Source organism: Cnephaeus nilssonii (genome assembly GCF_951640355.1).
Source record: "Cnephaeus nilssonii genome assembly, chromosome: 6".
In the NCBI taxonomy this organism is placed as follows: Eukaryota; Metazoa; Chordata; class Mammalia; order Chiroptera; family Vespertilionidae; genus Cnephaeus; species Cnephaeus nilssonii.
The window spans coordinates 64,229,346-64,301,434 of NC_137077.1; the positions used below are offsets into that span (position 1 = coordinate 64,229,346).

General features: G+C 39.8%; 1 protein-coding gene across 4 annotated transcripts; it reads left to right on the plus strand.

Moving 5' to 3' along the window:
- The first annotated feature begins 11,424 nt into the window (after positions 1 to 11,424).
- CPSF6 (cleavage and polyadenylation specific factor 6) lies at positions 11,425 to 44,172 on the plus strand. 4 transcript variants are annotated; one of them, XM_079773744.1, is made up of 11 exons: positions 11,425 to 11,581; positions 21,025 to 21,234; positions 24,686 to 24,789; positions 28,277 to 28,422; positions 29,328 to 29,501; positions 29,631 to 29,741; positions 30,186 to 30,690; positions 32,006 to 32,121; positions 33,013 to 33,166; positions 36,311 to 36,503; positions 43,744 to 44,172. In XM_079773744.1, the coding sequence occupies exons 1-10, from the start codon at positions 11,522 to 11,524 to the stop codon at positions 36,498 to 36,500; spliced, it is 1,770 nt and encodes a 589-aa protein (XP_079629870.1). In that variant the 5' UTR covers positions 11,425 to 11,521; the 3' UTR covers positions 36,501 to 36,503; positions 43,744 to 44,172. The 4 variants fall into 4 exon arrangements, with proteins under 4 accessions (XP_079629870.1, XP_079629871.1, XP_079629872.1 ...); XM_079773745.1 differs by having other exon boundaries at positions 36,314 to 36,503; XM_079773746.1 differs by lacking the exon at positions 29,631 to 29,741.
- Positions 44,173 to 72,089: the final 27,917 nt, after the last annotated feature.

Below are 72,089 nucleotides of genomic sequence, written 5' to 3' on the forward strand. Positions count from 1 at the left end.
ACTACACGGAAACCCAGTTCTGGGCGAGAATCTGGGAATCCAGATGCAGTGGGGGAGAGACTAGACTGTTTGGCAGCGCGTGAAACTCCAGAGCGCTTTTCTCTCAGAGGTGTTTGCTGGGAGTACAGAGGGACACAGGAACCTCATAGGGCGGGGCTGACGGGAAGCCTAGGCGGTAGGCTCTGCCCTGTAACTCCGCCCCATCCAAGCTGAACACAGAGGCTTTTACAATTTTGCAAGTCTAGTTGAATGGGGCTGTCTCCCGGCATAGACACAGCTGATCCTCACAGCCAATTGGACTGGAGGTCACATCCTCCCAGTGTACCAACAGCAATCAAGGCTTAACAACACCAAGACTTTGCACTCAGCCCACAAAGGGGGGTATCAAGAGCGACCACCTAGGGAGATTGGGGAAGCTGAGCGATAGGGAGGCAACCAAAAGGGGAAGACACCGAAACAGGTCACGAATATAAGGGCTGCTGTAATTCATGCTGAGGGGCCACAGGCAGTAGCTGACCTACACTCCATTGGAGACCCAGAAACGAAGGCATCTAGTGGTCGGTATGAGATGACACCAGATTTCAACCACTACCATAAGGGACACATTCAAGAGGCAGACACAGTGAGTGCCAAAGCCTTGCTGCACCAAGACCCGGCAAATAAACGTGTCTCCCGCACAGCAACTCTTCCTTTATAGACACAGAGGGTCCGCACGACCAATTGGCCTGGAGGACAATTCCTCCCAGTGACACCAACAACAATCAAGACTTAACTATACAAACAAGGACCAAGATGGAGGCATAGGGCAGAAGCCTGATTGCTGCCTACCACAACAATTTTGAGACTACGATGGGAGAGCAGAGCAGACACCATCCAGAACCACCGGAGGGCTGACTGAGCAGATGCTCTACAACTAGAATAAAAGAGAGGGGTACGCGGGATGAAGCTGATGCCGGCGACCCAAAGACCACACTTTAAAAACTACGGCTCAGGCGACACAATGGCGGCCTGGAAAGTGCTCGGCGCAGTTCCCCCAGCGGTCTCCGGCTGAGGGGAAGGCTCCACTCGCTGCCGAGCACGGACAGAAGAGCCCCTGGGAGACATGGGGTGGGAGACTACACGCTTGCTGACCTCCGAGTCCTTCAAGAATCTCAACGCCCCGGAAGCGGCCAGGTGCGCACGCTCGGCGACCGGCCACCGCTGCAGACCCAAGGGCCGACGCAGCCACCCCGGACCAACCCGCCGCCGCGCACCGGGCACACCGGAGCTTCGCCGAGCCCGCCACCCAACGAGTTCTGCGGTGGCTGCCCTGGAACTCTGAGAAAATGGCCGAAGGAATTGCGGAGAGGGAATTGACCAACAGGAATTGGGATCAAGAAGATGAAACCCCGCTGGGTCCCGGATCCGGGTGAAGCCGCGTGCCCCTGGGTCTGGGTGAGACTGGGAACTGGGTCAGGGTGAGGCTGGGCCCCGGGTCCGGGTGAGGCCACGTGCCCCTGGGTCCGGGCAAGGCCATGCGCCCCTGGGTCCGGGTGAGGCTGAATCCTGGGTCTGGGCGAGGCCGTGTGCTCCTGGATCCGGGTGAGGCTGGGTCCCGGGTCCGGGCGAGGCCGTGGGCCCCTGGATCCGGGTGAGCCTGGCCCCGGGTCCGGGTGAGGCCGTGGGCCCCTGGATCTGGGTGAGCCTGGCCCTGGGTCCGGGTGAGGCCGTGGGCCCCTGGATCCGGGTGAGCCTGGGTCCCGGGTCCGGGTGGGGCCGTGGGCCCCTGGATCCGGGTGAGCCTGGGTTCCGGGTCCGGGTGGGGCCGTGGGCCCCTGGATCCGGGTGAGCCTGGGTCCTGGGTCCGGGTGAGGCCGTGGGCCCCTGGATCCGGGTGAGGCCACGCGACCCTGGGTCTGGGAGAGGCCACGCGCCCCTGGGTCCGGGTGAGGCCATGCGCCCCTGTGTCCGGATGAAGCTGAATCTTGGGTCTGGGCGAGGCCGTGTGCCCCTAGATCCGGGTGAGGCTGGATCCCGGGTCCGGGTGAGGCCGTGGGCCCCTGGATCCGGGTGAAGCCGTGCCCCTGGATCCGGCCGAGACCAAACCAGGGGGAGTCGGACCTGCATTACCACCATTTGTCCACCATCCAGAGCTGAGGGGTCAGTGCCGACATGTACTCATAAGGAACTGGTGAACATTGATATTGGGTCTCAAAAGAACTGTTGGACCAGAAAGAAACTCACTACAGACTGATTCATTTGCCTGTCAGCATAACTATTATTGCTCGTCGCACACTCAATTCTTATAAGTATATCTCTAGTGACACATGATTTCGCTCATCTAGGGGAAATGATGAACAACATAGACTGATGAACAAGAACAGAACCAGAAACAAGGAGGCATCGATCGGACTATCGGGCCTCAGAGGGAGGATAGGGGAGGGGGGGGGGGGGAGGGGGGAGAGATCAACCAAGGGTCTTGTGTGCATGCATATGAGCCTAACCAATGCTTAAGTTCAACAGAGGGTTGGGGCATCCATGGGGAGGGGTGTGGGATGGGAATGGGGGGATGAGGACAAATATGTGACACCTTAATCAATAAAGAAATTCAAAATTAAAAAAAAAAACACAACTTCCCATTGTTCATGGAGACCTTCCTGTGTAGGAATTTAGGTGACATATTTTCATGAGGTTCTGACTAAAGTACCAGCAGAGAATGAACACATGGAAAGATTTCTCAAGGTCCCACATCATTGACTATTTCAAATATTTGACTGGGTTGGGGAAGAGTGAGAGAGAAACGGCCAGTAGGTGACACCTTCCGCAGCTCCCTGTCAGTGCTGTGTGTCTTCCCTCACCGTAATCAGGACAATCACTAGAATGCCCGCACTCAGAAACAAAACACAGCACCCAACTTTCACAGGTCTGCTGAATTTTTACCATGTTTTGATGACTTTTCTTTGGCGTATCCAAATTTCCAGCATCAGTACTCCTGCACTTTGGGGGTCATTGTTAAGTAAAATAAGGGTTACTTGAACACAAGCACTGTTATACCATGACAGTCAATTTGCTGAGATACCTACTACATGACTAAAGGGTGGGGACTATGCACAGTGTGGATACCCTGGGTGAACGGATGATTCACATAATGGGCTGGAGAGAGCAAGACAGTGTGCGATTTCATCACACTACTTACCACGGTGTGCAATATAAAACTTACGAATTGTTTATTTCTGGAATTTTAAATTTAATTTTTTCATACCGCAGTTGACTGCAGGTAACTGAAACAGCGGGAAGCAAAACCAGCAAGAAAGGGGACTACTGCCCTAACTGGTTTGGCTCAGTGGATAAAAGCGTCACCCTTCGGACTCAAGGGTCCCAGGTTCGATTCCGGTCAAGGGCATGTACCTTGGTTTCGGGCACATCCCCAGTAGGGGGTGTGCAGGAGGCAGCTAATCGATGTTTCTCTCTCATCGATGTTTCTAACTCTCTATCCTTCTCCCTTCCTCTCTGTAAAAAATCAATAAAATATATTTAAAAAAAGAAAAGAAAAGAAAGGGGACTACTATATTCATTTTCCAGGCTTTGCCCACTGTCTGCCTCTCCTGAGGCTGCTGCTGAGTCAGGAGGCCTCTCTTGCAGTTACAGCTTTCTCTCTGAGCTGTATTAACTGATTGCTCCCTTTGTCCCCTCAGGCTTACCTTACAGTGCTTCAGCATCCTTTCTTTATTAGTTTCTCTTAACCCTGCTCACACCTTCACAACGGTTACTCCACTAAATTCTACTTCATTTTCCCTGTCGAGTGTGCCATTTCCTTCCTGCCAGATTCTGACGGAGACACATCTTTCCAGAAAACGCCAAAGTAATATCTGTGCTTCTAAGAACTACCAGCAACCCCATCCCCCACATTGTACATATACTTTCTAATTCAATCTGATGCTCATAAAGCATTTATCTCAGGGATGGCACATATTACTATATGCTGGCTCCTTTCCATTTCTCTCACAAAAATATTCCATTTGAGGTAGATGTTATTGACCCAATTCTTTTTTTTTTTTTAAGAGAGAGGAAGGGAAAGGGAGAGAGCAAGTGGGGAAGAAACATTGATGTGAAAGAGAAACATTGATCGGTTGTCTCCAGTATGCACCCTGACTGGGGATCGAGCCTGAAACCTGGGCATGTGCCTTGATTGGGAATTGAACCGGAGACCTCTTGGTTCATGGGTCAATGCTCAACCACTGAGCAACACCGGCTGGGTACAACCTTAACTAATATTTTAATATAGGGATTGACATTAGTGTCCTCACTCAGTTCATATGTCAAATGGTTTTATGTCACTAAGGTTTGTGACAGGCATGACTCTAGGTTTTCTGAGGCCTGATATATCTATATTTTGGGAGCTTTCTTAAAGGAACAAAAATTTATGAATACAAAATAATGTATGAAGGCAAATTGTTATTTGGAAGATGAAAAGAAACAGGAATTTAAATTTCCTATGATTTTCTCATAAAGAGAAAAAAGGTATAGTGAGTTGTTAATTTTATATGCCTCATTATTTAGTGTTTTCCTGCCAGTAGAGTCTTCCATTTTATCTAGCCATCAATGAAAACCAAATCTTCCACTTACAATTTTGCCTGGCTCTTTAGACTAATTTCCTAAAGAATAGCATCTGATTTCATAGATTTCAAACTTTGTTTCTCTTCCGCTACCCATGTACCTCTAGTGCCTAACATGGTTGGACTCACTTAGATCATGATATGAACTCTGGCCTTGCATGTTTGTATCAGAAGCTAAGTAAGGCATAACAGTGGCAATAAAAATATTCCTGGAAAGCATTCCTATACTAGGTTGGCTAACAATAACTTACACATAAGTATTTTCCATTACACACAAACTAAATATACCCCTTCATTCAACTTCCACTTAGATCCAAAAAGATGGCCAGTATACTCCATCCCCATCTGACATGAGGCAGGGGTAGATGACAGAAAGGTAAATGGTGAAAAGGAATAGTGGTCTCAAACAAATTGTGCAAAGAGCCCATGAAGTGGGGCAGGGGGGGGGGGTTTGAATCATTAACTCTTTTTGCTTCCCACATAATCCCCCTTGTTGGGGCAATCCAGAGAAAAGAGGGAGATTTCTTCCCCAATGGAGAGGATTCTAAAAGGAATACCTCACACAGGCACTTAACATACTTCATTTGCAGTTTATGAGAGCCCCATTACACAGGCTTACAAATCTATTTTCTAGCTTTAACTAAGCTAACCATCACAAAATGCCCAAGTGTCTTAAAAAGAATCCTAAGAAACCCTGGTTCATAGCTACTGGTAATAACGTGAGTACAAGTGAAAGATAAGAAAACGGCAGAGCCAACACTTGTCTACTTCTAGTATGAATTCTTGTTAGCCACATAATAAGATGAAAATGATGATGTAATCAGATCTGACAAGAGTTGGTCCCAAAATTTCAAGAAGTCTATTTGAAAATATGCATTTATAGCTACTAAAGATGACATGAGGTTATGATTAGCAAGACATTTAAAAATCTTGTTCCTTTCATCCTCTAAAATTTTATATTTGTATGTGTATTCTTGGTATGAAAATGTTAATAAAAATACTTCAATAAAGTAATGTCTACATTTGCGTATATTATGACTACATGTTTATAAATGTTATATTAATAGAGGTGAGTATATTTAAAAGTCTTGCCCTAGGTCAGTGGTCGGCAAACTCATTAGTCAACAGAGCCAAATACCAACAGTACAACGATTGAAATTTCTTTTGAGAGCCAAATTTTTTAAACTTAAACTTCTTCTAACGCCACTTCTTCAAAATAGACTCGCCCAGGCCGTGGTATTTTGTGGAAGAGCCACACTCAAGGGGCCAAAGAGCCGCATGTGGCTTGAGAGCCTTAGTTTGCTGACCACGGCCCTAGGTGGTTTGACTCAGTAGATAGAGCACTCGCCCACGGACTGAAGAGTTCCTCAGTTGCAGGCTCAATTTCCAGCCCTGGTCAGGGCGCATGCGAGAGACAACAAATTGATGTGTCTCTCTCATATAGATGTCTCTCTCTCTGTGTCTCTTCCTCTCCCTTCCACTCTCTCTTAAAAAAAAAAAAAATCAATGGAAAAATATTCTCAGGTGAGGATGAACCAAAAACAGATAGATAGATAGATAAATAAATAAATAAATAAATAAATAAATAAATAAATAGCTAAAATATAGCCTGTAGTGGGTTACAACCAAAGTCATGTTCCTACAGAGATTATGGCATTTATTTATTTGGAGTAAGAATGATAGCATGTGTTAAATATTTGTGGATTATAAATTTTCTCCAACCATCAGGCCTTTGTCTATGTGTTGTCATCCAATAGGTGAAATGTGTTAGACAACCTTTGGGGTGTCTGCTTAGCTCAAAGTAACTATCTTTCACTGACAATTTTCTACCCTTTTCAAATTCAGAATAGAATTTGTAAGCCATGTTTTGACTCTGTGACCCTGTCCCCTTAAGCAATCTTGATTGGACTAAGAATAGGCTTCTATAAAGACTAAGTTGCTGCCCTGGCAGGTGTGGCTCAGTTGACTGAGCATTTCCTGTGCACCAAAAGGTTGCCTATTTGAATCTTGGATAGGGCACATGACTGGTTTGCAGCTCAATTTTCAGTGGGGGGGGGGGGGGGGTAGGGGGGGTAGGTTGTAGGCAGCCAATCAATGTTTCACTCTCACATCAATGTTTCTCTCTCTCTTACCTCCTCTCCCTTCCTCTCTGTAAAGCAATGAAAAGTTATTGTTTTTTTAAACTGAGTTGCTTTCTCTTTAGATTTTGTAATTTAAACTAAGACAGATGGCCATTTTCTTGTATGGTGGCAATTTAAACTCTGGAGCATAGCCTTGTGCATGAAAAGGAGAGATAGTTCCTCTACAGAGAAGTAGACGTACAGAGAAATTTAGGACATTATTTACCTCCTTTCCAACTCTTACTACTCTTCTTAAACATTTTGATTTTATATTGTTTATATTGTTGAAGTGATGCAATGTGGGAAGGGGGCTGCAGCCAAAGAATGTGGACCACCTCTTCCTCTAGAAGCTGGAAAAGGCAAGAAAATGGAATCTCCTCTAGAGCCTCCAGAACAATGCAGCCCTGCCAACATCTTAATGTTAGCCCAATTCTATCTGTTTCCGACTTCTGATTTCTGGAACTATAAGATAATAAATTTATGTTGTTTCAAGCCACTAAATTTGTGGTAATTTGTTACAGCAGCAATAGAAAAGTAATGTAAGTGGGCTAGAAGGAAATTCCTCTGCAAGAGTTAACATACAACTGTCGAATTCCTCCCAAGGCACTTTGGACTTCCAATTCTAGGTAGATTTGAATAATAGAATTTCAGAATTGAGAGGGACCTTCATGGAGGACTTGAGGTAAAGGACTTGTCTAAGGTTACTTGGCTATTCAGTAGTAAAGCCAGGACCCATTCTTTCATCTATGTACTTTACTGACTATAAGATGACTATAACAAAAGGGCTAGTATGTAGAAGGTATTCAATAAGTGGTAGAGTTTTTGCGGTCATCATTATGATTATACGTTTTTTTGTAATCTATAATATTTCATTTTTTTAACATTGCCAAGTAAGGAGGTATCATGTGTTAAAGAACCAAAGATTCAACTGAGTAAATTTAAAGACCTAATTGGCTTTATTGAACGATTCATGAATTGGGCAGCATCTCATCTAGTAAATAGAAAGGTGTTCCGAAGAGCTGTATAAAATGGGTGGCTTTTATAGGCAGAAATGGGGTGAGACAAAAAAAAAGAGTGAATTATTTCAGGCAAGGTCACCTCTCCTTAGCAGAAGTAAGAGGATCTATCAGGCAGATTACCTCATTAGTGCTAACCAAGAAATTCCAGACTGACTTAAAATTCCACTCCTGGAAGAGGCTGAAACTGCAGTTAGGTTAGGTATTCAGACTTGGTAGAACTACAAGTGACTCCATTTGGGGTCTGTTACCACATTCAGAGTGCTTTTGCCCTCGGGGGCATTTTCAGATTCAAGCAATATGGTTGAGAGGTTGAGAGGTTGAGACTTCTAGGGAAACAAAATATGGAGTCTAGAACCTATCAAGGGTGATGACTTTGGTAAACCATGCTTTAGGCTGGTCCTCAGAAGGACAGCACCCTGGGAGGTAAGGGTGAACAAAGCTAAATCAATCACCCCCAGGGTTCCCAATCATCTAGATTAGGGTGATCCTGTTTGTTGGTACCCCAAGGTCCTGCCAGAAGAAACTGAAAATTATATATATATATATATATATATATATATATATATATATATATATACATGTCTCCCATTATTTTTTCAAGTGTTTCAATTACAATGTCGTGCACATAGTCAGGTGACAAGACAACATGAGTGAGAATCATCATAAACAACAAATAACTAGAACAAACAACTAACAATAGACCCAAACATTAAAAATAAAAAGCAATACACTTCTAAACATACATAGTGAAAGCCTTGGTGGCTTAGCTCAGTTGGTGGGAGCATCATCCTGATACACTAAGATTGCAGATTCAATCCCGCGTCAGGACACATAGAAGACTCAACCAATGAATACATAATAAGTGGAACAAATCAATGCTTCTCTCTATATAAAACCAGTAAAGCCCTGGCCGGTGTGGCTCAGTTAGTTGGGCGTCATACTGTTAAGGGCAAAAATAGAATATTGGGGACTAGCTATGGTTATGGGAAATATTAACCATGCTCTGTTAACCATGATTGCCTTGTGTTGGTTAAAGAAAGGACATTCTGACCTGGCTAGGAGTTGTATGTCGCCAGGACCTGGGAGTCAACCTTGGACCTGGGAGTCAACCTTGGAACTTCCCAATGCCTGTAATCCCTACTTCCCCATGTAATCCTTGTCCTACCCTATATAAGCAGCTGGTGTATGGGGGGCTGTAGAGCAGATTTTTGTGGGTGACCTGCTGCTCTCCCGTACGGCCAGCAGTATTGAAATAAATGCTCATATATGATTCAACCCCATCTCTGCTTAATTGACTCAAGTAGTGACAGGCAGCACAGACCCATTGATTGTCCGGTTACAGTCCTGTGCACTGAAAGGCTGCCAGTTCAATTCCAGGTCAGGGCATATGATGGTTTTGGGCTTGATCCCTAGTTGGGGGGTGGAGGGGAGGGGAGTACAGGAGGTAGTGTTGATGTTCTGCTCTCACATCAATGTTTCTCTCTCTCTCCCTTCCTTTCTCTCTAAAAATCAATTGTTAAAAATCAATTAAAAAACATAGTGAAAGAGCAGAAAACCAAGTTCTAAGAGGAAAAAAAAAATCTCAAAAGCAGCTAGGGGGGAAAATAACCTGATGATCTTCAAAGAAACAGCCACACTAACAGCTGATTTTTCAAAGGCAACAACAGAAGTCAGAATCTTGAAATTAGTTTTAAGTGTACTGAAAGAAAGAATAGCCCTAGCCGGTTGTTCAGTGGTTAGAGCGTGGGCCTTCGGACTGTAGTGGCTAAATTCTGCAAGTACCTCAGGCTCGGTCTGGTCCAGGGCATTAGGCAGTCTGGGCGTGTGAGGGAGGCACCAGTATCCATGAGTCTCTCACAGCAGATGTTTCTCTCTCTCTCCCACTCCCATTCTCTCTAAAAAAATCAAATAATATCCTCGGGTGAGGATTAATAAAAACCTAAATTGCTTCTGTTATCAAATCCCCTTCTCTGACCCTTCAGCCTTCTTTCACTTGTGACTACTATGGACCCACCAGGAAATCAAGGATAATCTCCTTTTCTAGAATCAGATCCGAAAAATCCCTTTTTCATCTGAATGTAGCATATGCACAGCTTCTGATGATTGGCATATGGCCATCAATTATGGGCCATTTTTGTGCCTACCACATTACCATCTTTTAAAAAAAAAAATATATATATATATATATATTTTTACAGAGAGGAATAGTTAGAAACATCGATGAGAGAGAAACATCAATCAGCTGCTTCCTGCACACCCCCTAATGTGGATAAGCCGGAAACCAAGGTACATGCCCTTGACCGGAATCGAACCTGGGACCCTTGAGTCCGCAGTCAGACGCTCTATCCACTGAGCCACACCGGTTAGGGCCACATTACCATCTTTTATCATAAAGCCCCAAGGAAAAAAAGGAAATCAGCACAGTATTTCCAAGAAGCAGAAAAGGATAGGGCATTTTGCATACTACCTCATTTAAAACTACCATCAACCTTTGACCTTGGCGAGGTAAATGTTATTACTCCGATTTTAAGGATTCTGATATTGAACATGAGAGAAATGAGGTAACTTGACTGAGGTCATCTAGCTGATAAAGTGTCTGACTAGAAATTTGTATCCAGATCACCAGATTGGTCTCCATGACTCCAACCACGCTTTTCCCACCAGACCCAGAACAAATATTGCTTGGTTTATCAATTCTACGAATGATTTCTGGTCAGTCGGGATCTTGGAAAAACACACTTTAATTTGGTGGGAAAGAAATAAAGAATGGGGGAAGGTTTCAAACGGTGACAACATTTTTGAATCAAGTATTGGTGATAAACAGCTTTCTTTATTGACCACAACGTCCAATTCCTTCTATTTTATCAGGCCTCCTCTCCCCCATCAGTAGATTGAGAGAGATGTTTGGACCCAATAACACCCTTTTCCGTGTTATTCCCCGCCCCTCCCCCCACCCCGCCCCCCAGGGGAAGGGGCATTCCAGGGTTCTAGGGAGAAGCCCCCGGCCGCAGGGTGCCTCCACCTGGTCGGGTGGGCTCTCGGATGACTGCCTTCAAGTTCGAGGCATCTGAACGATTGCAGAGAAAAACCACTGCAGATCTAGCCGGGAAAAAGAAAAGCAGGGCCACGAACGGGGGAAGAGGAGATGCAAGAAGATGACGGTAGGAGCTGGAGCTGGAAACATAAATACAATGCAAATCACCTAAGTAGCATGCAAATAATTAAAGATAACTGAAAGATGAAACAGGGAAGGGAGGATCATCAATAACAACCGTCCCTGGGGGCCCAGGGTTTACAAGGCAGATGAAGCGCTGTTGGTCTGAGCTAGGGTGCAGGGGCAGGACCCTGTTCCCGCGCTTCTGGCGCTAACGATCCTGGGCTGCACTTCGCATTTACTCGCGGACAGACAATCCCGCCTTTCCAGAAGCCCTGGCGGTGAAAAACGTTAGGAAACACGGCGCAGCTCAAGGACGGCAAAACGTCGGCGAGTGCCGGGGCAGCGAGGAAATGCCGCCTCCGGAAACAGCCCGGGCGCCCTCCATTCCCCCGAGCCTCCCGCAGACACACGAAAACACAAAAGAAACCGCCTCTGGCCTCAGAGACCCGGCTTTTCGCTCCCGCGGCCCGCGGCGCGGCCGGGAGGCGCCGTCCCCCCGCGGCCCGGCGCCCCGCCCCCCGCGGAAGTGACGCAGCGCGCCCCGCCCCCGCCGCTAGTTCGGCTGCTGCTGCCGCTGCGGGTGGATCTGCAGGAGGCGGCGGCGGCGGCGGCGGCCGAGGCCGAGGGAAGATGGCGGACGGTGTGGACCACATAGACATTTACGCGGATGTAGGCGAAGAGTTCAACCAGGTACGTGAGGGCCCGGGCCCACGCCGCCGAAGCGGGCGGCGCTGCGGCCCGGACGCAGGCCCCGGGCCCGCCGCGGGCTGCGAGCCGGCGCCGCTGCAGACCGTGCGCTTTTGCCGCCGTGGGCCGTGCCCCGACCCCGGCGCGACGCCCCCCTCGCCCCTCGTTCTACCGCGTCGTTTCGCGGGCCGCGGACAGTGCGACCCGCCGCGGGGGCCCGGAGCGCGGCCGCGGGCCGCAAGGCTGCCGCCTCTGGCTCCTCCCTCGCCGCCGCCTCGCTCCCCATTGTTGGCGGCGGCCGGCGGGCGCTTCCCGCCGCGCTAGGCCCGGACGGGGGGACCGCGTGTGTGCGGCGGGGGAGAGCGGGCCGCCGCGCGCCCCCGCCCCCTGTCGCGGGGCCGAGGAGGAAGCCCGGCGAGGCGCGCGCCGCCCGCCGCCCCCTCCCCGGCCGCGCCGCTCGGGCTCCGATTTCTCTCTTCGCTCCATTTTGTCTCCTGGCCGCGTACGGTCGCCTCATGGAAGGCCGCGTTCACCGCCCTTTGTATCCCGCGCGCCGGGCTTCCCAGGCTCTCCTCGCGTGTGCGGCGGGTTCGGCGTGGCGCTCTCCTCCTCCTCCTCCCCTCACACTGGGTGGCGGCGGCCTCGGTGTGGGCGCGGTTTGCACAAGTCCTTTGACTTTTGGACCCACGGATCGTGGTTAAAAGTCGGTGCCCTGGCGGCGCCGTGGTGGTCGAGGGCTTGCGGCCCGGCCGTTCGTGGCCTTTTCGGTGAGAAAATACCTGGAAAGAGGGGTGGTCTGGCCAAAAGGAAGACTTGGAAGCGGGAGGGTTGGATGGAACAACAACAAAATAAAGATGGTAGCTCACCAAGAGATCAGAGGAGTGATTAAAAAACGTTCACCTGAAATGCTGGAGATACTGTTTAAAACTAGAGGGTTGTAGACATGACCTGTGTTTTTTTTTTCCAAAGCAAAACGGTACACGTCCTCCGAGAGACAGGCCGTATGTTTTGCAGGGTTGGGGAAAGTGGGACACAAGCTTTTCCCGCGCCCCACCGGCCGCCGTTGGCCTGGAGCTAGCTGCGGGTCCGGGATGCCTGGTGCGGGGCATCCTTGCAGAAGATCTCGTTTGTTGTCAGTAGAGCCGTTGAAACTTGAGGCCTGCTGTGCACGTCTTCAGCGCCTTTTACGTAGTAACACATTCCTATTTTTATTGGTTTTGGGGAGTACGTTATTAGAGCTGGGGACGGTGAAGCAAGGGTTTAGGGTAGAAGAAGCAACAGGGGAGAGCCGAGCGGCTGCTTTGCCTCGCTGGAGAAGTCAGAAAAGGGGGCCCTGAAGACAGGGGTCGGGGGTTACTAGCCCTGGACGAGCTGCACTGCCCCGTAGTTGCAGGTCTGGTGGATCCCTTAGAATTTTAGGAGAGGCAGGCCTGCGAGGGAAGAAGAGGGGAAAAGGGATGGGGAGCACGCTGTAGTAACACATTTAAAAAAAAAAATCAAGTTGTGCCTAACTGCAGTGTATCTAAAAGCTTTATGTTTATGTTTTTCCAAGTCTGTATGAGAAACTTAATAAAATTCTACTGGTTAATGTGTTTGATTCCCCCCCCCCCCCCATTCCTCCATAGGGATCTTATGTGTGAGTAGGGGCTCAAGATTTGTTTTTTAACTGGGAAAGCTAGAAATCTGTATCATTCTGTTTTTTTTTCCAGGAATGACTTTGTGCCCCTGGTCTCAATATTAGGAAAACAATTTTCAGTTAGCTTTAAATGTTTCCTACTATGTTAAAACTGGATATGCTTAAATGTAAACCATTGTAATCAAACGTTAAGTTTTAAAATTGTTCTTTTTGTTGTGCTTGTATTTTGAATATATGATGCCTTAGTTGTCAGTGACTATTATCTTGAGTGCTACATAGTCTCAGATCTAATGCTTTTAAGGTCATTAGATAAAGACCTCCAGGAGTTTTTTTCCCCTTTTATCATTTCATCCCAAAGCGGGCCATACTTAAAAGTAAGGAACAATTAAGTGTTCAAGACTTTTTATTAGCTTTTCTTACAAGAGTATACATTTGTCCCACCTGGATTGAGCATTGCCAAGAGGTCGCCAGGTGGATTCCCGGTCAGGGCACGTGCCCGGGTTGCGGGTTGGATCCCCAGTTGGGGGCGTGCAAGAGGCAGCTGATCAATGATTCTCATCATTGATGTTTCTCTCTCCCTTCCTCTCTCTGAAATCAATTAAAAAAAAAAAGTATACATTTGCTTTGCTTTTCTACACCCAATAAACAAAGAATTGGTGTGCAATTTTAGAAGTTGAGGTTTCTTCAGGATCTCTTTGAGAAATATTTTAGGCATTCGCAGACTTAATATGGTTATGGACATTTCTCCAATTCATATAGCTGGATGAAGTGATACTTGTTTATCTCTGCTATAACTAGTGTTGACAGCAGGAGGTAAGAAAAGATTAAAATTTTGTGGCCCTGATGTGGAACTACTTTATAGTATTCTTTTTAAAGTGTAACTTTTGACTTGTTTCTACAGCATTTTATCTCACACATAGTTGTATAATTTTATCAGTAAAGTAGCTATATTTTTGAATTGATTAATGGGGTTAAATCGAAGCTGCAAAGGATAGTTGTTTTGCAATGTTCATTCTGTTTTTTTAAAATGTTAGTATTAATGACTTTTTTTCCTGAAATTTTACCAGAATTAGAGGCAACTACAAAATCACTACAGATTTATTTATTTTGCCACTATATCATTAGCTAGTGCCATTATTTGTATTGGTTGCTGTAATAAACTATGATTTATTTTGTTGTAGTTGAGGAAAATGTTTTACTAAGTATAAACAGTCTTGACTTATTTTAGCTTTTAAACTGCTGTAAACATTTATGAATCTTTGTTCTTTAATGGGAGCTGCAGTTTTCATTGAATTTGTGTACTTTGAAGTTCTCCATGGTCTATGTATTTCCTATTTCTTCCATTTTAAATAGTCATACTTTTATGAAGCACTTTTTTTTAATGTGTGTATTTTGGAAAAGCACAGTATAAACCTATTTCATAAAGTATGAAATGTTAACTGTCTTAGAAGAAACTTCAAATTGGAAATAGGGTAAGAATACATTAATGAAACTATAGTAGAGTCCCTTTCTTCACCAGAAGAATTTTAGAATAGAGAAGAAAGTTGAATGGGAGACGGCACAAGGGACTGGGGAAGGGACTGGGCTATTCTTTATGCGTACTTAAGTTGAAGGTCTTTGGATATAACCAAACTGAGAACAGTTGCTCCAGTGGAAGGAGAATTTGAACTACTTCCAAACCTCTACATTACTTGATTTTGGAGTTGAGAAGAAAGCGGTTTTGTTTTAGCCTGTAGGGTGTATCAGTTGAATTTAAACTGGGGTTTGTACTCAAATATAGTGTTACTAAACTAATATTTAATAATTACAGACTTTTATTTTGACTAAAATAATTGAATTTTTAAAAATTCAATTGCTCAAAATACATTTCTTGAGTTTTTGTTATATGCCAACAAGGAGGGATACAAAGTTTAGATATAGTGCACTAGTGTTTGGTGAGAGGCACCCACACACATAATTGTAACACTGATAGGTTGTGTATTGTAGAATCGACTCCTTTATGTGTGTATCTGTATCTGTAGGATTGTTGGTAAGGAAGAGGAAAGCTGATATTGTATGCATTGAAGTAGTGTCTATTTTGCTTGTTTGGGGATCAAAAGCTCCTAAGGTAGAATTAAGTTATTGATCTGACTACTCAACTTTAAAATGAAAATGTGCATAGGTAGTGACCAGGAAAAAAATTCATTTAGAAGTTATAGACCTAGACATCCTCGAAAGTCAGGTTTATTTCATGAGTCATTATACTTTATATCCTATATAATAAAAGCCTAATATGCTAAGTGTCTGACCATTTGACCATTCGACCAGCCTCTATGATGCTCACTAACCACTGGGGGAAGATGCTCCAACCGGTAGGTTAGCTTGCTGCTGGGGTCCAGCTGGTCAGGACTAGGTGAGATGGCCCCACAAGCCCTGGAGCCCTCCTGCGGTCCCTCCCCGGCTCCATGGTACACCAGTGGGGTCCCTCTGCCTGGCCTGCGCCCTTTCTGGCCTACGGCCTCTCACAATCCAGGACCCCTCAGGGGATATGCCGGTTTCAGCCTGATCCCCGCAGGTGAGGCCGAGGGACCCCACCAATGCACGAATCTGTGCACCGGGCCTCTAGATTAATCATAATGTATATTTACTCTAGCCAGTTTTGCAAAATGAGTTTATTAGACAAATATCAGTGAAACCTTATTTCTGATAAATTTATATGTAATAGAAAACCCTCTAAGATAAGTGTTTAGGGTTGAGAATGAGGTAGGTAGAGATTGATTCAGAAACTTGGGTAGAAATGTTTAGGGGAGCTAGAATTCTTCTCACTCAATTTTATTATTTATGAGTGTGATCCATTCAACTGTATAAATTGTCCACTTTGGTTTATGTGGCATGTTTTTAGTAACAAGTTGGCTTCCTTACTATTAGTCGAGCTTTGTACAGGAATTACGAGCTAATTTTAATATATACTCAGAACATAATTAGACAAAATCAGAATATGATGTATTTTCTAAAAAGATAAATACATATTAGATTTATCTGATATTGGATTTTGTGTGCTAGCAGTTTTCCTTGGTATCGAATACATTTTGTAAATGCAAAATAAAAATTTTCCCTGCTTATATTTCTCAAAGTGGAAATGACTATTAAGTTCCTTTTATTTGTTTATTTATTTTTAAATAGAGAAGCTTTGAAACAAATGACCTTTGCTGTGCTGTTACTGGTAGTATCATATGCAGGAATGATATTACTACAATTTTAGGACCAGAAGCAGTCTTGGTCCTATCAGGAAGAATGAAGAGTATAGCTGTACTAATTACTATATATAGTACAGCTATACAATGGTCATCCGAATAATGGTATTCAGTATATACAATATATCTGATATTAAGATTTTATGGGAGGTGATTAGGGAAAATATCTCTAAAAATAACTTTGGAGGGAGGAGGTGGTGCTAATGAAAAATGGTAACAAAATATTAAAAAGGAACTGATAAAATTTTGGTTACTAAGTTATTTTTTAAGTGTTTTCTCTGACTTGGCAATAACTACTTGTATATCATGTAGAATATAATCTTGGAAGTATAAAATCTTGAGAGGATACCTAGCCTGTAGAATGATTGTAGTGATTTAGAATGCAGGAAATGAAAAAAAAAATTACTTAGTGCATTTTTAAAATAAATCCTAAGGGCTGTTAATTATTGGAAGTTATATATATAATGCACACCTCTATTTGGTGATTAGCTACTATGAAAAGTTAAGATTGGGCAGCATTTGGTATCTAAAACAATCGGGGGGGGGTAATGTTGATATTTTCTTGTTTTTGAATGTTATTAAAATTTCCTAAAGACGATTGAAAAGATTTCCATAGTAGCACCTGACATTGTTGACCATTTCTCTTTGACAAAATAGAAGGCATTTTTTTTGTTCAAGTAGACTTTCAGAACTTTCTTTAATGTATGACCCATGATACACATTTTGCATAATTTCAGAGTATGCTTGTTTCCCCTCTTTTTAAAGTGGGAACAAAAAGTAGGATATGTTCTGTATTTTTTTAAATGTATCTTTATTGATTTCAGAGAGGAAGGGAGAAGAGAGAGAGAGAGAGATAGAAACATCAATGATAAGAGAGAATCATTAATTGGCTGCCTCCTGCATGTCCCCCACTGGGGATCAAGCCCGCAACCTGGGCAGGTGCCCTTGACGGGAATCAAACCTGGGACCCTTCAGTCCGCAGATTGACACTCTATCCACTAAGCAAAACCATCCAGGGCTATGTTCTGTATTATTATTATTATTATTATTTTTAATGTGGAGGTTAAGTGTGATGCTGAAGCTGAAAAGGAAGATTACTAGTACTACAAAAGAGTATGTGCTTTGAGCTGAATTTTGGTAAGAGCGACAAATGTATTTCGATTCATTAGTATTTTTTCGCCATATCCAAATGTGTACCTTTGGGGCTAGAAGTACAGGCTGTGACCTTGAAATAGAGCAAAGTTAACTAGTCCACGTGGAAATTGAACCCCAGGACCATGGTCTCAATTAGCATCATACTTGAACCAGTTGGAAGCAGTCCAACCAGACAAAGTGGCAGATCCTAAAATATTGGAAGTCATATCAATATGGAAAATTGGTTGGTGTCAACGTAGGAATTCATGGAAGGACAAAAATAGTAAGTGATTGTGATTCACTAGGTTAGTGTAGCTGCAATTATGCTTGTAAGGAATTTATTTATGTTAATATTTTCCTGGATTTACAACCAATGAAAAATCAAATAATGTGTTAACATGTTTGGTGAAAGTATAAATTTATTCTCCCTCTGGCCTTATATTGTGATTATAGGCTCTGCTGAGCAAACACAACTCCCTTTGTATAATACTAATACTAATATTATTACTGTTGTTATTATTATTATATTTGAGGTACAGAACTGGATTGCAAGGGAGTTTACAGTGCCCACAACCTCTTTTTAGTATCTCAGGTGTATGGAACCACTGCTGCAACCATGTCACCTGAAGCTTCAACTACACTGAAACTTCCTAACAAAACTCACCCTCCTTTTTTCTGTTACTGCAATTTGAACATGTATTTTAACAAAAACTCAGTTCTGAAAGATTATTTTGGTGTTGCTGTACAAACAAATTTATGGCATTATTCACTGACTTGTCTTAATTTCTACCTTTTGCTAAAGATGGCTTTGTTCGCTGACCTACCTTAAGATTTTGGGCCCCTTATTAAATGTCTTACATTCTACCTCATAACAAAATTGTTATGTGAAGATTCTGTTACATAATTGGTAAATTGGCTAACTTTGTTATGCAGAAGATTACCTGAAGACGACTTGACAAATTTCAGGTCCCTTTGGCTATGTGTATAAATGGTATTTCCCTGCCTAGGTTTTCTTTTTCTCTTTTTAAAAAACTTAAAAAAAAAATATTTTATTGATTTTTTTTTACAGAGAGGAAGGGAGAGAGATAGAGAGTTAGAAACATCAATGAGAGAGAAACACTGATCAGCTGCCTCCTGCACACCCCCCACTAGAGATGTGCCCGCAACCAAGGCACATGCCCTTGACTGGAATCGAACCTGGGACCCTTGAGTCCGCAGGCCGACGCTCTATCCACTGAGCCAAACCGGTTTCAGCATCTTTTAAAAAAACTTTTGGTTTAGCTTCCTCTGAACAACAAAGTAATAGCTATGTTCCAATGGGGCCTATAATAACAATACTTTGTTAATCTGTTTACAATATTTTACGAATGCTCTCTAGGTCATTCTTTATCCATGTAAATAGTCCCTAAAACTTTGCTCCTCTTAATGTGCCATTTGTATAACAGTTCATCCTTAATAAATTATATTAATGGGAGAGGATATGAGTTATGTCTGAGTTTGTTGTTTGTAACTGATTGACTCTCTTTATTATCACAAATGCGGGGTGTGGCAAAAATAGGTTTACAGTTGTGAGTACGTAAAAGGTTTTATTCTTGTACTAGTAGTCCTGCGCACGAATCCACGCGCCAGTAGCTTGCAGCTGCCATCCTGTAGCTCCTCCCTGCCCCCCACCCCCACCCCACCCCCTCATAGCTTGCTGCCTTGCCCGGTCCTGTAGCTCTCTGATGCCCTGCTTGTAGCTTGCCCCACCATCCTGCTGATCCCCACCATCCTGCTGATCGGTGAACCGGTCATTACACGGTTGGTGATTACTCTTCACGGGGTAAGACCATTTGCATATTACATCTTTATTATACAGGATTATTATTGATTAATTACTGTATTTTCCATACGAACAACTGTAAACCTACTTTTGCAGCATTCTACATCATGAGAATAAAATCGTTCACATTGACTTTAGGTACTTGGTGGAAAGGAAGAAAGATGGAAATAGGTTTTCCTCTGATACAGGTTAGTTAAGCCTGTGGCCCAGTAATGGTTACCAAAGGCAATTTTATTTTATTTTTTAAATATATTTTTATTGATTTCAGAGAGGAAGGAAGAAGGAGAGAGATGGAAACATCAATGATGAGAGAGAATCATTGACCAGCTGCTTCCTGCACATCCCCTACTGGGGATTGAGCCTGCAACAAGAGCATGTGCCCTTGACTGGAATTGAACCTGGGACCCTTCAGTCCGAAGGCTGACGCTCTAGCTCTATCCACCAAGCCAAACCAGCCAGGGAACCAAAGGCAGTTTTAAATGGTGTTGAGTGTTCTGCCAATAACTGCACTTCATGTGGTGGTGGTGGTGGTGGTGGGGCTTATTTACAAATTGAACCCTCCCTTTTCATTTTTCTCTTTATATATGTTTCTTTTCTCTCTTCCTTGCTTATTTAGTCATGTAAGTGGCATCCACTAGCATTGCTTTAATTCTGTTAGTGACAGCTTTCCTAGGTCCATTTTCTCTTGCTAATTGACTAGATAATCTAACAAGTCAATTAAGCATTAACTTTTTGTTGACTGAGAATAATAAAGCTATTGCTAGATACTAATTTGTATAGTTTTACTTGTCTTTATGTATTATCTTTCCCTTGTTCATTTGTTATAACTTTCAGAATTATTTACATACCCACGTTTCATCATTCCCTATGCTTAGCTCTCTAAGCTTTCCCCCCCAAAACTAATAGATTTCACAGGGCTAGCAAAAAAGATCTTGAATACCATAGAAAATAATAGTTGTTTTTCTTCAGTTAAATATTTGTAATGGGTCTGATTTTTGTTTGTGATGTTTTTTGTGTCAATTTTTTTCTTTTTTTTCTGTCGTTTTTGTGTGTCAATTTTTTTTAAAAAAAAAAGCTCATCTATTTTTATTAATTCATGTATTATTACTTTCACTTTAAGAGTATTTTACTTCCAAGGAAAGTTTTACATTAGTACTTTATTATGAGTCCATGTCATTCTTTTCCCAGAGGAACATTATTTTCTGTGTTATAATAAATAGTGGGAAAATAGCTTTCACTGTATAGACATTTACTTTATAGGTACTGTTTAAGAATACAAGTTTGGCCCTGGCTGGGTAGCTTAGTTCGCTGTCCAAAGTTGTGGGTTCAATCCCCGGTCAGGACACATACTAGGAGCAATCAATGAATTCATAAATAAGTGGAAATCAATGTTTCTCTCATCAATAAATTAAAAAACAAACGTGTGGCATAAAATGAGAAAAGATTTTTGCTGATATTTTTGGCCTTTTTCTTTTTTTATCTAAAATTTTAAAAACAAATAGTTGAATTAAATTGTGTGTGTTTTTTTTTAAATAGTTGAATGAATTTGTATTCAAATCTCTTTAGTGTAGTAGTCTGACTATTGTATGACTTAAAAGCATATTTTTATTTTTGTATCCAGGAAGCTGAATATGGTGGGCATGACCAGATAGATTTGTATGATGATGTCATCTCTCCATCCGCAAATAATGGAGATGCCCCAGAAGACCGGGATTACATGGATACTCTCCCACCAACTGTTGGTGATGATGTGGGTAAAGGAGCAGCACCAAATGTTGTCTATACATATACGGGGAAGAGGATTGCATTATACATTGGAAATCTAACATGGGTAAGTAAACTTATATGAATTGGTAATTGAGTTTGAGCTATTCTAGCAGTTAACTTTGAAGTTACTAAATTGATTTTTCTATGTGCTTGCTTATGCAATGAGGAGGAGGATAATAATAGTACCTTTAAAACAAATTCCAGATCTTCTAGTTTTTAATTTTGTAGTCATTCAACTTATTTTGGTAGACATTCCAATTAATTATAGTTCAATGATTTTGTCTTCTAATCAGTTATTCTTTTTACCTATTCCTAGATGTCAGCTATCTCAATTTTACAAAGGAAAACTATCTACATAAGGTCTTAAACCAGGATTCAGAACTGCAAGAGAGAAAGAGACTTTAAACTCTTGGTTTTAAAGTTTTCATTATCTAATTCCTGTTACAAACTTGCAGAGTTTTAATTTCTGCTCTCTTTTTATTTTGAGTACATTTATTAAAGCTGGGAACAGAATCAAGGAGGGGCTTAGGATAGAAGAAGCAACAGGAGAGAACCTAGGCTGGGCTGCTTTGGTTCCTTGAGAAGTCAGAGAAAGGGGCTTTGGGGACATGTTCAGGGGGCTACCCCTGGACGAGCTAATGCTGCCATTTGCTCCCATGGTTGCAAGTCTTGCAGGGGGTCCCTTAGAATTGCAAGACTTGGGGGGGGGGGTCTCTTAGAATTTAGGTCTCGTAGAATTTAGTAACCTGTGGGGGAAGAAGAGGGAAGGGGAAGATGCTGGCGTACTCACGAAAGGGAGAGCATGCTAAATTCTGATCTTAAAATTTTTTTTTAATGTTTAATTTCCAATTGCTGGTTGCTAGTATACAGAAGCACAATTTATTTTATTACATTTATTTATTTATTTATTTATTTATATTTTATTGATTATTTACAGAGAGGAAGAGATAGGGAGAGAGAGTTAGAAACATCGATGAGAGAGAAACATCAAACAGCTGCCTCCTGTACACCCCCTACTGGGGATGTGCCCACAACCAAGGTACATGCCCTTGACCGGAATCGAACCTGGGACCCTTGAGTCCACAGGCCGACGCTCTATCCACTGAGCCAAACTGAGCCAAAAATATCCATTGATATTTTTTTTTTCAGAGAGTGGAAGAGAGAGGGAAAGACAAATATTGATGTGAGAGAAACATATCCATCGGTTGCCTCCTGCATGAGCCCCTACCAGGCCCCAGCCAGGGAGGACTCTGCAACCGAGAGGTACATGCCCTTGACCGGAATTTAATCCAGGACCCTTTGGTCTGCAGGCCGACACTCTATCCACTGATCGCTCTATCCACTTAACCAAATTGGCCAGGGCTGCTCTTAAATTTTTAATCTGATTTATGGAAATACTGCTATATATACATTGTACCTTAATTTGCATTTATGGGACCTTAAAATTAGTGGTTGGGAGTTTCATTAACTGGATGTTTAATGTAGCTATTTATGATTTTATTAGCATTAAATTTTAAATACTAGAGCAACCCTATAGAATTTTTATCTCTACTTTGAAACGTGTATTATATGTACTGTAAAGTTTAAAAATAGTCTAGAAATCAAAAGTTGTCACTCCTCAGAAGGAGACTTGACTTTGTCAAAGGAAAAATATGACAACAGCCAACACAACAATAGCCATCTGGTGTGAATGAACAAAAAAATACCCTTTTTTTTGTCAGATTGGCAGAAAGCATATATTTTGGTGTGCTATAGAATTTTGATAGTTTATGAGATGGAAAAGGTTGAAAATCATTGCAATATACATACAGATGATGTATTATAGAATTGTACATTTGAAACCTGTATAATTTTATTAACCAATATCACCCCAATAAATTCAAATTAAAAAAAAACACTTGTCACTCTTCAACTTCCTTAATAGCATTTTCTTTTAAAATTTTTACATTGAAACACACACAAATTGATTGATCTTCTACCACCCAATCTGAGAAGTTTTATAATATTGGAGACAGTAACAGTATAGTAATGGAGAGTGGTTGATAATTCTTTGAATCTGGACTCCTCCATATATTAGTTTTATGATATTAGGCAAGCTTGTTAACCTCTCTTTCATCTTATGTGAAATGGGAATAATAATAGGACTTGTAAGACTGTTTAAGAGTTAAATATTTGACATAAAGTACATGGTAGATACTCAGTACATGTTATTTTTTTCTTTTCGTCACATATATATCTCCTACACAATAAAAGGGCAATATGCAAATTAACCATCACTCCACTATGCCCACAATTGGGGATTGAGCTCCTCCTGCTGTGCTGCTGAGCGGGAACTGATGGGGGCGGCGGGGACTTGCGAGTCCCCGCCGCCTGCGCCTCCTGCCCACGCACTGAGCGGGGACCAAATGGGGCCGGCGGCGCGAGCTCAGCATCTGCGCCATGGCTGTGCTGCAGCACAGAGGGGGCCTCTGGGGCAGTGAGCCCACATCCCCGCCCGGCCGGCCGTGCTGCGGGAGTGAACAGGCCTGTGGGGCCCGGAGCTCAGCATCTGAGCGTCAGGGGAGGAATCAGAAAAATGGATCTTTCCAGTTCCTGATGCTGACAGCCCTATGGGTGCTGGGGTCCTCCACCTGCAGCACCAGTTGCAGCCCATCAGCCCCAGTCGCAGACTGGAAGCCCCCTGCCAGCAGTCCAGACGGGACCAGTGTGGCGCCGCGGTGGTGGGTGTCATTGGGCATGCTACAGACATCAAAATCACTGCCACCGAGGCCACCCCCCACACACACACTCGCAAGTAGTATGGTCCAAGGGGGTGACTCCTATGGCAAGGCTCCCATGGCAGCTGATGCTCACCATGCCAGGTGAGGAAGCCAGACCTGAAAGCCCAAACCCCCAAGTACCCGAACTGCAGGGCGTCGTGGGCCAGGGCCCTGAGGAGGCCCCAGGACAAGCATCTTCCCAGAGGCTGTGCAGAAGGAGGGGAGGAACCTCTGGCTAGAGGCCAGGGTGAGGGATGCTGGCATCTTTGCAGGCCAAGACAGGGCTGAGGGACACCCCCCTCCCCCCGCACCCCCGTGCACGGATTTCGTGCACCGGGCCTCTAGTGTGTGTGTGTGTGTGTGTGTGTGTGTGTGTGTGTGTGTGTGTGTGTGTGTGTATTAAATGGAATTTTCCCAAATGGTTGCCTTTAAGGAGAGGAAGTGACAAGTGATACTAGTTTTATTTAAAATTTTAAATCTTGGCAGTTTAATGTTGGAAGAGACCAGAAACTTTTTAAGATTAAAAAAAAAACACAAAAAACAACCCACTATCCTATCTCTAAAGATTTGTATCTTAATTTCTGAAAATTATCAAGGAATGCATTTTGCCCTTAGGTACTTTTGTGTTATTTAAAAACTGAAGACTGATTTGAACTGAGCATTAATTTTCTTTATTTTGAGTTTACCCTTAAAAAATTGAAACAATAAAAATCTTGGATATGTTTTAATGGTTAATGAGGGGGAAATGTCTTGCAGTGGACGACTGATGAAGACTTAACTGAAGCAGTGCATTCTTTGGGAGTAAATGATATTTTGGAGATAAAGTTTTTTGAAAACCGGGCAAATGGCCAATCAAAGGGGTAAGATTTTTTTTCCCCCCTAATAAAGTTAGTAGCTAGTGATTACAGTTTTGGTGTTAAGTTTTCTTCAAGTTAATGCTTAATATTCACATGTGTAGGATGCTGTGTTATCCACATTGGCAGGAGGTTCTTGGGAAAAGATTTGTACTCCATTTGTCCTGTGATCCAGCTCACTAAAACTAGTGGACAGATTGCAAGTGTGGACAGATTTTGTCTATTCTTTAATTTTCCTAAGTTTTCTCCATCTATGGTTGAAATTATTATTGAGATGACAGTTTAAAGAAACCTTACTATCCCTGGGATTAAAGGGTTGGGAAAGATGGGCAACAGGAGAATAATGTAACATGGATGTTTTGCTTTATTTTTTTAACTGTTAAACTATTATGAGATAGGAACATTATATAACACATATTCAAAATTTAATGAAAGCCATAATCTAACCATCCATAGATTATCACTCTTAACATTTTAGTGACTATACTTTCAGGTTTCTTCATAGTGCTTTGTGTTTATATTGCAAAAAAAACCCTAGGTTACAATTCATGTGTTTTATAACGTGTTTGATACAAGGAGTAAAACAAGTATTATCAATAAGTACATATTCTCTTCTAATGTCTAATTCTTTCCATCATCCCTTGTATGCTTCTGTAATTTAACGATTCTTATTTTTGGTTATTTCGGTTGTTTCCACTTTTTGCCTATTATAACTATGTTACAGCAGGAATCATTCTATATAAAACTACCTTCTGAACTTTTGCAGTAGCTGCCTACTAGGTGTTCCTGCTTTCACCCTAATCTAAAGTGTATACACATAGTAGAAGTTGGAAAAAAGTGACACCAATATTCGTCTGCTCAGAATCTTCTAAAGGCTTCTATCTCACAGTGAAAACCAGAATATTTACTATGGCCTACAAATTATATGTGATCTGTTTCCCCACAACCTCTGACATTATCTCTTAACCATTCTTTACTTCATTATGCTGTTGTTTCAGCCATATTAGTCTGTTTGTTGTTCCTCAAATACATTCCTACTTAGGACCTTACACTAGGTGCTTCCTCTTCTGGTTTACTTTCCCCCCCAATGTTCACATGGATCTCATTTCCTTCAGAACTCTGTTTTAAGATTTCTGTTCCCGATCATCTTGTGCAAAATAGCACCTTCTCTTTCCATCACTGTTTTCTGTCTTTTATTTTTTCTGTTACTAGTGTATTTTTACTTGTTTATTGCCCTGTCTCCCACTACATTATAAGTTCCATGCAAGCAGAGATTTTGTTTTGGTTAACCATTGTATCCCTAGCCTTAGGATGGTGCCTGGCATGTAGGAGTTGGTGTATTGCTCAATAAATATATGTTAAATTAATGAATTCATTAAATTGTTGCTAAATTTAATCTTGACTCACAACAGCAGAATTTTTGACAACAAAAAAATTGGAATAGGGGTTCTAGTTAACAACCATTTTGAACATTAGTGAGAAAAGGGTTCCAAGCTCCTGAGAGTCCTGATAATTTAGAATATCGTATAGCTGTGCAAAATTGTTAATCTTTTTTTGTTTTAAATTATTTTTTTTAACTGCAGTGTAATTCACATACCAAAAAATTCACACTTTTAAAGTGTTCAGTGTTTTTTTAGTATATTACAAAGTTGTTCAACTATTACCACTGTTTCATTCCAGAACATTTCATCACCCCAAAAAGAAATCTCATACCCATTAGCAATCTATCTCTATGGATTGGCTTATTCTGAACATTCTATATAAATGGAATCATACAATAAGTGGTCCCACGTGACTGACTTCTTTCACTTAGCACAAGGCTTTCAAGGTTCATCCATGGTGTAGCATGTATCCGTATTTAATTAATTACTAGTGACCCGATACATGAAATTCGTGTACGGGGCGGGGAGGGGGGTGAGGGTGGGTGTCCCTCAGCCCAGCATGCACCCTCTCCAATCTGGGACCCCTCGGGGGATGTCCAACTGCCGGTTTAGTCCTGAGACATCCCTCTCACAATTGGGGACTGCTGGCTCCTAACCGCTCATCTGCCTGCCAGCCTGATCGCCCCCTAACCTCTCCCCTGCTGGCCCGATCGCCCATAACTGTCCTCCTTCGCGCGAGGCGGCATAGACGCTGGGACTGGCCTCCTCTGCGCTGCGTGGAGCCACCGGACCCCCAGGCCTCACTGCATGGAGCTGCTGCCGGGCCCCGCCTCTGCTGTGCACATGACCATCTTGTGATGGCCATCTTGTGACAACAGCACGCCCGAGGGGCACCTAAGCTTTTATCAGTATAGATTTTCATGGCCACATATTTCATTATATGGATGTACCCTCTTTATTTACTTGATGGACATTGGGGTTGTTTCTACTTTTGCTAATTGTGAATAATGTCCCTATGAATATTCATGTGCCAGCTTTGTGAACATATATTTTCAATTCTTCAACATATACATAGGAATTATTGGGTTATTTGTTAACTCTACATTTAATTTTTTGAGAATCTGCCTGATTGACAAAGTGGCTGTGCCATATTACATTCCCATCAGCAATGTATGAAGGTTTCAGTTTCTCATCCGCACCAAGATTTGTTAATTGTCTTTTATTAAAGCTACTCTAGTGGGGCCCAGCTGGTATGGCTCAGTGGTTGAGCGTTGACCTATGAACCAGGAGGTCATGGTTCGATTCCCAATCAGGGCGCGTGCCTGGGTTGCGGGGCTTGCTCTCTGGGGTGTGCAGGAGGCAGCCAATCAATGATTCTCTCTTGTCATTGATATTTCTCTCTCTCCCTCTCCCTTTCTTTCTGAAATCAATAAAAATATATTTTAAAAAAAGAAGCTACCCTAGGGTGTGAAACGGTATCTTACTGTGGTTTTGATTTACATTTCCCTGATAGTTAATGATGTTGAGCATCTTTTCATAATGGCATTATTCATAATCAAAAAGTTGAAACAACGCAAATGTCCATCAATGAATGGATTTTTTTAATGTGTAGTATCCATATAATGGAATATTATTCAGCCATAAAAAGAAATTAAGTACAGCACATACTAGAGCATGCATAAACCTTGAAAACATGCTAAGTGAAGGGGCCAGTCACAAAGGACTAAATATTGTATGATTCCATTTATATGAAATGTCCAAAATAGGCAAATCCATAAAGTCAAAATGGATTAGTGGTTGCTTAGGGTTGGGGGATGAGAGGAAATGGGTATGAGGTTTTATGTTGGTGTGGTGAAATGTTTTAAAACTGAATGCGTTGATAGTTGAAAAACTGGGAATGTGCTAAAAATCACTGAACTGTACACTAAATGAGTGAATTGTATTATGTTATTTAAAAAGTTAAAGATGAAAGTATGAACTTGTATAGTTTTAATTTAAGAAATATTTTGTTTTCTTAAATAAAATGGAATTTAGGCTATTTTCTTTTTAATAATAGTAACATTATTAATCTCTACTCACTTTCTATTTCCATCCCCTTAAACATCTTTTAGGTTTGCCCTTGTTGGTGTTGGATCTGAAGCATCCTCAAAAAAGTTAATGGATCTGTTGCCTAAAAGAGAACTTCATGGTCAGAATCCTGTTGTAACTCCATGCAATAAACAGTTCCTGAGTCAATTTGAAATGCAGTCCAGGAAAAGTAAGCAATTCCTCTGAAGCTTTTATTAAAAGATGTGTATTTTAATCAATGTTGCTAACATTTATTATATATTATACTAGAAAAGTCACCTTAATATTTAGTGTGTTGGAGAATCCATTTTAGAAAGTCCATACTTTGCATTTGATTTAATTACTGGTTATGACTGTGATCCTATATGCTGGAAACCTACTCGCATTTTTCTCTAGGTGTCACAAACCCAATATTATTCAACAGTGTGCAAGTTCTGTAGCCCTGCCATTCTTGTCCTGTCATTCCCATCCTAGAGAAAGGAAGAAACTACATTCTAATCCTTAGATTGAAGGAAACTTATGTGGATGTGTGTTATGGTGGTGGAGAAACCACTGATAACCAGAAAATATTCGTTGATTTCTGCTTGGCACCAAGACCTTTCACCACTTGGTAAAGTGACTATAGAAAAGATTTGCCATTGCCCACTTATGAATGCTATCACTTAAAGAGATAAGATGATGATTATGTATTAAACAGAAATTCAAGTGGATGGTATTTTTAATGTTTTAGCACTTAAGGCTTAATTAACAAGAGTATGTTAAAAAATTTAAATGATTTATGCTTAATGAAATTCAGATTTCTATTGGAGAATTTGGTCTTGGCTGCTGCAGAGAGTACTGTATTTTGAAAGTAACTCATATTTATTCATTGGAAATACATATGTGCCTGGATATTTTGAGACTTCAAAAGAACATAAATAAATGTGAATGTTTTCCTAATCAATACTTCTCAAGTAGTTTGGAAAGGCCCACGGCATCTGCAAGTTAGTGTATAGTATAAATGATCTTTGAAATGTGGTTGTTTCTAATAATAATGGTTACATTTCAGAGAACTATTTTAATAAATGCTATTTATGAGTATTTGGATATTTGCAGCTACACAATCAGGACAAATGTCTGGGGAAGGTAAAGCTGGTCCTCCAGGAGGCAGTTCACGTGCAGCATTTCCACAAGGTGGTAGAGGACGGGGCCGTTTTCCAGGGGCTGTTCCCGGTGGGGACAGATTTCCTGGGCCAGCAGGACCAGGAGGTCCACCCCCACCTTTTCCAGGTAAAATTTTTAAAAAAATTACCATGGATAAAATGTGTCTATCTAATACCTCTTTTCCTTTTCTCTCTTTTCAAGTAATGCATTATTGATGTGACTTACTCTCCTTGTTATGCTATTTTTGGAATCCAGGAAATTTGATCAAGCATCTTGTTAAAGGAACTCGGCCTTTGTTCCTGGAAACTAGGATTCCATGGCATATGGGGCACAGCATAGAGGAAATACCCATTTTTGGCCTAAAAGGTCTTTATTTTTCTCCAAACTTGCTTGACTTATATATAGAATATTTACATCCGTCTTATTTTCTTACCTCTTAAAAAATTCTTTCAAGACAATTTTTCCTTGTTTCACTTTCTAGCTTGGCATCAGAGTAGAATATAAGGTGGGTGATTTCACTGTAAGAAATGTGTGTATGCTGAAAGATGGAAACTATCGCTAAGTATAATTATCTTTAGTAAAGTTTTTATTTCAATAATTTTTCTTAAGCATAAATTGAGGAAGTTAAATTTGTAAGGATATACTTTATCTTTGTAGTTGTTAGTATAGCATTTACCATATGGGTTTTATTTAACAAGAAAGAATCTTGGTCTATGAGTTATGCTTTAAAAGTATAATCTTAGCATGAAGGTTAAAATACTTTATTGAAGTGTGTTTTTTCTTTCTCTCTCTCTCCCCTTTATTCTATAGCTGGACAGACTCCACCACGTCCACCCTTAGGTCCTCCAGGCCCGCCTGGTCCACCAGGTCCACCTCCACCTGGTCAGGTTCTGCCTCCTCCTTTAGCTGGGCCTCCTAATCGAGGAGATCGCCCTCCACCGCCAGTTCTTTTTCCTGGACAACCTTTTGGGCAGCCTCCTTTGGGTCCGCTTCCTCCTGGTCCTCCACCTCCAGTTCCAGGCTACGGCCCCCCTCCTGGTCCACCACCTCCACAACAGGGACCACCTCCACCTCCAGGCCCCTTTCCACCTCGTCCACCTGGTCCTCTGGGGCCACCCCTTACACTTGCTCCTCCTCCGCATCTTCCTGGACCACCTCCAGGTGCCCCACCGCCAGCTCCACATGTGAACCCAGCTTTCTTTCCTCCACCAACTAACAGCGGCATGCCTACATCAGATAGTCGGGGTCCACCACCAACAGATCCATATGGCCGACCTCCGCCATATGATAGGGGTGACTATGGGCCTCCTGGAAGGTAAGTTAGTGTATCTTTGAATGTAGACTTGGTATATTTGGTAAAAGATATTCTATGTTCCATCATTGAAGTTTTTAAAACGTTATTGCCTTTCCCCAAATACTTAATTTTCTGTGTTATTTTCTCTTCTTATTAGAAAAGGCAGTATGGTATGGTATGGTAAAAAGATACACAGAACAGGGTTGGGAAATAATCCAGCTCTGCTACTTGCATAGCCATGTGATTTAGGGCAGGTCACTAAATCCCTGGAGATTCATTTCCTTCATATATATAGATTTCAGAGAGGAAGGGAGAGGGAAACATCAATGATGAGAAAGAATCATTGATCGGCTGCCTCCTGCACACCCCCTACTGGGGATTGAGCCCTCAACCCAGGCATGTGCCCTTGACTGGAATTGAATCTGGGACCCTTCAGTCTGCAGGCCGACGCTCTATCCTGAGCCAAACCAGCTAGGGCCATATATATATTTTTAAATAGGTTTTTATTGATTTTTTTTTTTTTTTTTTTTTTAGAGAGAGTGATAGAAACATTGATGAAAGAGAAACATCACTCACATCAATTGGCTGCCTCCTGCACACCCCCTAGTGGGGATCGAGCCCGCAACTCGGGCACGTGGCCTGACCAGAATTGAAACGGTGACTTCTCAGTGCATGGGACAATGCTCAACTAACAGCCATGCTGGCTAGGGCTACATGTACAATTTTCAAAGTTGTCAAGCAGCTTTAGAAAATCTTGGCATTTTACTCATTTTTTTAACCAATATTTGCACTTACTGAATATCTTTTATTTTCCAGATACTTTTCTAGGATTTAGTGGCAAACAGCATAGTCTATGGTCTTGTCTGTCCTGAAATTCTATTAATCAGACATTTATTACCCTTCAGTTGTGAGTTGGACCCTCTGCCTGGAGTATCTAAACGTAATGAAACCGAATTCCTGTCCTTGATTTTGTAGGCTATATTTTTTGCACTCAACATTTTGTGTGTGAATTCATCAAAAAATTAATTACCTGTTTCTGTGAGAATGAAAAATGTTATATTGTAGATATGTAAATATACATTTCTGGCCTCCAGAAAGATAAGATTTCTAAGCTGCTACTTCATTTCATCTGTAAGATCGTGATATTAGATAATTTTGCTTATTAGATTTGCTTTCTTAGTAGGATTTCTCCTACTTTTAGCATGCTTTAATTTGGAAAATAAATACTAGCTCTAAGGCACTTGTCAAAAACAACCAATATAAATTGCTTTATATACTGTTAAGACTAAGTTAGAAATCTGTTGTGTATGAGTTAAGGTTTATTCTGATTTTATAGGGAAATGGATACAGCAAGAACTCCACTGAGTGAAGCTGAGTTTGAGGAAATCATGAATAGAAATAGGGCAATCTCAAGCAGTGCTATTTCAAGAGCCGTGTCTGATGCCAGCGCTGGTTTGTGTATTTCTTTCTGTATTAATGCTTCTTATTTATGTTATTAAGAATGATTGTTTATATATAGTAGTTATTTATTTATTCTCAGACATTTAATGACTGAGGCACCTTAGGGCCACTCATTTATTATCCTATCTAATAAAGAGGGAATATGCTAATTGACTGTCCCGCCCTCAAAGATGGCAGCACCCACAGCCAGTAAGTAGGGAATGTGCTAATTGCCATACCCTTGAAGATGGCAGCGCACACAACCACAAGATGGCAGCACTCAGTCCCCTTAGTCCCGCCGGGGTAACAGGCGTACGGCAAGGCTGGGCTTGCTCCCAGGCGGGCCCAGTCGCTTTATGCACCTGCTTCCAGAGTCCCTCAGCCCCCCAGCTACCCAGGGCCGGCCCGAGGCGCAGGCAAGCCTCGGATGGCGGCTGCCCAGCCGCCCAGGGCTGTCTGAGGCTCAGGTAACCAGAGCCGGCTGAGGCTTGTGCTGCCGGCAGTGGCAGCAGCAGAGGTGTGATGGGGCGTCACCTTCCCTTGATTACCAGGTCGCCTCCCGCCCCTGAGGGCTCCCAGACTGTGAGAGGGGGCAAGCCAGGCTGAGGGAACCCCCCCTCCAGTGCATGAATTTTCATACACCGGGCCTCTAGTCATATTTACAAAATGGTAATGTGCTTCATATAGATAATAATAATAACAAACTGCTAATTTTATGCACAGAAAAGCCTTTTGCAAATGGTAAAATACTAAAAAAACCCCCACAGAACTAAGAAATCTTCTGTGGTCATTTTAAAGTTCACTCCTTGTGTAAAATGCTTTATACTCTTACTGCAGAGGTGGATTGGTGGTATTTTGAAAATAAAATTTATTTGACTTCAACCCCTCTTCTTCCCCTCACAGGTGATTATGGGAGTGCAATTGAGACATTGGTAACTGCAATTTCTTTAATTAAACAATCCAAAGTATCTGCTGATGATCGTTGCAAAGTTCTTATTAGCTCTTTGCAAGATTGCCTTCATGGAATTGAATCCAAGTCTTATGGTTCTGGATCAAGGTAAAACTTTCCTGTCTCATTTCTATTCAAACCTGCTTACAAATGGAAAAAATATGTTCGGGACTTTAAAATAGGACTTTGATTATACTTACACTTGATCATCTCACTGTTTTTGTACTTGATAGTCTTTCTGTTAGGACCCCTTTTCCTAAAAAAATATTTTTATTGATCCAAGAGGGAAAGAGAGAGCGAGAGACATCCATGGGCTGCCTGCCTCCTGCATGTCCCCTACTGGGGATCGAGCCTGCAACCCGGGCATATGCCCTGATCAGGAATTGAATGGGATGCTGCTCAACCAACTGAGCCACACTGGCCAGGGCATGGCTTATGTTTTTCATGCCTCAACTCAAGTCTAACTTATAGCAGGAGTCTTCTCCCAGGACATTTTGTCAGGTTTTGTTATTTCTTTCATAGTACTTACTATAATCTATTCCTATTTATTATTAATTCACATTTCTTTTCACTGTACATGTTGAAAGGTGGAAGGGGCCTTACCCATCCTATTCACTACAATATTTCTTCTTTTAAGATAAATTTTTTGGAGTGACAGATTCAAGTGTGCAATTGTATAAAACATCATCTGCACATTGCATTGTGTGTTCACCATCAAAAGTCTCATCTCTCTATTTTGTTTTAATATATTTTATTGATTTTTTACAGAGAGGAAGAGAGAGGGATAGGGAGTTAGAAACATCGATGAGAAAGAAACATCAATCAGCTGCCTCCTGCACACCCCCTACTGGGGATGTGCCCGCAACCAAGGTACATGCCCTTGACCGGAATCGAACCTGGGACCCTGCAGTCCGCAGGCTGACGCTCTATCCACTGAGCCAAACCGGTTAGGGCTAGTCTCCTTTTATCACTATTTATTTGACCCCCTTTACCTTCAAAATCCCCTCACCCTCTTACCCTTTGGTAACTACAATACTGTTGTTTATGTATGAGTTTTCTGTTTGTTCCCTTGTTGCTTTCTGTTTTATATCCCATGTATGAGTGAAATCATATGGTCCTTTTCTTTCTGGCTTATTTTGCTCAGTATCATACTCTCATGATCCATCCATGATGTTGTGAATGGTAGTGTTTCATCCTTTCTTATGGCTGAGTAGTATTCTGTTGTATCTATGAACCGTATCTTTATCCAGTCATCCCAAGGACTCTTGGTTGTTTCCTGTCTTGGTTACCATGTATGATGCTATGATGAACATAGGGGTACATATATCTTTACAAATAAATGTTTTCTAATTTTTTTTTGTGTGTGTGTACCCAGAAGAGGGATTCATTCCTGGGTCATATGATAGCTCTATTAATTTTTTGAGGAACCTTCATACTTGTTTTCCATAGTGGCTGTCACTATAATATTGCTAATGAATATACAGAATGGGTGCTAAGTAAATGTTTCTTGAACAAGGGAGTTAATGAATGGATTATCTATTCTTAGTTTTTTAATTAGGTCATTCCATATTTTAGCATTACTGCTTACCTTGAAATTTTTCATAACTTTTTAATGGTAGATCTTTAATCTTCACATGATACTTTTGAGATCTGTCTTTTGTATAATTTATCTGGTGGTAGAATCTTTTTCTTATTAAAGTTAAGGAAAAAGAGCTTGTCATAGTCATGGTCCCCTACTTTATAATTATTACATTTTGACACAGTGTAAGGATTTTTGTATCTGAACAAATTAGTCATAGCTAAAAACCATATCTCAGAGTCTTCTTTTAAACGTTTTAAGCGCAAAGTAAGCACCTAATAATGAATTTCAAATTTAGAATAGAATTTTTAAAAGTATTTTAGGCAGCATACTTGGTTAAATTACCTGTGGTTTGTTTTTTTTAAGTGGTCCATGGAACATTTCTTTTCATTAAGTAACAATGTGAATAGTATCCCAATCTTTACTAGGGGTCGTAATTAGTGGGTTTTCTTCTTTGCTTCCCACCACTCTTCTCAGCCCTCCCAACAAACATATATTATTAGAAAGTTTCTTAGAGGAGTGACATTCTTTAGTTATAAAGGTAAAATTGATATTTATGTATGGGTTAAGGTAACCTGTGTTAATAGATGGTAATTTTTTTTTTACTTTAAAAAAAAAAAGATGTTTTTATTGATTTTGGAGACAGGAAGAGAGAGGGAGAAAGAGATAGAAATATCAATCGGCTGCCTCCCGCATACCCCTTTACTGGGGATCCTACCTGCAATCCAGGCATGTGCCTGACCTGGAATGGAACTGGTGGCCTTTTGGTGCATGAGATGACGCTCAATCCACTGAGCCACACCAGCCAGGCAATAGGACTAAAATTTACTAAAAAATTAGATTAAAACTTACCTTTATAGGTAATTTCTTATATTTAAGTCCCATTGTACATTGAGTGATTTCATGAATTTTATATCTACAGAACTACCTTCTGTATGTTCTTTAGCTTGAAGTAGAAGTCCTTTGAAATTTCCTCTTTTACCTTTCTGTTTGTTTGTTTACTTACGTTAATTATCACCTGAGGCTATTTTCCCATTGTTTTTTAGAGAGAGTGGAAGGGAGGGAGAGAGACACACAGAGAAACATGGATGGGAGAGAGACACATGGATTGATTGCCTCCCACACGAGCCCTGATAGGGCTGGGGATCGAGCCTGCAATCAAGATATTCGCCCTTAACCTGAATCAAACCCGGTACTCTTCAGTCTGCGGCTGACCGACACTCTATTCACTGAGCCAAACTGGCTAGGGCTTACCTTCCTGTTTATTATTCAGTGAACAATACATGTCTATTAGACTACCAATTATAATAGATAAAACATGATGTGTGCCAGGTTCCTAATATTTGGGTATTTTTTAAAATGGAATTTCTAGTTCATGCTTATAGGTGTGCTGGTAAGTCATTGATAGTTCAGGATATCATAAATCTGAATTAGGCCTATAAAATTATTTTGGCCTTAGATATTTTTAAATACCAGAATTTTTTTTATATATATATAGCAAAAGTGGAAATTTATTGAAGAACAAGTATAGACTCCCACACGGGGAAGGGGAAAGAATCTCACAGCATAGACTCCCACGTGGGGAGGGGGAGGACAGTCCCCAAACACCGAATATTGAGAATCTTTTTAAGTTATACAATTATGGAGAGCATTAATCCAGTAATTCCTTTTAGAAGACGTGAACGATCAAGAGAGAGGGACCATAGTAGATCACGAGAAAAGAGTCGGCGTCATAAATCCCGCAGTAGAGATCGTCATGATGATTATTACAGAGAGAGAAGCAGAGAAAGAGAGAGACACCGTGACCGAGATAGGGACCGAGACCGAGAGCGTGACCGAGAGCGCGAGTATCGTCATCGTTAGAAGGTGGGTATTCCTTGTCCTATTGTATTTAGTATATGTATTATTAACAGTAATTATAACTCCGAGGCTATTGTTTATACAGTATATACCTACATTTTAAATGGTCCAACTACTTGTTCTGAGTTTAATCTTCTGGAACCATCTGAGACAAATGGCAGGTGAGTAATGACAGGTAAAAAATTTGACCTCTTACCTTTGAATATTGTATTGCTGAGTTATAACTTTTAGTTTTCAGATTGTTAAGGGTCTTAAGAAAGCAAGAAAATAATCAAGAGGACTCATTGTCTACTTCTAAAATCCAAAAATTGGAATTCTCTTAATCACATAATTTGCATATGACTTAAAATATAAAATAAAAGGAGTTATATATATATAAAATGTGCTTGGACTTTTAAAAAGTAAATTTTTTAAAAAGTAAATTTTACAGTTTCTCTTCTGGAACTAACTTCATTCATTCATCCCTAAAACTTTTAAAAATGCAGGATGGTTTCTCAACATTGGAAGAGCTTTTCTACTTAAAAAAAAAACCAAACACACACAAAAAACCCCAATTTTTAGTAAAGACACTTTTCCTAGCACCTGGTTTTTGTTTTTAAAAGAAAAAAAACAAAACACAGTACTCTTTTAATTTGCAAAGAAAATATGAAACTTACTCAATTAAAAGGGGTTCAGGATACTTTATATCTAAGAATTTTTAATTGTGTCAAATTATTCATCCCAGGTTAGAATAACCGTGAAATAATTTTCTTTGATGTTTCATTCATAACCATAATCATTGTCTTTTTTTTCTGTATTTTAAAACTTTCTTGTGTACATTTTTTCATAAAGCAGTAAGAGTTGTCTGTTTCTACTTCATTTTCACGTGTAATTTTATTTTTATATTGTGAGCAGCATTTATTCATGTGAGAAGTGGGAGGAGGGCACTATAAATGCTTGTGCATGTGACACAAAGGTTATTCTGTAAACAAATATTTTTTCTTTATATGTTGGTGGCATACTCGGATTAGACTAAAACTTACCTTTATAGGTTACTACTCTTTACAGTTATTTCCCATAATCATGGGAAACATTGAAAATTAAGTGATGGTAATTGTTAGTATTTAAACTGTTATGGACAAAATCAAAGATTTTATCAATGTGTAATTTTGTGATAGAAGAGCAGTTAATATGTTTTAGCAACTGATAAATTTTTTTGTAATTTAGTAAATAAGCATGTCAGTGTTATTTTTATGGTACCTAATAATCTATTCCATTATTTGTAGTTTTAAGAGCTCTTTGAAGTGAAAAGACCAGTTTTAATACTTTTCCTTGCATTTCAATATCCTAAACCTGACATTTAATGACTCAGGAGTCTTAGGGCATTCAAAATATGTATTATATTTATCAAAATTTCAATTTTAAAATAGCCCTTCATGTATTATAGAACTTAATATAAATAGTTCTCAAAACATTTCTTTAATATGATGCAAAATACCTTTCACTTTTAAAATTAGGCTTATTGAAATAGATAATGTTTTTCGGATGAGTAAGAATTGAATACTTGTATCATGTAAATTTAAACATCAAATTTTAAAAGATACAGGTTTTGATACCCCTGGGTTGAACAGATCTTATTTCATCTTATGAAAAAATTCTCAGTTTCCATCAATTGCTTAAGATGAATTGTGGCCAACTTATTACTTGAATGCTTATCAGCCATTTCATTTTATAGTAAGGTACAGGTCCTACAAGTTACATTTTTAATGAGTTTTCTTACTGGTTCTATTTAGACTAGCATAGTCGGCCAAGTAAACTTGAAAAGTTCATTGTTGATTTTAAATACTTTTAATTAACTAACATTACATTCCAGTAATGGGTACACCTAACTATATCATGCCTTGAGTTTCGTTAGATTCAGACATTAACTATGAATTGCTAACTTGCAAACTATTGTTGACATTTTTCTTAATCGTGTACCATACCAGAATCTTCATGTTTTGTTTGTACATTAATCAAAATTGAGTTGCAATATTGTTATGTGCCTTCATCCAAGCAATATTTTTACATAAGCATTTCCAGTGCAAAAATTTCTGTTATTCTGGAATATATCGTTGCTATATACCAAACTTATTGTTGATGTAGGGATGGGAAGTGGGATTAAATATTATCAAGTGAAAAACTTTTAAAAATAAACAATATCTGCACATTTAATCACCTTTATTAAGGTCTGTTGACCTTTTTAGAAGTTTTTAAATATGGGTCCTTTTGAGCTTTCAGGTAAATCTTAAATTTGACTAAATGGAATAAGAGTAACTTGGAAGCGGAAGTGAATGTCAGAAAGTCTGTATACAAATAAAACAATGTAATCTATTATTAAAATGGTGATGAATGGCTAAAAGGGCAAGTTCTTAATTTAACTGGAAACATTATGATGTTGGCAAGCTGTTAATGTCTGTCCTATTTTAATTTTTTGTGTTTGAACTGTTGGTAATGTTAATTGCATTCTCTCATTAAAAAATGTATTAGTTTTTCTAAAAGCATACAATATCTAGGTTCAAATAGATAATATTTCAATGAGAATATCAGTATTGTAAATTTTTGGTATGTAAATACATTGTGCTTTATATGCTGTAATTTCTGCCTATTCTCAGACCACTCTGAGCAAAACAAAAGCATTTCAGTGTTGTAAGATTGTACACTTAGAGAAATAATTTTACTTTCATAGTTTTTTTTAGGTTGTATTCCACTTATTCTGTTAAGGATTCAGTTTCTCTTTATGTACTGAAGAGTTGAAACCAAATTATTATTATTTTTTAAAATATATTTTTACTGATTTCAGAGAGGAAGGAAGAGGGAGAGAGAGAGAGAAATATCAATGATAAGAGAGAATCATTGATGAGCTGCCTCCTGCATGCCCCCTACTGGGGATTGAGCCTGTAACCCAGGCATGTGCCCTGACCGGAATTGAACCATGACCTCCTGGTTCATAGGTCGATGTTCAACCACTGAAGCACGCAGATCGGGCCCAAATTCTTTTTTTAAATACTCTTTATTCATCTTTCCCTGATAAATGAGTTTCACATATTCTCAAATCATTACCCATTTCTTTGATAAAAAAATTTAAGCATCATGTATAGAATATGGGTTAAATAACCACTTTTTGCTGAGTGATTACTTCTGCCATAAATATCATGATCTTAAATGTTGTTACTGAATAAGATTTAGGGCACTTTGCATTTCTTATTCATTTTATAGCTTTTCATTAATTTGGGGAAAACAAAAGTTTCTTACGTTAAAGATGTTTTATTTTTTTTTTTCTTCTAATATATTTTTATATATTTCAGAGAGGAAGGGCGGGAGAGAGAGAGAAACATCAGTGATGAGAGAGAATCATTGATCGGCTGCCTCCTGCACGCCCCCCCCCCCGCCCCCTGCCCCCCCGCCCCTGGGGATCGAGCCCCCAACCTGGGCATGTGCCCTTGACCAGAATCAAACCCAGGACCCTTCAGTCCACAGGTTGATGCTCTATCCACTGAGCCAAACCATCTAGGCAAGATGTTTCATCTTACGAGTTAGTGTTACTTTAAGGCTTATGTGGAAATTAAAATTCTCTTAATTATCTGATGAATGATGGTGGTGATAATGAAATTTAAAAATTATTTCTGCAACTCTTAGGTCATCTAAGGTCTGCCTTGTATTGTCCAGCCCTGTGTTTTCTTTGAGGTTTCCTATATATCCTTACTGCTGCTTTTGGATGTGCTAGTTCTCATTTCTTTCACTCTAATTTTCTTTGCTTTTATTATTATTTGTAAAACCTGTCTGACTACCAGCTGTCAAATTAAAGTGCAGGAGGGTAGGAAGTGATCCCTTGAATGGATATATAGTATGTTTTTGCTCATTGTGGTTTAAGAATATGGTTGTTTACAAATAGTGTCCCTCTTTAAAAAAAAAAAAATCCATGCCAATGTGAGTCACTTTGCTCTCTCCATCTTAGTGTGGAATTTATTATCATTGTTCTAGTTTGTAAATTAGATTGTTTTGAATATTTAGTTAGCATTGTTTAACAAGAACTTAATAACCAACAAAGGGCTAAGTTTGCCATATATGCTATCCAAATTTACTAATTTGCTTTCTGTGGTAGCATGTTTTAACTCTCACAGTGAATTCTAAATCACATAAGCTTATTTTGAAATGTCCATTTTGTGAAATTTTGAGGACAAAGCTGAGTTTTGTTTGTGGAAAAGTTCTTTTCTACTTACTATTTAGTGAACTGCCTAGAGTAACATCATATAAAGGTTTTATAGTGTAATAAAAGGCTTTAGTTTAAATGAGGTAAGTACTAACTCTAAAGGTAGAAAGCCAAAAATATGAAATGTTTTGGTAGTAAGGGAACTTTTTGAAAACATCTACAGTAGACAGAATTTTGTGTAATATATCTATGTTGATGCAGGAAGGATATTTGATTTTTAAAATGATTTAACTTATATTTAGAGACTTCTTTTTTCTCCATTCCTCTGGTTAAGGAAAAATTTTGAGGTAAAAGTGAATTTAATTGCACTGGGTTAATTAAAAGTGCATCTCTAAAATTATATTAGCATTCTTTTTTAAAAAAATATTTTTATTTCAGAGAGAAAGGGAAAGGGAGAGAGATAGAAACATCAATGATGAGAGGGACTCATTGATTGGCTGCCTCCTGCATGCCCCCTACTGGGGATCGAGCCCATAACCCAGGCATGTGCCCTTGACCAGAATCGAACCTGGGACCCTTCAGTCCCCAGGCTGATGCTCTGTCCACTGAACCAAACCAGCTAGGGCATATTAGCATTCTTTAAATTAAATATACTAATGTAAAAACTTATAAAAGCCATATCAAATATACACTTGAATATTTTTTTTAAAAAATGTATTTCATTGATTTTTTACAGAGAGGAAGGGAGAGGAAGAGGGATAGTTAGAAACATTGATGAGAGAGAAACACTGATTCACCTGCCTCCTGCACACTCCCCACTGGGGATGTGCCCACAACCAAGGTACATGCCCTTGACCGGAATGGAACCTGGGACCCTTCAGTCCGCAGGCCGACGCTCTATCCACTGAGCCAAACCGGTTTCGGCTACACTTGAATCTTTTGACAGATGAATTTGCCATGGGTTTAAGATACTGATGTTAACAAATTTGCCTAGTTTCTAAAAGAAACACTCATAACTTGAGTTTTTACTATTGACTTAATTTTACATTAATCTCAAAATGCAGATGCTTCTCTATTGAAATTTTATAACTGATAGCTAAAGTAAATAATTGTGTGGATTTGACCAAATGTTATTCTCAAAACAAAAGCATTGAATGTATTTGTCACTTTTAAACTTCTTTTTGATATCTTTGTTTATGTAGATGTCTACATAGAAATTTGAAACTATAATATGGAATCGGATTATTGGAAATGGGTTGTATTGCCTTCAAATTTGCTTTCATTTGGGATTGTATATTTTGTATTTCCAAATGGATAACTGTAAAGTGTTTAGAAGTAGAAATAAAAACTGTTAGAGTATCCCCCAAATTTTATGTCTGTATGGTGAAATTGAGAAACTTATTAATAGTAAAGATCTAACTATAAAGTATAATTATGCAAAAGATGAGTGCATTCGTCCTAGATAAAGGTGTATGTTAAAATTTCACGAACAGGATTTTCTGCATTAAAAGCAGTAAAATTCTCCATTGGAGTGATGAATGATATAAAGTTGCAGTGTATGTTATGATTTTTGGAAGGGTGGGGTGTTTTTATTTTGTTCCCTGTGACCTTAAATAATTTTCCCCTCTTAATGATTCATCTCTCCCAGCATAACAAAAATATAGGGTGATAGCATTTTTTTGCAATAAGATTTATTACTTTTTCAGTAATAGTTTGTTTTTTTTCATATTCCTTGTCTCTTTAATACCGTGATACTAGTTTTTAAAAGTGCATTGCAAATAGTAAAAATAAAACATTAAAGCTGCCTTTCTAGATTTTTTTTTCATGAAATAATTTCATCAAAAGGTTCATCAACAATAAGATAAGGGTACTGTAACAGGTAACATTAGAAATGGTGTAATCATCTCTTTGAAAAACATGGGCAAATAGAAACTATTTAAAACAGAAAGTCCAAGATTGTAACATTGCTTTTTACTTTTGCAGTTACACAATTTAGGTTTTTACTGCTAGGCAGTGTGAATGTGATATGTGTACTGATGCTCTTAAGATTCTTAGAGCCTAGTGGAGAGGAAAGGACATAAAAGATAAAATTTATAGTTTGATAGAATATTAAGTACTCAATTACAGAGCAAAAATTTTTCTTAACATATGGCAAAATATCACTAAATATTGTGCTCTTTTGCCTCTTATTATTGAAGTGCTCTCTTGGGGTTTATATTTTAAATACCTGATGTTTCAGTGATCACTTATCCAAGTAAATTGAATGGCTTTTTTTGTGAATCTCTACTTGAAGTGTGCACATTTATGTATTCTTAAAATTTTAGTTTATCAAATTTGTTTTTTTTCCTTTATGTGAGTTTTCAATGAAATTTATTGTAGATTCCTATTTAGCTTGTTTTTGGTTAGTTTATTACATTAGATATTTATATAGGAGGATTAGAGTGAAAGTAAAGTAAATGTTTTAAATTTGTATTATGTGTGAAAATTTGTACATGGATGTTATTATATTTATTTAAATGTGCATACTAAGCTATATATTCATAAATTTTGTAACATAGAGGACCCTTTGATTGATAACATTTGCAGTAGTTCCTGTACGCTGTCAAATAAATACAACTAATTTGTAAAATACTTATTGCATTTTATATTCACTTTGCATTTAATTGTTAATGCATTCCATAGAATTGATATGTGTTTGAATGAAAATACTTACACTAAAATCAAGCATTTAAAAATGATTTTTGTAGTATGCATATTTTAGAAAATGACTTATGTTTCCATCGTCACAGAAACAGTAGCTGCTATATTTTTTTCTTTTCTGTTTCAGTCATTAAATTTATAAGACTTAAGGTCCAAAAATAATGAAATCAGAATGTCTCAAGTTTTAATCATCACATAAATTGGGAACATTTCTCCACCACAAAGGCAGCTACTGTTTCAATTAATTCTTACTTTGTGTTAGAATACATGACAGTGAAATAGATGCACGACTTGTGTTTGTATAGTTAAGCCAGCGTTTTTCTGTGTATTATGGGGAATAGCAAAATCTACATCACAAATTTTGACACATTACAGCTGAAGGAAGAGGAACACCTTCCAAGACAAAACAGTCTTCATGAGGGAAACATGACGCTTGTCCAGCAGTTTGCTTCTTGTGATTGAACTGAACCTGTAAGGATTCATGGATAAAATGAACAGGAATAGATCTGAATAAAGCAAATCTGCATAAATGGTAACCAGTAGCTCTCCTTTTATTTTTTATGTTGCTTAACTGTTTTTATTTGAGGAAAACCTGTGTGATTTGAAAGTTATAGCTTTTGCAACTTTATTACTGGTTATATACTTTTTGGCCATTATAATGTGCAAGCAATTGAAACAAATGTCAAGTAAATGCTTGTTTTTATAGTAGTTTGTTCTTGTTAAAAATGTTCATATGATAATGTCTGTAAACAGCACCACTTTGATTACAATAGATGTAGTGTTGTAATAAACTGTTTAATGGGGCTGATGTGTAAAGCTGTTCAAGTTATTTGATGTTTACACCTCAGGGAAAGTCTTGTGTTTAGCAATATCTAAAGATAATGTTACTATGACATTTATACTGTCCTCTAAAAAGGCGTTGCAATAGCATTTTTGGATATGCATCAAACTAATCTTGCATTCAGTGAATTAAACATACTAATTAAGTGTCTGTTGCCCTTGGTTGATATTAGGATAGGTAATTACACGGATATTTAATATTTCTATATTCTGCTTTTCTAGCTCTTTTTACCTAGTTAGCTTGTGGTTTTGCTGAATGGTATGTAAACCTATAAACCGAAATTTCACAGACAGCAATTCAGGCAGTGTGTTGGGGTCAGAACAATTTTGTGGTTTTAACATTTTAGTTAAAATCCATGCATTATTTGCTACAGTAATGCAGCTTAGTCACAACACAAATGTCCTGAAATGCTTAATTGTAAACTTCTGGCATTGAAGAAATATTTTGACAATTTCTATTTGATGCGGCACTTACTTGTGGTTTTATATTGATAGTGCTTATGGTTAATTTTTGAAGCCATGGGCAGTGTAAATACTGTCATGCAGCAGACAGGTTTGAGTAAAGAGAGCCTTAGTTTTATTTTCTGGTTACTATATAGATTTCTGAAGGGTGTAATGTTTTTTAACATCAGGTTGTATTCTCCCGTGTGTGTAATGGGAGATTATAGGTATACCCTATCTATCTCCATAGTTAAAGAATTCTGTGTATTTTTATGCAACCTATTGATTCATGCTAGAGTTACTTAAAGTTTTTTTTTCCAAACCTGCCTTGCATAAAGGCCCACAGTATAAGCACTTGCCTAGCATATCTTCTTAATTGCAAAATTAGCATAGGCAGTGTCACCTTGATTAGCTATTTTACAGGAAGGTTATTCTGAATCACTACAGAAATTTGAGTGAAAATCCTTAAGCAGGTTATAAATTGCTTTTAATATTTTTAAGATCCAATTATCTTTGAGAAGTCTTCTGATAATACACATTGGTTTTTTAAAAGTATCGCCAAATTTTAGGACAATGCTTAAAGTTTAGGTACCCTAGATATTATGTCATGTGCAACTGTAGAACCCTCCTGAGATTTGCACTGCAGTTCTTCACTTAATCTGTGTGCTGTCACACTAGTTCTTTCAAAATTAACTGTTTCAAATGATTCATATCATATTACTGCCAGTTTTATTTTAAAACATTTTGTTGAGTTTTTATGCATGGGATCATTGGTGTTTATCAGAACTCTGCTCTCAAATTCTTAAAGTGTTCTATCTTGTTGAAATGCACTTGCCTTTTAAACATTATTTGAGAGTTGTATCAAAATCGATTTTCTTGTTTTGTATATAGGTGTTTTTTCGTTTTTGTCATTTCCTAGTTTTTTATATTTTAATTATAATGCCCTAATGCAAAGTACGGACATAAATCTATTACAAGGGAAATTAGTTAATAGTAATCTTAAAAAGGTAAGTAAATATCCATGAGAATAAACATTTCTCTGAACAATGTTAAAATGGAATCATAGAAATCGCTGTTTGAACTTGAAATGAAACTGGAAATTTTATGCTAATTAAATCCTTCATTTACTTGCTCACTTTTTATCAGTGGAACCCTTTAATTGCTCATTCTGTGTCACTCTTCTCCCTACATGGCTTATGTCATTGTGTGACTTATTGCAGACCGTGTGAGTGTACTAGAATTGCTTGCTACTAGTTCATTATTTTTTAAGTGTCATCAGAAGGAAATAACTTTCTGGTTTGACTAATTAAATTTCACAGTTTTGTTCTACCTGATAACATATGAATGTACAGCTGTAAAGGTGAAAATTGCAATCCTTGTTTTATTTATATTCCTTCTGTTGTCTATGGGCTGATGTGATTTGAAAAAAAAAATTTTTATGTATAAAAACAACCCAAAGAGATAAATCTTGATTTACATAGACACCAAAAAAAAAAAAAAAAGAGAGAGCGAGAGAGAGAGAGAGAGAGAGAGAGCGAGAGAGAGAGAGAGAGAGAGAGAGAATGTGTCCGGAGACGTTTCAAGTTTTTCTTAGTTACAGTGGATATGAAAACAAATGTGAGTTTAATTTTAAACCATAGCATTTATTAATGCTATGCAGCCACATTCCTTTTAGTCAGTAATGTGTGTGATGACAGCACCTGAATGGTATTGTTTCTTAAAGCAACACTTTGAATTGAAGTGTGCTGCTTTTAGTTAAAGGACATTTGTTGTAGGGATATTCCAGTGTAAATTCCAGTTTATTTTGTCAGTTTTCATAAGCAAGATTTGGACTACTTTGAGGTGGCTGGTGATCATAGTTTAGTCCATTTAATGTTCCCTTTACCTTGTATATTCTTAAACAGTTAACTACAATTTGGAGTTCACAAGTAACTTATGGATTGTAGCTTAAGGTATTTTTTTTATTTTATTTAATTCTCCTATGGAGAACATTGCATTTTTGTTTTTTGTTTTTAAATTAGTTTAAGGTCAGTTCTTAAACAAGGTTTTAATGAATGTTGTATAACATTTTATAGTGAAGGGGGAAATTGTTGGAAGGGTAAAGACTTTCCCTTACTTATTTAAATGTGCCAATAATTAAATAAATACATACTGTTTTATACAATGAGATGCTACTACAAGACTTTCTGTTGGAGTGCTCTCGACATTTTGGTTTTACCTGAATGATCATTGCATTTTCTGTATCTTATAAGATGGCCCCGATTTTGTGTTTTAAGGTTCAGCTTGTTATTTTTAGAGAAAGTTTATGTTCTGATTCTTTACCAAGAATATAGTATTAAAATTCTTGGCACTTTGCAGATACCTGCCCTTTAAATTTTAATCCATTAAGTTCATTTGCATCCCATAGCCACCTGTAAATGTTTCCCACAGTTGTATGTACTTAATTGCACGCTTACCCATTGTACATATCTTACATTTTTGTGCTAAAATACATTAAGTGGGGATTTTGTAGCAAAGCATTCTATTTTTCTGTTCTTAAAGTGTGTGTGATGTTGTTTTATTATTTTTTTACATTAATTTTCAGTTTAAACACTGGTGTATTTTTTTAGCAACTTGACTCTTAGAAGCCTTAGACTAATTTTTAAATAAATATTCAACCAAAAATTATAAATTTATTAAGATGTGGCCTTACATATAGCATTCCTTGTGTTAGTAATGTGAGAGTTTTAATTTAGAGAAATCAGAAGATTCAGGATTAAAGTTTCATTAAATTGAAATATAAAATGTGCTAAAATGTCTAGGCTTCTGGGAGGAAGTTCTTATACTCTTCTTTCTTGGCATTAGAAAGAAGCAATATGAATTTTTATGAATATTCAAAATATTGAGGCAATTGTATCCTGTTCAGATTAATTTAGATTTGTTTTAACCAATGTTTCTTTAAAATTTCAGGTTTTTGGCATTTGCTCTGAGTATGCAGCTAGTATGGTTTTTAATGTTTTAAAAACTTCCTGCTATATTAAAATTGTAATGGGAGTCTTTTAAAATATTAGGTAGAATTTTATTGAAATCACACAAATCTTAAAATGTTATCTGCGGATAGTATATACTACAGAGAGTTTTCCATTCCGTGTGTGAGTAGTATTCTAAAACTCTGCCATGGGTGTAAATGTTTTACGTTAATTTCATAATTAGACTCATAAATGAAATTAAACATTTCATTTTGAAAATTTTTCTTTCTTGTTACATTGTTACTACGTAACACTTTTTTAGCATTTTGTAAGTTATTTTAAAATACAATGGTGGATTCATGTTTATTTTTTTATGTTGAAAATTGAAGTACTCAGGTGGTATTTAATGGGAAAGAAATTTTTGGGGTAATAGTGTATTCTAAGGAATGCATCTATAACATTGATGACTTTAGCCTTAAAAAAGGTCTATTATTCCTTCTTCCTCTTCATCCATTGGTATATTAGCAAAGTAGTTTACAGCCTTGTACAGCCTTACAAAGTTGTTTTACAATTTTGATGGAAAGACCTTAACAAAAATATTGTATCATATTCCAGTATCCATGAATTACTGAATCATAGTTTGTAAATAATTTGTCTAATACCAGAAGGCCAAAGAAAGTCTTGAAATTTTAGCTATTGAGACTCTATGGTGACTTCACACAATAAGATTTCTGTGCAAAAGGTAAGGTAATCAAATGACATATTTTTGGTGTCCATGATAACCAGACTTCCATATTTGCTTCTACTAGAAAGTTCATTCCATTTTATTAAAATGTTTGTAATTGCAATTTTGTGTTTAATGTTTACTTTTTGTCTTTTCTTTCTTTAGCATTTAGGTGATTGTTCAGCAGTTTACTATATGGCCATTGTTGGCCTTAAACTGCACTAGTAACAAGCATGGTATTTATCTTGTATTGAAAATAAAACAGTTTTGATAATACTTTGCAGTTTGTTTTTTTTTTTTGCTTGATTTATAATTTGTTAACCATTGTACAGTAGTTTGAAGAATTTGTATCTATTGGCCATCCTATCCTATATAATAAAAGGCTAATATGCAAATTGATCTAATGGCGGAACAACCGGTTTCTATGACGTGCATTGACCACCAGGGGGCAGATGCTCAACACAGAAGCTGTCCCCTGGTGGTCAATGCGCTCCCACGGGGAGTGCCGCTCAGCCTGAAGCCGTGCAGCAGGGGTGGCCGGAGCCTCTCCTGCCTCCGAGGCAGTGGACATTCCCCAAGGGCTCCTGCAAGAGGGCACAGGCCTGGCTGAGGAACCCCCCAACCCCCGAGTGCACGAATTTCATGCACCGGGTCTCTAGTATGCAATATAACGAAAGTTGGACTTTTTGTCTTTAAGCCAGCCTCCTAGATAGTGGTTATTTTCATCTGTATTGGCATTTGGTGGTCCTTAAAGCAGATGGTATTTGACTGAAATGAAGATTTAGAAACCTAAAAGATTTCTGGGCTCTTTTATTGTTAAATATATAAGATTCAGAAAACATTTGGGATATATATGTATAAACACACACACACATTTGATTTTTTTTTTTTATTTTTACAGAGGAAGGAAGAGGGATAGGGAGTTAGAAACATCGATGAGAGGGAAACACCGATCAGCTGCCTCCTGCACACCCTCTACTGGGGATGTGCTCGCAACCAAGGTGCATGCCTTTGACCGGAATAGAACCTGGGACCCTTCAGTCCGCAGGCCAATGCTCTATCCACTGAGCCAAACCGGTTAGGGCCATTTGTCTAGTTTTAGGTGATTATTAATCTTACTAGATTTTAATAAAAAATGTAGAACATAGCAAAAAAATATTTCACCAGCTAGCTTGAAGGTAATATAGAATACTTTTAAAACTAACAAATTTTTATTTCAGTGCATAACCCATGGATTCAGACAGTAATGTGGTAAAGGCCTGGGGCAAAGGACAGGGCAGGCTAGAAGGGGTCAGTGGGGATAAAAGGGAACATGTGTAATACTTTCAACAATAAAGATTAGGAAATCTGTGATTTCAATGAGGTTTTTTCAGTGCTGTGTATTATAATAACAGGCCCCAAATTTCTTGAATGTGTATGTTTAAGGTAATTCCAAAACAGATGAAATGACCATATGAGAAATAACAACTTACCATTATAGGGATTCTTTTCCATATTCCAATTCAAATTGTGGTTCAGGTTTTGTTAGTTTCTCTAATACTTTTTGTTACATGTTTACATTTTAAAGAAGATTCCATTCATTGATCTTCACTTGAGATTGAATTAATTTCGACTACCTGAAAGAAAAGATTATTAGGGCCCTAGAGCATAAACTGAAGGGTCCCCAGTTCGATTCTGGTCAAGGACACATACCTCGGTTGCAGGCTCCATCCCGGCTCTGGGGGGTGCCCATGAAGGAGGCAGCCAAATAGATGTGTCTCTCTCACGTTGATGTTTTTCTGTCACCCACTCACCCCTTTCCACTCTCTTAAAAATGGGATTAATAAAAAAAGAAAAGAAAGATTATTACTAATCTTTTAAACCAGATGCCACACAAAACTTCGTAAGAGTCAGTCAAGGCCTGATTTAGTGAAGGGTTTTTTAAATAAAGGAGCTACATACAGTTTTTCCCCCCAGTCTCCTAGTTTTATTTTCTAATGATTACCATGAAACAAATAGTACTAGAAATGGTTTACCAAATGTAGAGAGGCAGGCACAGGACAAAGTTTCTTCTATTACTAACAGAATTTTTGCATTTTCATGTTCTATCCATTCTAATCAGCTGTCATTGTCAGGTAAAGGATAGATACATTTTTTGGCTTTCAAAAAGCTACATTCAGAAATTAGAGTTTATTTCCTTAATGTAGTCTTTATGTTATGCTTAGACCTAAAGAAAAAATAAGACTTGGTGCATGTGGAAGGGAATTACTTCATGAAGGTTTGAACAGAAGTCTTGACCGGAGGCACTAGCATATTAGTAGGAACTAGAATGCCAGTTTGGCTGATTTAGGGAGTGGCTGTCATAGCCTGTGCATGGGGCTCAAGAAAAAGCCAAGAGTCAGGACTCTTCAGGGCTCGTAAATCACGTTCAAGATGGTCTCACTGTAGCTGGTTTGGCTCAGTGGACAGCGTCGGCCTATGGACTGAAGGGTTCAATTCCGGTAAAGGGTACATGCCTGGGTTGCAGGCTCGATCCCCAGCTGGGGGCTTGCAGGAGGCAGCTGATTAATGATTCACCATTAATGTTTCTCTTCCATTCTCTGAAATCAAAAACTTAAAAAAAAAAAAAGATTGTCACAAGTAATAACATTTCAGAAATCTTCGATGCATATTTAATCAAGGAAAGAATAAAGGAGGTAAACCAGTAAAAAGTCTCCAATTATAGCCGATAGGGGGATAATAGAGATAGAGAAAAATTGACTTAGTGAAAGACTTAAGCACAGTTGAGAAACTTAGCGGAAGTTTGGATACAACAAGGCGCAAAGGATGACTTAAATGGTATGTCATCAACTGAAATGGGAAACTTTGGAAAAAGATGTGGAGGCAGTGTGAATTTAGTATGTTTGAAATTCAAGAAATAGCAAGTTAGTTGTGTAGCCATATGGTTTTACATGGATTAAAGTCATAACTTAGTAATAACTAGGAAAATGGGAAAGTGAGAAGTCTGGTACAACTTTCAAGCTGATACTCATTGAGATGAGTAGTATGAAGCAATAGCTTTGGATTGAAAGGAACCCCCTCCTTGGGACACAAACAGGGGAGTTTGTGACCTTGAAGGTAGGTGGTAGAAATTTAAGACATATCTAGTGACTAAGATGGAGGGCATTGTACAAAGGGTTATTGTTTAGGTGTGGGAGAATGAACTGATGCTGATCTGTTGAAGCATTGTGTGGACGTCATTGGCTTAGCTGAAAGTAGGCCTCATTTTTATGGCAGCAGTCCACTTAGTAATACACTCAGTCACGGAGAAGGTAGGTAGTTGGATCACACTATGGGGTGGGGAAGAAAATTGTCTCCATCACTTAACAATTCAATGGTTATCAACCCAGTTGCAGAAGAGAATCACGCATGCCCTTGTTTGTGTTTTGTTTTTTGAGTCCTCACACAAGGATATTTATCCGTTGATTTTTAGAGAGGGGAAGATGGAGAAATACCAATGTGAGAAATATCGATTGGTTGCCTCCTGCATGAACCCTTACCAGGGCCCAGGCTGGGAAGGAGCCTGCAACCGAGGGAGATGCCATTGACTGGAGTTGAACCTGGGACTGACCCTTCAGTCCGCAGTCCGATGCTCTCATCTACTGAGCCAAACCGGCTAAGACTTGTTTGGGGCGGGGGGTGTTGCCAGCAGCATTTTTTAAATTGCTCTTCTACTTTGTAGAGCTTAAATCATCGTTTTAGAGATAGTATTCTCCTTTTACAAGTGAGCTAGTGGTATCTGAGGGGTTCTGATTAGCATAAAGGTGAGTTGGAGTTAGAATGTGTTTGATTCCAAATCAGCTTTTTTAAGTTACTTGCTGTGTTTTAGCAAACTAGGCCCCCACTGCTAACTTTAAAGGCTTTATTGGTTCCTGAACTGTAAGCATTTCAGAATATGTTAAAAATGTTTATTTCTGTACCTGCTCTGTACAACCTGTGCTAGATAACACAGGCCATTGCAACTTAGTGGTATCTTGTTAATTTTATTTTAAAATATATATTTCTATTGATTTCAGAGAAGAGGTGAGAGGGAGAGACAGAAACATTGATGAGAGAATCATTTATCTGCTTGCTGCCTCCTGCACACCCCCTATTGAGGATGGAGCCCACAACCTGGGCATGTGCTCTGACAAGGAATCTAACCATGACCTGTTCATAATGCTCAACCTCTGAGCCACAGTGGCTGGACTTTATTTTAATTTTTGAAATATATTTTTATTGATTTCAGGGAGGAAGGGAGAGAGATGTGAGATCAATGATGAGAATCATTGATTGGCCGCCTCCTGCACGACCCCTACTGGGGATCAAGCCTGCAACCCGGACATATGCCCCAAATCGAACCTGGGACCCTTCAGTCTGCAGGCTGATGCTCTATCCTTTGAGCCAAATCAGCTAGGGCCAGGCTTTATTTTTAAAAATGTCTCGTAGATAACTTGCACAGGTTCTACTTACATAATAGCTATCCTATAAATATAAGATGCTCAACTTTGTGAAAAGAAACTTTTGTCATTGACTCAGGAATTGGGCCCCACTCCATTACGGTTTAGAAACTTGAATACCACTGTGTACCACTAGTTCTCCGCCCTCCCTACTACCCCTCCCCCGAAAAAAAATAAAAACTGTTAAGTCATTTTACATTATTACCTCTACAGCTTTCCCCCAAGTAGGGAGAGAAATCACCTTAGGAGAAAACATAAACAAGAATTCTTAGCATCCAAGAATATGCTCAGTTTATTAGAAAGTGATTTGCAGAATGTGATTCACTCATGGCTGTTTTTACAGTTAATTAAGCGCCATGTCAGTCACCGGTGTCCGACACTATACTTTCCGTCCGGAAGACAAAACAGGTTGGGCTCTTAATGTGTTAACAGTGTATCTGTTGTGAATACTTGTCTCATTCCTTTTGAGAGTACCTGGCAGTAATGTACCTAAAGTTACCTTCCACCAATTGTTACCTCAACCCCTGCTTACATGACTATTGAGGATAACACATGCACTCTTATCAGAAGTTTATCAGCATAAATAGGCAGGTAAAGTTAGGAGTCATAGTGAAGGTTTAAATTTTCATTATTTCATGCATCCTTAATCTCTCCTGTGTCTCTCCTCTAACCTTTTAAGTTTAATCTGAATTTTTGGCACTCTTCCTGTTCACAGCTTTATGTATTAACTAGAGGCCTGGTGCATGGAAATTCATGCACTGGAGGGGGCGTCTCTCAGCCCTGCCTGTTCCCTCTCACAGTCCAGGAGCCCTCAGGGGAAGGAGGTGACCTGCCGATCAGGGGAAGTGGATGCCCTCATCACACCTCTCCTGCTTCCACTGCAGGCAGCACAAGCCTCTGCCGGCCCTGGTTACCTGAGCCTCAGGCAGCTGGGCAGCTGCCATCTGAGGCTTGCTTGTGCCTCGGGCCGGCCCTGGGGGGCTGAGGGTCTGAGGGGACTGGTGAACTCCGGAGGCAGGCGCCCCAACGGGGCTGGGGCCGCCATCTTGTTGCTGAGGGTGCTGCCATCTTTGAGGGTGTGGCAATCAATTAGCATTATCCCTCCTTATTGGCTGTGGGTGCCTCCATCTTTGAGGGCAGGGCAGTCGATTAGCATGTTCCCTCCTTATTGGCTGTGGGCACTGGTGTGAGGGTCAATTAGCATATTCCCTCTTTATTACATAGGATATTCTGTAGGTTTCTAACTTGATAGTATTTCCAATTCACACCTTTTCCCAAACTGGAGACTTAACGATCTACTGGACATCTCTATTTGAATATATATTTTTTATTTTTTTAATATATATTTTCATTTCAGAGAGGAAGGGAAAGGGAGAGAGATATCAATGATGAGTGAGAATCATTGATTGGCTGCCTCCTGCACGCCCCTGCTGGAGACTAAGCTCACAACACTGGGCATGTGTCCTTGACTGGAATCAAACTTGGGACCCTTCAGTCCGAAGGCCAGCACTCTATCCACTGAGCCAAACTGGCTAGGGCTCTACTTGAATATTTAAAAGGTATCTCAACACTTCACCCTCAACTATTCCTCACCACCTACTCAGTCCAGGCTTCCCTAGTAGCAAACATCAACACCATCATTTCAGTTGCTTAGGCTCAAAACGTTGAAATCATTTTGTACTCTTTTACACTGCCTATTCAATACATCAGGAAATATTGTCTGCCATCAGGAAATACCTAGAATCTGAACATTGCTTTCTTTCTTTACCTATATTACTGCAGTAATTCCTAATAGGTTTTTCTGTTTTTACACCCCTACATACTTAGTACATCTTTCAAGAGTTTTTATTGTCTCTTAAAAAACCTGCAGTGGCTCCCCATTTCTGATAAGATTAAAGCTCCAGTCCTTAAAAGGTTCTTCCATGATTTGGCCCTAATTCTCTGAGATCCCCCAGTACCTTCCTTCCATGCTCACTGCATTCCAGCCACTCTACTAGTAGCCTCTGTTTTTCAGACAGGTCAGGCATGCTCCTGTCTCAGCCTTCGCACAGGCTGTTACTCTGCCTGGAATGCTTTGGATGTCTGCATGACTGCTAATAAGTTATATATAATTTTTCAACCTGGACTGTGTGGCTCAGTGGTTGAGCATTGACCTATCAACCAGGAGGTAATGGTTCAGGGCACATGGCCAGGTTGTGGGCTCAATCCCCAGTGGGGAACATGCAGGAGGCAGTGGATCAATGATTCTCATCATTGATATTTCTATCCCTTTCCCTTCCTCTCTGAAATCAATAAAAACATTAAATTTTTAAAATTTGATTTAGTCTTCACTCGAGGATATGTTTTTATTATTTTAGAGGAAGAGAGAAACCAATTGGTTGTCTCCCATACACTCCCCAACAGGTCTATGGGACAATGCTCCATCCGAGCCACCTGGCCAGGGCTGTTTTTACCTTTATATTGAAGAATGGAACCCACTCTCTTCCTTATTATTCTTCCAAGTATTTATTACTAACACAGTATGTTACATTTTTAATTCATTAGAATATAAACAGTTGTTTTCTGTTAAGACCCAAGTGCCCACATCAGCATGGGGCACATAGATGTTAAATGCTTAAATAAGTGTAGGTCTACCACATTACCTTATTTGCTTAAGCTTATAGTTGTAAGAACTAATTCAGCAGCTTTCAAATTATAAAATATAAGTTGCTGTTTTGACCATTTTAAATGTATATTTCAGTGGCATTAAGTATATTCAAAATGCAGCCATCACCACTATCCATATCCAGGATTTTTTCAAGTCCTCATTAAGCAGTAACTTCCCATTCTTGCTTCTCCCCACACTACTGGCAACCTTTACTGTACTTTATATCTGAATTTGCCTATTCTAGGTACCTCATATAAGGAGAAGCATACAATATCTGTTCCTGTGTGACCAGCTTATTTCATTTAGCATAATGTTTTCAAGGGTCATCTACGTAGCATGTATCAATTTCATTCCTTTGTATGGCTGAAGAATAATCTATTGTATGTATATTACCAAGTTTTATTTTTCCATCTACCAGTGAACATTTGGGTTTTTCACGTTTTGGCTATGGTGAATAATGCTGCTATGAACATTGGTGTACAAGCATATGAGTTCCTACTTGTGATTCTTTGGATACATACGTAGGAATTGCTGAGCATATGGTAATTCTGTTTAGACTTTGAGGAGCCCCAATTCTTGTCCACAGCAGTTGCGCCATTTTGCATCCCCACCAACAACTCGTGAGAGTTTCAGTTTCTCCACATCCTGACCAACACTTATTTTCCTAATGGGTGTGAAGTGGTATGTCAAAATATGAACTTAGTTTTTATTGAACCAATGATTTACACTCACATTTCATTGGCTTACATAATTCTAAATTATGAAAAAAATAGGAAAAATACTATTGACATAGTATTTAGGAACAAACTGGCTCATTAAAGTAATCATCCGAGAGATGTAAATCAAAACAATGAGGTACTTGCCCTAACCAGTTTGGCTCAGTGGATAGAGCGTCGGCCTGCGGAATGAAGGGTCCCAGGTTCGGTTCCGGTCAGGGGCATGTGCCTTGGTTGCGTGCACATCCCCAGTAGGGGGTGTGCAGAGGGCAGCTGATCGATGTTTCTCTCTCACCGATGTTTCTCTCCGTCCCTCTCCATTCCTCTCTGTAAAAAATCAATAAAATATATTAACAAAAAACAATGAGGTACCACCTCACACCTGTCAGAACAGCTATCATCAACAAATGAGTGCTGGAGAGGATGCGGAGAAAAAGGAACCCTCCTTCACTGCTAGTGGGAATGCAGACTGGTGCAGCCATTGTGGGAAACAGTATGGCGTTTCCTCAAAAATTTAAAAATGGAACTGCCATTTGACCCAGTAATACCAATTCTAGAAATATATCCCAAGAAAACAGAAACACCAATCAGAAAGGATATATGTCCCCCTATGTTCATAGCAGCACAATTTACAATAGCTAAGAGTTGGATACAGTCTAAGTGCCCATCAGCAGATGAGTGGATTAAAAAACTGGTACATCTACACAAAGGAATTTTTCCCATTTGCAGCAGCATGGATGGAACTGGAGAGCATTATGCTAAGTGAAATAAGCCAGGCAGTGAAAGAAAAATACCACATGATCTCATTTATTTATGGATAATAACATTATAACTCGAACAAAAAGATAGATACAGAGGCAGAGAAGCATCGAACAGACTGTCAAATTACAGCGGGAAGGCTGGGGAGTGTTGGCAGGGGAAGAGGGGTTTAAGGGATCAACCAAAGGACTTGATGCATGTATATAAGCATAACTAATGGACATAAGACACTGGCGGGGGTGGGGGTGAGGGCATGTGCCGGGGGATAGGGGAGGCCGGGGGAAAGTCAATGGGGAAAAAAAGGAGACATATGTACTACCATTTGTAATACTTTAAACAATAAAATAAATTAAAAATAAAGTAATTGAGTAGGTTCTTGGACATGTATGTTGTGTGAATAAGTCCTTTGTATAGAAAGGGTGTATGTATAAGTTGTTTATGTGAGGCTCACTTGAGTGCTTTTACAAGTATTGACATTTTGTGTCATTAAATGATCCAAAAGCTTGCTACTAAAAATGTTGTCTACAGCCCAGCTGGCGTTGCTCAGTGGTTGAGCATCAACCCATGAACCAGGAGGTCACGGTTCAATTCCCGGTCAGGGCACGTGCCCGGATTTCAGGCTTGATCCCCAGTGGGGGTGTGCAAGAGGCAGCTGATCAATGGTTCTTTCCCATCATTGATGTTTCTATTTCTCCCTGTCCTTCCTTTCTAAAAATCAATAAAAATATATTTAAAAAATAAAAGTGTGGTCTGCAGACTATTAATGTCAGCATCACCTGGGCTGGGAACTTGTTACAAATACCGAGTCTGGGGCCCCACCTCAGGAACCAGAATATGCATTTGGACAAGATCCCCAAGTGATTTATATGCACAAGTGTTTTTAAACTGCTTTTAATGACTACCTGGTATTTCAACTTACACTATGATTTTAATCAGTTCTTGTCATTGGGTATTCAGGTTATTTCACTAGATTTTTTCAACTAATGTAAAGGATATTGCAATGAATATCCTTATAAGTTAATCTAAATGTACATCTCTGTATTCCAAAAAGTTTGAGTGCTTGATTTAATGAGTATGAACATTTGAGGTTTTTGGCACAGGAACTTCCCCCCTGATTTACCTTCACCTCAGCTGTTATTGAAAATGGATATTTACCCACATCCTTTTCAATAATGGGTGATTTTTAGAAATACCAATTTTGAAAGTGAAAACTGGTATATTTATGTATTTTGTGATGTTTACAGTGGGTTAAATATTGTCAATGTTTTCAAGTGTTATGTACTGCCACCTAGTGGTAGCTTTATGTAAGAAACGGGTAGGTCATAATTTATTCAGTCCAAAGTACTGTATTTTTCCATGTATAAGATGCCCCCCATTTTTCCAACCCCAAATTAAGAAATCAATATTTTAAACATAAAACAGAACACATTTTTATTTAGCAATTACCGCAGTAATGTTTACATACCAGGACTATGATGTGCAGCATCACTTTATTCACTTTATTCAGCCTCTGTTGCATCACTGCTCTTCTTCATCACTGCTAGTTCCAGACATATCAATTTCTTCAACTTCCATTGTATCACTGCTGTCTTCTGAGTCACTGTCTATATATGTGAGACCATCCTCACAAACTGGTGGCATTTTCTGAGCTAACTTTGTTCGTGTTCTCATGCCAACCCTTCTCTCCTCATGAAATTGAAGCACCATTTTGCCTTTCCTATAAAATCAACAATGTTTATTTCTCTTGCAAACATTCTTTTTTAAAAATATATATATATATTATTGATATTTTACAGAGAGGAAGGGAGAGGGATAGAGAGTTAGAAATATCAATGAGAGGGAGAGGGATAGAGAGTTAGAAATATCAATGAGAGAGAAACATCAATCAGCTGCCTCCTGCACACCCCCTACTGGGGATGTGCCCGCAACCAAGGTACATGCCCTTGACCGGAATTGTACCTGGGACCCTTGAGTCCGCAGGCCGACGCCGGTTAGGGCTCTTGCAAACATTCTTGCCTGACACTGAATAAGCTTGGTTGACACACATGAGCCACTCTGGCGCTGCTCCATAATCCAAGTCTTAAGCCTCTGCTCCAAGTTTGCCCATTTTGCTGGTTTTTCTCCTAAGGCCTTCTTCTTTTTTGGCATTTACGAGTTGTTCTTCCTGTTTTCTCCACTGTCTGATCGTACACTCAGTGGGGGGAGGGGGGGCGGTCCAAATTGTCTCTCTGCAGCTGTATTTCCATGCTCTCTTGCATAGCTGATCATATTCAGTTTGAATTTTGCAGAGTAAGGCCATCATTTACCGGTATTTATCTTCTTATTTATTTATTTTTTTACATCTTTATAGGCTCAGAACACTCAGGTCCCTATTGCATCTGCACACTCTCCACCTCCACCTCCAATTATGGCATCAGCTGATGTCAGTAATAATAAGGCTATGATTGGAGGGAGCTGTTTGACAAGGTATGGACAGCTATGCACCCATGTGGTTCCCTCCTTGGCTGACTTCCATGTATAAGATGCCCCTCGATTTTCAGTCTAACGATTTTAGGGAAAAAAATAGTGTCTTAGACATGGAAAAATATGGTAATACAACCAGTAAAGGGCAAATATAAGAACTAGAAGATCTAAGCCAAGTTTCAATTACCAAGAAGGATCTGAAAAATTCTTTTCTAAATCAGTGTCTGTTAAGCACAACAATACATTCAAATGGAATGAATGAATTAATAATTCTCTGGCTATTCTGGCAAAATCAGTAAGACCTTTTTTGTTTTCATCCTTATACTGAAAATATTTCTATATTTGCTCAATACACACAATAAGTCATTTGAGGGGAAGGTATTTTGTACCTACATATTTTATATATATATATATATATATATATATATATATATATATATATATATATATATATATATATATAATTAATTTAGATAATTAGCATTTCTTTGAAAAAGTATAGACTTGCCTGATGTCATTTTGAATAGAATGCTCATGGTAGGTGTAAGAGAGTGAACTTAATCTTAATTAGCAGAATTCAATACTGTTTTTTGTTTTTGTGTTTAACCCTAGGTGAAAGCAAATCTTTTTATTTTTCTAAAGACAAGAATTTTAAGGGAGGATCTTTTTCTTTTTTAAAAATTTTTTGTTGTTAATCCTCACCCGAGGATATTTTCCATTGATTTTTTTTTTTTTTTTTTTTTTTTTTAGAAAGAGTGGAAGGGAGGGGTAGAGACAGAGAGAAACATAGATGTGAGAGAGACACATCGATTGGTTGCCCCCGAATGTGCCCTGAGGGGTCAGGGATTGAGCCTATAACCGAGGTGCATGCCCTGGACCAGAATCAAAACCCTTAAATCCGAGAGCTGACACTGAGTCTCTACAATGAGTCCAACTGGCTAGGGCAAGCATATCTTTTTAAGCATTTGAGTGCTTACTCTAAGTATGGGATTCAGAAAGGGCATCCCAGCCAGGGAATATGCTTTCTGCCCTGTAGGAGTCAGGAAATAAATAATTTCTACTCAGTGAATACTCAAAATGACTGCCATGTGCAAAATCCCTTGAGCACACAAAGACAAAAACAATGTGCTGTCTGGAAGAAAGGGATTGAAGAGACCAGGCTGGCCATTTCCCCACATGCTATTGCATGTAAGTGTCAAAACAGTCCTACTGGGGTTCCTTATTTTATAGGTGAGGGAACATTTGGATTCAGTAGCAAAGCATTAGTCTTGGACTCAGAGGAGCCAACCGAGAGAATGTGACAGTATGACTTCTTAGTGGGCAGTATTTACAGATGATTTGAGATGGTATGAAAGATTACAGATTAAAAGCAAGCTCTAAATACCAAATCAGATATAATGTAGCTAGTGTTGAGTAAAAAGATGTGCAAGCCCTCTTTGGAGAAAGTTTTAAACCTTTATTGGAAGTCATCAATATGGCTGACATGGCTCAGTGGTTGAACATCGACCTATGAACCAGGAGGTCACGATTTGACTCCCAGTTGGGACATGTGCCTGGGTTGTGTGCTCGGTTCCCAGAGTGGGGCAGGTAACAGGCAGCCCATCAATGATTCTCATTATTGATGTTTCTATCTCTCCCTCTCCCCTCCTCTATGAAACCAATTACATACACACACACACACACACACACACACACACACACACACACACACACATATATATCCAAATAATCAAGGGACCTATCGTCCTATGGTGTTCATGAAAATAAAGAAGAGTCAGTATTGTAAATGTCAGTTCCCCACAATTTGACACAGCATTAATGCAAATCCAATTAAAATCCCAAGAGCTTTGTTTCTTTGTTTTTGAACTTGATGGACTGGTTCTAAACTTTATGTGGAAGTTAAAGGCAAATGATAACCAAGAAGGCGATGAGGAAAACTTGCCCTGTCAGATACCAAGACCTTTAATAACAGGGCAGATTTGGTGCAGGAATAAACAGACCTTGGAACAATATCGAGAGAGCAAATCTACATATAAGAAAACTAGATGCCCTGGCCGGTTTTGCTCAGTGGATAGAGCATTAGCCTGTGGACTGAAAGGTTGCAGGTTTGATTCCAGTCAGGGCACATGCCTGGGTTGGGGCTTGATCCCCAGTAGGGGGCGTGCAGGAAGCAGCTGATCAATGAGGCTCTCTCATCATTGATGTTTCTGTCTGTCTCTCCCTCTCTCTTCCTATCTGAAATCAATAAAAATGTATTTTTTTTAAAAAAGAGAAAACAAAAATAAAGAGAGGTAAGGGCCCTGCTTACCCAGGGACCTGAGCCCCAGTTAAAAAAAAACAAAACAAAACAAAACAAAAACTAGATTTGCCCAGCCAGGTGTGGCTCTGCGGGTCGAGCGTTGGTCCAGGAACCAGGAGGTTGGATTCTGGCCAGGGCATATGCCTAGGTTGTGGTTGCAAGCTCGATCCCCAGTAGGGGGCGTGCAGGAGGCAGCTGATCAGTCATTCTCTCTCATCATTGATGTTTCTATCTCTCTCTCCCTCTCCCTTCCTCTCTGAAATCAATAAATATATATATATTTTAAAAAACTAGATTTATGCTAGAATGGAAATAGGATATTTATCTAATGCTACACATGAGTATCATTTCTAGGTGGATTAAATGTGGACTTATTGGGAAAGGCAAATGTAGACTGTTTTTAGAAGGAACTATAGGAACTAATTTTATAACCTTGGGTTAGAAAAGGATTTCTTAAAAGTATACACAAAAGAAATACCACTAAATGTGAATACATTAAATTAAGAACTGTTCATTACAAGACATCACAAAGAGCTCTAGCTGGGTGAGTCAGTTGGTTGGAATGTCGTCCCATACGCCAAAAAGATTGTGGGTTTGGTTCCTGGTCAGGGCACAAACCTAGGTTGCGGGTGTGATCATGGTTGTGGGCATGCAAGAAACACCAACTGATGTTTCTCTCTCATCTGATGTTACTCTCCTCCTCTCTTAAAATAAAAAATCCTTGGGTGAGGATTTTAAAAAATAATAAAAGACACCACAAAGAGAGAAACCCCAAACTTGAGGAAGATACTTAAAACTGAAAAGGGATGAATGTCAAGAATATGTAATAATCTACAGAGAATGACAGAAACCCATTAGAAAAATGGGCAACAGACATGAACTGCCATTTCACAAAAAATAAATATATGAAATTATAATTAATTCCATTAATAACCTAAGACTTGCATATTAAAAATCACAGGTGACATTTCACACCTACAAAATTGGTGCACACAAAAACATTTGATTAGTCAGCTCTAAGTATTGGCTAGGATATGGTGCAATGAAAAATACTGCTGAGAGGGATATATATTGGTACAGCCAAAATTAAGTGTTCCTACATATATCTATATATACACTAGATAAACTATCTCTGCACTAGGATGCATTTATAAGAATATAGCAGAATTTCTAATAGCAAAATTCTGGAAACAGTTCTAATGTCAACCAGCCACAGAGTACATCAATAGAACATTTGTACAATGAAACATGTAGCCTGAAAATACAAGAATTCTAGCTGCACACAGCAACATAAATGTTAAACATATGCTGACTGGAAAAAGCAAGTCCTAGAAGAATTCAGACAGTTTTTTTCCATTTTTTTTTTAAATTTTTTGCATTCATTTTTTTTTAAATTTCTTTATTGATTAAGGTGTCACATATTTGTCCTCATCCCCCCATTCCCATCCCACACCCCTACCCACACATGCCCCAACCCCCTGTTGAACTTAACCATTGGTTAGGCTCATATGCATGCACACAAGACCTTTGGTTGATCTCTCCCCCCTCCCCCCACCCTCCCTTATCCTCCCTCTGAGGCCCGATAGTCCGATCGATGCCTCCTTGTTTCTGGTTCTGTTGTTCATCAGTCTATGTTGTTCATCAGTTTTTTTCCATTTTTACAAAGTTCCAAAACGCACAATTGTGAATGTGTGTGAGAGATTCCTATGTTGGGGAAACAATAGAAAATACAAGGAAATCATTAACAAGATCCGACATCGTAGTTCTGCCGGCCAGGAGGGAGAGGAATACAGCCACGGCAGCGTTCCACAGGGGCCCCTAACGTGTCCCGTGTATCTGTTCCTCAGAATGGTGGTACCCACGTGCCTTTACTCTTTAAACTAATGTACATTTTAATACTCTGTAAAAAATAAAATCAGCCTGAGAGTAGGCTTTTTATTGTATGTCTAACTGAATTCTAGACCATTTAAGCTCCATCATTCCTAGGAAATGATACAAGTATTTAAAATAATACTTAAGGCATTTCTTCCAAAACATTATAAATGCTACTTTAAAAAAACACCAGTCTTCTATTTATATTTTTATTTTTCCTTGAGTACAGGTCACTTGAAGTGGGAGATAACATTTTGGGGCATGGAGATAGCAAACAGGTAATGTTACAAACAGTCTCCTGCTTTAGCAGATTCTCAACATGGAAGAAAGGTAGTTTGAGAAGACATATTTTAAAGCGACCATTGTTACATTTTGTTTCCAATTTTTAAATAACACCAAAGGAGATCATAAGGTTTACATTTATTAGAAGTGAGCTCATGACACTTCCTTCTCTGGGAAAGTGCTGGGTGGTGATGTTGGGAGGAGTGCCGATACCAACCGTGGTCAGTGCCAGGATAAACATCCCGAAACTTGGAGCTGCATGTGCGGCCACTCGAAAGTGCCATGTTTATTGTCTTGGATGGGATGCAGTGATCATTACAAGTAATACTTGGACGTAGACTGAACAGCCACCCTCCCTCATTGGATGGGCCATTCAGGAATATTCTGCCCAACACCTTTGGACTTAGGTCGTAACCTACCTGTGCCAAACCATTTATGCCCTTTTTATGGTGGTGTGATGCCTCTTTTCCAAATCTTGGAATTGTGACCTCAGTTGGAGCCTGTGTCCTGAAGGAAGTGGCTCAGATGGAGGTCACTAGAACCTGCGTTGTATTGGGATAGATTGGACCCTAGCACAGTGTTGGAAGCAGCTACCAGTAGATGGCAGGCCACGCAGGTTAAGGGAGTTAGTGTGGGGTGGCAGTGGATAGTGTCTTCCAATACCTGGAAGGCCCCAGTTGCCAATGGGCTCTCTGCGTTCACTCTTTCAGGAACTGCTGAGTTGCCCGATAGATACCAAGCACTGTTCTGGTGCCAAACAAAAACAATTCCTTCATTGTGTGATTAGTGAAGAAATGAGAAGTTACTTTTTCCTTGAAGTAGTGGATATATTTTCATCTCTTTGGAAGACTCCTAATCTATGAATGAGTTCTTGTTGGATTTTATGAAGATTACTTCATTGAAGATGTAGCTCAGAAATGTCACTGTTTGAAGTGTTTGTGCATGTGTACATTCCAGGGTTAGCCTCCAAGAGGGTGCTCCAGTATTCAGGAAGTCTCAGAACAGGGGTTTATGTGAGGTCGGGTACCCTGGCTAGCATCAGGTAGGATTTATTTATTCATTCATTCATTCAACAAACATGCTGGCCACTGACATAGGTGCTAGAAATGCAGCACTGAGTATGACAGACAGCATCCCTCTTCTCCAGAGCTTGCTGTAGTGAGGAAATACAGACAATAGTCAAATACACCAGTTGGTGTTGAAGTTATCCAGTGAAATAGAGCTAGGTATTTTTAAAATTTTATTTTAATATTTATTTTTTAAAGTATATTTTATTGATTTTTAACAGAGAGGAAGGGAGAGGGATAGACAGCCAGAAACATGGATGAGAGAGAAACATCGATCAGCTGCCTCTTGCACACCCCTACTGGGGATGTGCCCACAACCAAGGTACATGCCCTTGACCGGAATCGAACCTGGGACTCTTGAGTCCGCAAGCCGACGCTCTATCCACTGAGCCAAATCGGTTTTGGCAATTTTTAAATGTTTTTTAATGTTTTTTAAAAAGAGATATTCAAGACAACTCAAAGATGTCTTGTTGCAGTGAGAGGTCAGCTGCTGTCAGCCAAGTCTCTGTCTGTTACCCGGGTCCCGATTTGAGCTGGGCATGGGAAGCTAAGCAGCCATGGGGGCAGGAGACTTCCCTCAGAAGGGGTGAGGGTTCAGGCCCCTGCAAAGTTAGGGGGGGTGAGGGTCTGTGCCCCACCTCTGTTGACCCCCAAGTTCTCTCCTGTTTGTCCCTCTGCGACTGTGCCTGTCTTAGGTTGTTCCTTCCCTGAGGAATCTTACCCGTCTCTGGCTAACCAGCCATCTCCTGGAATACATCTTAAGGTATCTTTAATTACTGAATGCTATTTATCTGGCCTATGTAGATTAAATAATATATTCTCTATTATAATCATACTAGGGGCCCAGTGCACGAAATTCGTGCACTGGGGGTCGGGGGTCCTTTAGCCCAACCTGCCCCCTCTCACATACTGGGAGCCCTCAGGGGATGTCCTACTGACAGCTTAGGCCCGCGCCCCACAGGGAGTGGACCTAAGCCGCAGTCTGGCCTCCCTTTGTGGGAGGCAACCGGGCTGGTCAGGGGAAGGCACCAGCCTCATCACCCCACTGCTGCAGCCACTGTCAGTCACCGCAGCCACCAAGGTGTTTTCATCAACACGGACTCCAGTCCCTTCACCAAGAAAAAATGACAACTTTCTTTAGGCATTTTCAAGATGTGTCTTTCATAGGCTATGCATTTCTTTATTTTTTATCCTCACCTGAGGATATGTTTCCATTGACTTTTAGAGAATGTGGAAGAGAAAGGGAAAGACAGAGAGAAACATCAAAGTGAGAGGAACACTTTCATTGGTTGCCTCCTGCATGAGCCCTGATCTGGGCCCCAGCCAGGGAGGAGCCTGCAACCTAGGTACATGCCCTTGATCAGAATCAAACCCAGACCCTGCTGACTGCAGGCTGAGGCATTATCCACTGAGTCAAACCGGCTAGGGCAGGATATGACATTTCTTAGCCCTCCTGCAGCAGACCTTCATTTTTTTTCTCCAAAAGTATGGTGGAAAAACCCTAGATCACCTTTTTGGATTCTTATTACCCAAGTTACTAAGAATATTACCAGTGACATACAGGAAGGTTAGCCAATGTGCAGTCAGCAAAGGTGTTTCCTCTATAGTTCACACCAATTGAGGGCTGGGCTCTGCCCAGGCCTAAAGCCTCTGGCCGAAGCTTTAGGCCTGGGCAGGTCCCTCCAGCTCCCTCTGATCACCGGCTCAGCCCCTGCCCAGGCCTGCCCAGACCGAAAGCCCCTTGGGCAGGAGCGGACACCCAGCTACCTGCTATAGATTGCAGGGGGTCCAATCCTGCACCAGGCCGAAGCAACCCTCAGCTCCCTGCGATCGATCACAGGGGATCCACTCGTGCACCAGGCCGAAAACCTCAGGCGGAGGCCGGAGTGGACACACAGCTCCCTCTGATCTGTCGATCCGTTGCAGGGGGTCCGCTCATGGCGCCTATGTGTGCAAATCAACCGCCATCTTGGTTGGGTTAATTTGCATACTCACCCCGATTGGCCGGTGGGCATGGCTTGGGTGTAGCAAAAGTGTGGCCAATTTGCATATTACTCTTTTATTAGGTAGGATGAGGACCTTTAAGTTAATACCTAATGAAAAAATGTTAAAAATAGTTGGAATAGCCTGGCCAGTGGGGCTCAGTGGTTAAGCATTGACCTATGAATCAGGAGGTCACAGTTTGATTTCTGGTCAGGGCACATGCCTGGGTTGTGGTCTTACCCAATGTGGGACTTGCAAAAGACAGCTGATCAATGATTCTCTCTCGTTATTGATGTTCCTATCTCTCTCTCCCTTTCCCTTTCTCTCTGAATTCAATAAAAATATATTTTAAAAAATCACTGGGATTCTAATCATCTACAAATTTATGGGGGATGGAAGAGAACCTTGAACTCCAGGTAAGGAACTTGGGCCCCCTCAGTACCTTGATTTTAGCCTGTGAGACACTGAGTGAAAAACCCATCTAGGATGTGCCTCAACTTCTGACTTACAGAAACAAGATAGTCCATGGGTACTAGATTAAGCCACTAGGTATGTTGTATCTTACTATACGGCAACAAAGAACTAATACAGATTGCCAACCGTGTTATTTAGAATACATTGTATATAGAGGTTGTGCCATAGGAAACTTGATGTTTGACTATCTTGGACATGCAAAATAGTGGCAATTTCCTAGAGTTCAGTGTATCCTTATGCTGATTAGTTCATTCTTTGTGGTTATAGGACTGAGCCTCAGCCGCTGTAGGACACCTGCAGTTGTCTGACACACGACTCTCTGTATAGGTAGTTCCTATTGTTGTTTGTTTCTGTGGGGCCAGCAAGAGAAACTCTGACTTCTTCCATAGTCAGCCTCTAAATCCGCTTGTAAAGAGGATTAGGTCAGGTTCACCTAAGTAATCTCTCTTTGGAAGTCTGTTTTGTCTGAAGTAAGTATTGCTACTCCATTTCCATTTTGTTTTGTTGTTCTTGTTATTTGTTTCTTTCCATTCGCTTGCTATACCCTTTTCCATCCTTTCAATCTGTTTGTCTTTCATTTTGAGGTGGAACTCTTGTAGGCAGCATACATATGGGCATTATTTCCTCTTCCATTCACCTTCCCTATGTATTTTGATTGGAGAAGCATTTAATCCATTTACATTTCAACTGGTTATTGATATGTACATGGTTATTGCAATTTTATTCATATTTATGTTTTTTTCCTCATTAGGGGGCAGGATTAATAATTACAGAAATAAGAGAGAGGTGGGCAAAAAAGCTAACATTCATAATTGAAGTTCGAAGTAGAAAATCAACAATTTCCTGAACTGAACACTCAAATCTAGACATTGAAAAGGCACATTTTGGACTAGGAAATATTGACACAGACTGATGAGAACAAAGAGAGCTCTGTTTGCAGCAATGGCAGAGCAGATGTCTTGGGCCTGCTCTCATTGAAAACAACCCAAAAAGCTGGAGAAATTGTACAGGCGTGGGAAAAAGTAGGTTTACAGTTGTGAGTATGCAAAATGTTTATTACTGTATTATTTATATATCATTGTCTTATTTATTATTATTAACCTACTTTTTCCCACCCCTTTATATCTGTTTGAAAGTATCAAAAAGCAAGCAATGCATAAGGATTTATTGGATTAAAATCTGTGATGAGCCCATCAGGCTGTCAGAGCCCATAGGAATGAACAAGTGTCTGTGGAAGGGCTAGGGAGAGAGAGAGAGAGAGAGAGAAGAGAAGAGAAGAGAAGAGAAGAGAAGAGAGTGCACCCTCACGGGCAGGGTGGGGGGAAACTCCCAAGTGTCCATAGGAAAGGAGAGATGAGTTTGGCATTTGAGACCGCCTCTGCCAATTCTGAAAGTAGAGGCCAAGAGGTCTAGAAGCTAAACACAGTTTTTAACAGACGCATGGGGCTGAAGGGACAAAAATTAGAGTTGAGGGCTGCAAGGAAAAATTATACACCTCAGGTTTAATTTAAAATTGGAAAGAGTTCATCCAGATTCAAATTGTTGGAAGCTGCCCATGTCTTCACTAGCAGAGAGGTGTGGACAAGGAACCGGAAGGCTGGTCAACCTTGAAGCTCTGAAAGGTCAGAGCCAACCACCCACTGTCTAGTTGAGACAATGGTAGCTAAAGCAACATCCACCTTTTAGTTTTATGTAAATTCTTGATTGGCTATTACTGGAATTGCCTGCCTAAAGGCTATGGGTGGATCCCAGTATTAATAAAAAGGATCGCTAGGCCTGAGCAAAGGAAGTCCTTTTCCTTGAGTTGGGCTCCCACTTGGCCCCCAATATTTCCAAATTAATATTTTCTAGTCTCTTTCATTTGCGTGTGGCCTCCTCCAGAGCCCGAACCGTGAACCTGAACCCTGAACCACGCGGGATGTGAAAGGGGTTTACTACAACCTGAGCCCAAACGTGGGACACTACAAACTGGTGCCTTCAACATGGGACCTCTGGAGGGGATGATATTTTTGCCTAGAGCAAAAAAAGGAAGAATACACTGAGAAGGTGGGGGAAACAATACACCGAAAAGGTGGGGAAAAGATCACCATATAGGTGAGGGAAATTCACCGCACGCAAAGCCCACAATCAGCTGCAGAAGTCGCAGTCTGTAAGTAGGGTGGGAACGTCTTTTTCAGCCAGGCTAATGGGGCAGAATTAAACTTTATTATAGACTTTTGGTTTGCATGTTTAAGGAATGTGGTTTCTTGTTCAAATTAATATCTTAATTTGTATTTGGAATCTAAAATCTGTAATAAGAAATGAAACTCTGCTGCTGAAACTGCCTCTGGTGTGGAGAAATTCAAAGGTGGCAGGAGAGGAGAGGGCTATCCGCTCCCCTGCAATAAGATTACTTAAAGTTTTGTTTAAAAATTATAGAAGAGCCCTAACAGGTTTGGCTCATTGGATAGAGCGTCAGCCTGCGGACTTAAAGGTTCCAGGTTCGATTCCAGTCAAGAGCATGTACCTTGATTGTGGGCACATCCCCAGTAGGGGGTGTGCAGGAGGCAGCTGATTGATGTTTCTCTCTCATCGATTTTTCTAACTCTCTATCCCTCTCTCTTCCTCTCTGTAAAAAATCAATAAAATATATTTTAAAAAATTATAGAAGAACTCACAGGGAAATGCAAAATTTGGCCAAATTGGGTGCTAGTAATTACTTTGGAAAGCGAAAATGAAAGAAAAAATTTAAGATCTGTCTTTATGTATTAAGCATGAAAAGATACGCAGCCAGATCTGTTACTGAAAACTTCCCCCAGAGCAAGCAGGATGTGGGGGAAGGGAGACACGTGGCAATCCAATATGGAAGGCCACTCTCCCTGTATGCTAATTTAAAGTGTCCTTTCTCGCCATGAAATAGTTTTAAAAATTTAGAAATGCGTCTGGAATATCTATGCACTTGTAAAGGAAAAATCTAATTTGGGACAAAATGTGCGCACAGTCCGATTTTGAATATTAGATATTGGACTTGACTCTTTGCAAGGGCTACAGAAATGAAAAACCCAAGACTATTTTTTTTCCTAAGAAAAATGGCGGGTTTTACCAAAAGGAAAGAAATTCAAGCTAGTTCCATCAACAGGATTCTCATTTCCATAATAAAGAGTAGTTTTTAAAATGCTAATGAAGCCAAAACCGGTTTGGCTTAATGGATAGAGGGTCGGCCTGCGGACTGAAAGGTCCCAGGTTCGATTCTGGTCAAGGGCATGTACTTTGGATAAATTCTTTTGTAACACAATTCACTCATTTTCTTGAAGGTCTTAAAAGTTAGCTTTTTAACACCCTTCATTAGCATTTTTTAAAATATATTTTTATTGATTTTTTACAGAGAGGAAGGGAGAGGGATAGAGAGATGGAAACATCGATGAGAGAGAAATTTTTTTACAGAGAGGAAAGGAGAGGGACAGAGAACTAGAAACATTGATGAGAGAGAAACATCGACCAGCTGCCTCTTGCACACCCCCTACCGGAGATGTGCCCGCAACCAATGTACATGCCTTTGACCGGAATCGGACCTGGGACCTTTCAGTCCACAGACCGATGCTCTATCCACTGAGCCAAACCGGTTTCGGCTGAAAAAAAGAAGGAATTCTTACCATTTGCAGCAACCTAGATGGAATTGGAGAACATTATGCTAAGTTAAATAAGGCAGTTAATGAAAGAAAAATACCACATGATCTCACTCATTTATGGATAATAAAGAACATTATAAACTGATGAACAAAAAGATAGATACAGAGACAATAAAGCATCAAACAGAATGTCAAATTACAGTGGGAAGGTTAGGGAGATGTGGGGGAGATAAGAGATCAACCAAAGGACTTGTATGCATGCAAATAAGCATAACCAATGGACGCAAAACTCTGGGGGATGAGGCCATGTATGGGAGTGGGGTGAGGGGGGACAATGGTAAGATATACACATATAATACCTTAATAAAAAATGAAGAAAAAGTATTATAATCTTTAAATCATATATAGATATTTGTTTGGTATTTTTTCCAAGTTAAATTTCAAGGCTGTAATTGGGGGATAAAATTGGGAACATTTTCACGGGCCCTGAAATGTTTTCAAGAAGTTATTCTCTCTTCTTAAAGGAAATATTTTGAATTTAACCGATCTAATATACTTGAAATTGCATGGAAAGCTTTATCAAATAAAAATTAATAACTATATTTTACTTATAAATGTTATGAAGGTTTTGGCCTCTAAGGCGGGCAAAATGTTTCTTAAAATCCAACAGCGGAAAGTTAAAATAACAAAAAGCCCATAGCTGCCTGCATTTTTAATTAGGCTGAAGTTGGGGCCACTTTTGTGCTTTGTGAATCAGACGTAAACATTTACTAAATTTAATTTGCTTTTTAATTAAAAATACCTACTTAAATTACTTTATAAATTAGCTTTTAAAATATAATCAAGTCTCATATAAATTAAGTTATATCAAAAGACCAGAAACAGCTAGTGAGACTTTTCTTTGTCTGCAGTGTAGTTTTGGCTTTAACAGTTTAGACAGCCGCCATGCTGGCCACATGGGTTGCCACTCCCCTGGGGTCGCCATCTTGAAACAGCAAAGGCCAACCCCTCTCTTTGAATAAAGTTACTGAGACCTCCCATGATCCCTCTGTATATGCTAATTAGCCAAAGGGGATACTCTTTAAAAATAATATTCTAAGAAAGACAAAGAGTTTTAAATGAAACTCTCTGTAGTTTGAAA

Excerpts from the sequence above, each read along its gene's own strand:
- CPSF6 (XM_079773744.1), top strand. The coding sequence starts at position 11,522 with ATGGCGGACGGTGTGGACCACATAGACATTTACGCGGATGTAGGCGAA. Across the intron at positions 29,502-29,630 it reads TCCACCCCCACCTTTTCCAG|GAAATTTGATCAAGCATCTT; the intron begins GTAAAATTTTTA and ends TTTGGAATCCAG. Across the intron at positions 32,122-33,012 it reads CGTGTCTGATGCCAGCGCTG|GTGATTATGGGAGTGCAATT; the intron begins GTTTGTGTATTT and ends TTCCCCTCACAG.